The sequence below is a fragment of the Sorex araneus genome, chromosome 6 (assembly GCF_027595985.1).
Source record: "Sorex araneus isolate mSorAra2 chromosome 6, mSorAra2.pri, whole genome shotgun sequence".
Classification (NCBI taxonomy): domain Eukaryota; kingdom Metazoa; phylum Chordata; class Mammalia; order Eulipotyphla; family Soricidae; genus Sorex; species Sorex araneus.
In genome coordinates, this window is record NC_073307.1 from 160,100,382 (window position 1) to 160,172,286 (window position 71,905).

The 71,905-nt window shown below is 42.9% G+C and overlaps 4 protein-coding genes across 4 annotated transcripts; all 4 read left to right on the forward strand.

The window, feature by feature from the left end:
* The first annotated feature begins 15,296 nt into the window (after positions 1 to 15,296).
* Positions 15,297 to 17,466, forward strand: LOC129406127 (secretoglobin family 1D member 2-like). The gene is made up of 3 exons (XM_055144136.1): positions 15,297 to 15,396; positions 16,169 to 16,362; positions 17,330 to 17,466. The coding sequence occupies exons 1-3, from the start codon at positions 15,342 to 15,344 to the stop codon at positions 17,351 to 17,353; spliced, it is 273 nt and encodes a 90-aa protein (XP_055000111.1). The 5' UTR covers positions 15,297 to 15,341; the 3' UTR covers positions 17,354 to 17,466.
* Positions 17,467 to 31,090: 13,624 nt separating this feature from the next.
* On the forward strand, positions 31,091 to 33,363 carry LOC129405845 (mammaglobin-A-like). Its single transcript, XM_055143491.1, has 3 exons — positions 31,091 to 31,236; positions 32,074 to 32,267; positions 33,168 to 33,363. The coding sequence occupies exons 1-3, from the start codon at positions 31,182 to 31,184 to the stop codon at positions 33,207 to 33,209; spliced, it is 291 nt and encodes a 96-aa protein (XP_054999466.1). The 5' UTR covers positions 31,091 to 31,181; the 3' UTR covers positions 33,210 to 33,363.
* An 18,878-nt stretch (positions 33,364 to 52,241) lies between these two features.
* On the forward strand, positions 52,242 to 54,442 carry LOC129406126 (secretoglobin family 1D member 2-like). The gene is made up of 3 exons (XM_055144134.1): positions 52,242 to 52,372; positions 53,145 to 53,338; positions 54,306 to 54,442. Exons 1-3 carry the CDS (start codon positions 52,318 to 52,320, stop codon positions 54,327 to 54,329), a joined length of 273 nt encoding a protein of 90 aa, XP_055000109.1. The 5' UTR covers positions 52,242 to 52,317; the 3' UTR covers positions 54,330 to 54,442.
* A 13,637-nt stretch (positions 54,443 to 68,079) lies between these two features.
* On the forward strand, positions 68,080 to 70,342 carry LOC129406075 (mammaglobin-A-like). The gene is made up of 3 exons (XM_055143855.1): positions 68,080 to 68,215; positions 69,053 to 69,246; positions 70,147 to 70,342. Exons 1-3 carry the CDS (start codon positions 68,161 to 68,163, stop codon positions 70,186 to 70,188), a joined length of 291 nt encoding a protein of 96 aa, XP_054999830.1. The 5' UTR covers positions 68,080 to 68,160; the 3' UTR covers positions 70,189 to 70,342.
* The last annotated feature ends 1,563 nt before the right edge of the window (positions 70,343 to 71,905 follow it).

Genomic DNA, 71,905 nt, shown 5'->3' on the forward strand with positions numbered 1-71,905 from the left:
GGACTGCCCTCCAATGTCCTGATGGATCTATCACATCGTCCAGAATGGTAATGGAGACGATTATTCATGCCTTTTACATGGATCTCTTCGATAGCCACATCCACCTGCCTACATACCAAATTTCACAGGATAGATAGGTCGTTCCCAAGGTCCTCTCTTCTGAAATCCGTCATCCCATTTCAGAACAGTAGTTGAGGGACAACCAGGCGAGAAAGCCAGGTTTCTTTGCTGATGACATCGTTCTCATAATGGCAAACATTGGCAAAGTGGCCCAAATGGTGGCTGATTTCGACTGCAAGTGTGGCAAGGTCGGACTGCAGCTGAATCTCAGCAAAACGATATTCATGAAAAACAAACTAGTGCCTGAGATTCCATTTGTTCTCAATGGAATGCAGCACCTTTGTGTACCTGCGTCAAGAACACAACACGAGAAACGACTTGGCACCAGCATTGCACAGGAGGAAGAAAGCAGCATGAAATGCCTTCGAGAGCGTCGAAGATGAGGGTAAGAGGATGAAGAACCTGGGGCTCCAGGCACTTCTTTTCGACTCCACGGTTGTTCCTGCACTAAAACCTCACAGAGAGCGTGCTCCGTGGCCCTGAGCACCCCGCGCTTCCCTCCCCTGCGCACTGCTGGCCGAGTGGCCGGCACGTCGACCCCAACCGCCGCCGCCATTCTGTCTTCTGGCAAAGGTCTGTGATGCTCCCTCGACCCGCCATTCCGGACCCAGCCTGCTCCAAGGCCCTGAGCACCCCGCGCTTCCCTCCCCTGTGGACTGCAGGCCGAGTTGACCGCTGCTGGATTGTGGGAAAGGGGCGTGGCCTAATCGTCAGGGGCGTGGCCTAAGAAACGTGGGCGTGGCCTCATTACCCGAGGCGGCGGCAGATAGTTCCCTCAACGTCCTATCTAAGACAAACATCCTAGCTATTTGCAAGCAGTAGGACAATAAAACACAAGACTTCACATAAGGATTGAAGGAAACATCTCAGTAGGAGACCACATTTAACAACCGGCAAATAAAAAGCCAACCACTATTAACTGAGTCTATCCACAATCCTTTTTCGCAACAAAAGGAAACAGGGACAGTCATCTTCAAGGGCCCTCTTTCATACCACCACAACAACATGAAGAAACAGCGAAAATCCCCAGTGCAAGCAGAGGACGATCAAAGGAATCCGGAAACCTCAATGGGCGTTTCCTACAAAATTGACCTCTCTGAGAAAGAATTCAGAGTTGAAATCCTCAACATGTTCAATGAACTCAATGCAAAGATGGACAACTTCAATGAAGAACTGGCAGAAACAATACAACAGACAGCCGAGAAAATACGGGAAGATATGAGAGCAGAAATAAAAAACCTTCAAAAAGAAATGAAGGATTCGGTACATGAAATCAAAAACTCTCTGGCTGCCCTCAACAATAGGATGACTGCAGCCGAAGACAGAATCAGTATGCTTGAAGATGAGCTGCAAGAGGCCTACAGGCAACAACAAACCATGGCAAGAGACCTCAAAATAGCTCTAGCCAGAATCAGAGTCCTAGGGGATGATTTCAAGAGGAACAATATTAGAATCATTGGACTACCAGAACCACAGGGAACCAACCCCAACGAAAAAGACACAGTCAAACAAATCATTGTGGAAAACTTCCCACAGCTGGACAATGCGGGCATCCAGATTTAAGGCGCCCGAAGAGTGCCAGCTAAAAGTGATCCTAACAGAAAAACCCCAAGACATATCATAGTTACAATGATGGACATCGTTCAGAGAGACACAATACTGCAAGCAGCAAGGTCCAAGAAGGAAATAGCATACAAAGAAGCACCCCTTAGACACACAGCAGTCCTATCAGAGGAAACCCTCCAAGCTCGAGGGCAATGGTGGGATATAGTGAAAAAACTCAATGAAATCAACGCTTCACCAAGAATACTTTATCCGGCTAAACTCTCATTCAAACTAGAAGGAATCATACACTACTTTGGGGATAAGCAACAGCTCAGGAACTTCATAGACTCAAAACCAAACCTAAAAGAAGCACTAAAGGGGCTATTGTAAGACAAGAACAACCCCTACAAGCACAACACACCCTTGCACAAAGACGGCACAAAATCCCATAACAATAATCTCCCTTAATGTCAATGGTCTGAATTCACCAATTAAGAGACACAGACTGGCAAAATGGATTCAGAGACTGAACCCAACATTCTGATGCCTGCAAGAAACACATCTGAATAGCCAGAACAAACACAGACTCAAAGTCAAAGGATGGAAAACAATCCTGCAAGCAAACAACTTTCTCAAGAAAGCTGGGGTGGCGTTAATAGTATCAGACAACATAGACTTCAGGTTGCAAAAGATTAGAAGGGATAGTGAAGGCCACTTTTTATTAATCACGGGATGTGTACATCAGGAAGAAATCACACTCGTAAATGTCTACGCACCCAATGAGGGACCAGCTAAATACCTACAACAGCTGCTAAGAGACCTTAAGAAGGACATCTCGAGCAACACAATAGTAGTTGGAGACTTCAACACTGCACTGTCTCCTCTGGACAGATCAAGCAGATTAAAACTAACCAAGGAAATACTGGCTTTGAAGTAAGAAATAGAAGAGAGAGGGCTAATAGATCTATACAGGGCTTTATATCCCCCCAAAAAGGAATACACGTTCTTTTCCAGTGCACATGGAACATTTTCTAGAATAGACCATGCCCTAGGCCACACATCATACCACAACAGAATCAAAAAGATAGACATTGTACCAGCTATCTTTTCAGACCATGATGCACTGAAGATAAAACTTAATCGTGGACAGATGCAGAAAACCAAATCAAACACCTGGAAATTAAATAGCTCGATATTGAACAATGAGTGGGTCAGGAAGGAAATCAAGGAAGAAATCAAGAGGTACCTGGAAACAAATGAGAATGAAGACACGAGCTACCAGAATCTGTGGGACGCAGCTAAAGCCGTTTTAAGGGGACAATTTATAGCTCTGCAAGCATATCTCAGGAAGGAAGAAAGGGCCCACATAAATATCTTGACTTCACAGCTCAAGATCTTAGAAAAGGACCAACAAAACGTGCCCAAACCAAGTAGAAGGAAAGAGATAATAAAACTTAGAGCATAAATTAACGACATGGAAACCCAAAAGACAATCCGAAAGATCAATGAAACCAAGAGCTGGTTCTTCGAGAAAACAAACAAGATTGATAAACCACTAGCAAGACTCACAAAGAAAGAGAGAGAGAACCCTTATAAGCCGAATCAGAAATGAAAAGGGAGACATCACAACAGAAACCAATGAAATTCAAAAGATCATCAGAGACTACTTTGAAAATCTCTATGCCACGAAACAAGAGAACCTAAATGGGTATAGAAGGGACCTCCTAAATATAGTCAAAGCCATTTATCACAAGCCAATGGCAAGCATTGTTCTCAATGGGGAAAAACTAAGAGCCTTCCCTCTGAGAACAGGGATGAGACAAGGATGCCCACTCTCTCTACTTCTGTTCAATATAGTACTGGAAGTACTTGCAACAGCGATTAGGCAAGAAAAAGATATTAAGGGCATTCAGGTAGGAAAGGAAGAAATCAAGCTCTCACTATTCGCAGATGATATGATACTATACCTAGAGAACCCTAAAACCTCTACCAAGAAACTCCTAGAAACAATACACTCGTATAGTAAAGTTGCAGGCTATAGAATCAATACTCAAAAGTCCATGGCTTTCCTATATGCAAATAATGAGAGAGAAGAAAGTGACCTGAGGAAAGCAATCCCATTCACAATTGTGCCTCAAAAAATCAAGTACCTTGGAGTCAGCTTAACAAAGGAGGTAAAGGACTTGTATAATGAAAACTATAAAACACTACTTCAGGAAATAAAAGAGGAACAAGGAAATGGAAAGACATCCCCTGCTCATGGATTGGGAGAGTTAATATTGTCAAAATGGCAATTCTCCCCAAAGCATTGTACAAATTCACTGCGATTCCTATAGGAATACCCTTGACATTCTTCAAAGAAATGGAGCAAGCGCTCCTGAAATTCATATGGAACAATAAGCCCCCACGAATAGCTAAAGCAATCCTTGGGAAAAAGAAAATGGGAGGAATCAACCTCCCCAACTTCCAACTCTACTACAAAGCGGTAGTCATTAAAATAGCATGGTATTGGGACAAAGGCAGAGCTGCAGACCAATGGAATAGGGTTGAATACTCTGACATACACCCCCAAATATATGATCATCTAATCTTTGATAAGGGAGCAAGAAATGTGAAGTGGAGCAAGGAAAGCTTGTTTAACAAATTGTGCTGGCAAAACTGGACGGCTAGATGCAAAAAAATGGGCTTAGACCTCCATCTATTACCATGTACAAAAATCAGATCAAAATGGATTAAAGACCTCAACATCAGACCAGAATCCCTAAGGTACATTGAAGATAAGGTCGGCAAAATTGTATAACTGAGATTTACACCTGAAAACTTTGTAACTTTCCACATGGTGACTCAATAAAAAATTAAAAAAAAATAAAATAAAAAAAAGATAAGGTCGGCAAAACCTTCCACGACATTGAAGCCAAAGATATCTTCAATGCTGACACTCCACTGGCCAAGCAAGTGAAAACAAAGATAAATAAATGGGACTATCTCAAACTAAGAAGCTTCTGCAACTCAAAAGAAACAGTGACCAAAATACAAAGACAATCTACAGAATGGGAAAGGATATTTATGCAGTACCCATCCGATAAACGGTTGATAACAAGGATATACAATGCACTGGTTGAACTCCACAAGAAGAAAACTGCCAACCCAATCAAAAAATGGGGTGATGAAATGAACAGAAACTTTTCCAAAGAAGAAATCCGAATGGCTGAGAGGCACATGAGAAAATGTTCAACATCACTAATTATCAGGGAGATGCAGATCAAAACAACGAGATATCATCTCACACCACAGAGACTGGCCCACATCCCAAAGAACAAAAGCAACCGGTGTTGGCATGGATGTGGGGAGAAAGGGACTCTCGTTCACTGCTGGTGGGAATGCCGACTGGTTCAGCCCTTTTGGAAAACAATATGGACGATTCTCAAAAAGTTAGAAATTGAGCTCCCATTTGACCCAGCAATACCACTCCTGGGAATATATCCCGGAGAGGCAAAAAGGTATAGTAGAGATGACATCTGCATTTCCATGTTCATTGCCGCTCTGTTTACTATAGACACAATATGGAAAAAAGCAGAGTGCCCGAACACAGATGATTGGCTAAAGAAACTCTGGTATATTTACACAACGGAATACTACGTAGCTGTCAGAAAACATGAAGTCATGAAATTTTCATATAAGTGGATGAACATGGAAAGTATCATGTTGAGTGAAATGAGTCAGAAAGAAAGAGACAGACATAGAAAGATCGCACTCATATGTGGAATATAAAGTAGCTGAGAGGTGCAAGCCTACAATGTTGCGATTCCTGGCAGACATTTCTCTGGGCTTAGTTACAAAAATACTAAAATACAGAAATCCAAAACTATGCTGCTGCTAATGCGGCCTCCTGACCTCATATCTCTTCATTCTCAGCAATGGAAAACAAATCGCCAAATGCTTTCTTTTCAGCAGATCGACTTTAGGGGGGAGAAACTCCAAATCAATAATAGTGAATTTTTTGTTTAAATATGGAATGTTATCAAAGTAAAGTGAAAGTAAAGTGAAATTTACCAGTTACACATGCGGGGTGGGGGACTGGGGAGGTGGGGGGGAAGGGGGAGGTATATTGTGATTCTTGGTGGTGGAATATGTGCACTGGTCAAGGGATGGGTGTTTGAGCATTGTATAACTGAGACTTTAACCTGAAAGCTTTGTAACTTTCCACATGGTGAATCAATAAAAGAATTAAAAAAATAAATAAAACCTCACAGACCTGGGCACTACAAAGACAGGATGAGAACACTATTCGAGTATCACAAAGGGAATTGAAAGATCTATGCTTGGAGTATCTCGTTTCACTCAAGTGAGAGAAGGAATCTGGTGTTCCGACATCTGTCGAAGGTCAAGAGTCAGGGACACTGTCTCGTTTGCCAAGACGTCAAAAATCAGATGGGCCAGAAACGTAATGCGATTCAGAGATGACCACTGGACTTGAGCTCTTACCCACTGGATTCCACGGGACATCAAAAGACTGCGTGACCGCCCACCAACAAGATGGTCAGACTTCGTTGTCAAAATCCTGAATGAACGATTTAATAAGGCTCTTCGTCTTCCTGGAGTGAACAGATATCATTGATGTCTACATTAGCACGTAGCATGGAAAAATGGAGACTACTGGCGCCCTCTCGAGCAAATTGAAGGGCAATGGGATGACAAGTGATACAAGTGATATATTCCACAAATTGAGTGCACTCAATCTATGTCAGTCCCTCCCTTTCTGACTCCTTTTCACTTAGCATGTCCATCCATTTACAAGCAACTCTCATGACTTCATCATTCCTAACAGCTGCGTAGGATCTCAATGTGTAGATGTACCAAGGTTTCTTGAACCAGGGAACTGTTCAGGGTACTTGGGTTGTTTCGACATTCTGGTTATTGTGAACATTGTGAAGAGTGCTGCAATAAATAAATGTGCAAATGCAGATGTCATTTCCACTGTTCTACTTTGCATCCACGGGACGTTTTACCAGAGGTGGTGTTGCCGGGTCATACGGAATATCAATATCTAGTTTTTGGAGCAATGTCCATATTGTTTTCCAAAATGGCTGGACCTTCGGCATTCCCACCAACAATGAAAGAGAGTCCTATTTTCCCTGCATCTACGCCAACACGGGTTATTCTTGTTCTTTCTGATGTGTGCCAGTTTCTGTGGTGTAAGATGATATTACATTGTTGTTTTGATTTGCATGTCCCTGATGAATAGCGGTGCAGAGCAATTTTTCATACAATATTGTCCATATGCTTTTCTTGTTTAGAAAGTTTCTGTTCATTTCCACTTCCCATTTTTCAATAAGATTGGAGGGTTTTTTCCTTGTAAAGATCAACCAGTGTCTTGAATATGCTGCATGCTAAGTCCCCATCTGATGACTATTGGGTAAGTAATTTTTCTCATTCGGTGGGCTCTCTGTATTTTGGTCACTGGTCTTTTGTTTGTTTCTTTCTTTGTTTGTTTGTTAATGTGCAGGAGCTTTTTAGTGTAATGTAGTCCCACTCGTTTATCTTTGTTTCCAAGTGGTTTTTTATCCTTGAAGATGCTTTGAGTTTCAATAGCATGGAGCGTTCTTCCTACATTGTCCTCCCTGTAACTTGTGGATTCAGTTCTGATACTGAGGTCTTCAATCCACCTTGATCTGACTTTTGTGCTTGTCATTAGACAGAAATCTGAATTCATTGTTTTGAATGTAGCTGTCCAGTTTTCCCAGCACCACTTTTTAAATAGGTTTCCTTGGTCCCTTTCAGATTCCTTGCTCCTTTATCAAAGATTACGATTTTCTTGCTCATTCTCAACACTTTGATACAATCTCGTACTAGAAGTACTTGGCATGGCGGTTACGCAAGAAGAAGGTATCAAGGAATCCAAACAGGAACGGAAGAAGTCAAGCTATCACTATTTGCAGATGACATGACGATATACTTAGAAAATTCTACAGCTTTGTAGAAAAGCTCCTAGAAATAATAGGCATGAACGCTAAAGTGGCAGGTTACAAAATCAATACACAGAAATCCATGGCTTTATGCCGAACAAATATTGAAAGAGAAGAAAGATATATTTCTAAAAAAAATCCAATTCACAATAGTGTCTCAGAAAATCAAATACCTTGGAATCAGCTTAATTACAGAGGTGCACAGGGCTGGAGTGTTAGCACAGCCGTTAGGGAGTTTACCTTTCACGCGGCCAAACCTGGTAAGGTTCCCAGCATTCCATGTAGCCCCCGAGAACCGCCAGGGTTTAATCCTGAGTGCAGAACTGGGACTAAATCCTGTGCATCCCCAGGTGTCTCACACACACACACACACACAAACACACACTTACACACACACCAACCCTCAAGAGGTGAAGGACTTATCCAAAGGAAACTACAAAACTACAAATCACTACTTCAAGAAATGAAAGAGGACACTAGGAAATGATGGAGACACACCTCCTGCGCCTGGATAGGGAGGATTCACATTATCAAAATGACAATACTCTCCGAAGCATTATACAGATCAATGCATTCCCTACAAGGATACCCTTGATATTTTCCAAACAGAAAAAACACGCCAGAAATTTATATGGAGCAATAAAGCCCCTTGAATAGCAAATGAGATTTTGAGAAAAAGAAGATGGGTTGCATCACCTTCCCAAACTTCAAGCTGTAATACAAAGTAGTAGTCATTCAAACAGCATGTTTCTGGAATAAAAACAGATCCGCAGACCAAGCAGGAGAGTTGAATATTCTGACACAGACTCACAAGAATATGATCACTTCATCTTGATAAAGTGCTGGCACTCTAGATTTGTGAAACTTCAGTAGATGCTCACCCTCATTTTCCACATGAAGTGTGGATAATACCGGATGTTTAGTTTTGATGTCAGCGCCTCCCCTGGAAGGAAATTTGCTAGGATCACTGAATGAAAACTGGGAAATTGAGGGTTGGAGATATGCCAGAGGGTCTCAAGTGCATACCTTTCCAGGAGCCTGGCAGTCACGCCCAGGAATGGCCTCTACTGCCACATAAACTCAGGAATGGCCATGGGCGCGAGAGAACCAAATAAACCTCAGTATAGAGCAACAAGCTGTAAGGATGCCTCCACACCTGACACGGCCGAGTTTATCCTGGGCAACTCTGAACAGGGCTGGTGAACCCACCACACCTTCTAAAAGAGCCCCGGCAGCCAAAACCCTCCAGAACCCAATCACTGCCTTGCTCATAGCTGATCTCCACAGGCTCTGAATACGCCCCTCACACATGAGAATGGATATGTGGAAAAAGCCAAGGATGCAGGTTTTGTAATTGAAATCTTCAGGCTCTAGTGGTGTCGGGAACGGGTGGTCACCTTCCACTCCATGTTCTTCTGAGAGCCTCACAGTCATTCCCAAGAGCTGCCTCTATTACAACAGAAGCTCCTTAAAAGCCACGATCCAGAGACTCACAAATAAATCTTGGAAGAGAGCAATATTCTGTATGGATGCCTCGTGTGACCAAAGTCAACATCCAGTTAAAAATTTAACTCCAGGGTGCCTGAGCCGTTTTATAGCGGGCGGGGTGTTTTGCCTTGACTGGGATCGACCTGGGTTCCATCCTCAGCATCCCATATGGTTCCCCAGCACTACCAGAGGTGATTGCTGAGTGTAAAGCCAGGAGTGACCCTGAGCATCGCTGGGTGTGACTCAAAAGCACCGCTGGGTGTGACTCAAAAGCAAACAAAAATTAATTAACTGCAGCTCTAGCACCCTATCTAAAAGTTCAGAAATTCTGGAACAGGACATCTCATTCTCTAATCCATTGTTCTATCAGGGGTGGCACACCACATTTGCTGGGGTATAAAGTAAAGGCAATAGATCTCAATGTAAAATATATATGTAAATGTATATTTATATGAAAATATATGCGCACAAGACTCAACCTATAACAACATTAGTTTACCTCGAACAACATTAGTCATCTCTGTTTCACGGGGTTAATGAGACCAAAGTCAGATACAACAATCTTCACACACTTTCCTTTAGGAAAACTTTTGGGATCATTTTCAGCGGATTCTTCATAACAAGCAATACAAAATAAATTCTTTAGGATGTATATTTTGATCACGTGTGGGTGGTGGATTGGAAATTTGAAATAATGGTGATGGGAAGGGTTAATGATGGTGATTGGTGGTGGAATATTTAATGTAATCAAGTATTGTGAACAATATCAGAAAATAACATTTTTAAAGGAAGTGAATAGTCGCATGCTACCGATTTAGTGTGATCCCTGTACCATGTCATCTCCAGAACATTGCCAAATCATGATGTGAATTACTTCCCCCACCTGAGCACAGCCCTGTGTAGCCCTGGGGGCCCCACACCTCTGCTGGGTTGACTCCGGAAATACATCTCTGATCCTGTAACTTTCCTGCAGCGCTTCATCCTGGGGACCTCACATTAGATTAGTAGACTATTGGGCAGAGAATTATAGGGTGTTTTTAGGAGGCCGTCCTCAAAACAATGAATAAAACGCCAAACCAAATTACTGTCCCCCGCAATGGAAAAATATGCTCTTCACAGAGTCTTGTAATAAATTAGTGCCAGGGATGATATTTCCTTAACAAATAAAAACTTCAAAGTCAATCAACACAATCTCTCTAATTTCTAAGTCAAACATCAGGCTTATGTCACCAAGAGTCCCAGTGAAGCATTTTTGTTTTCCTATTTGTGAACACAATGTGCTTCTGATTTGGGTCTGCTTTGAGATGACTCTGCAAGGTAGAGATCATTCACTTCCTATGACTTATTTGGATCACACATCATTACTGTGGCTCTGTTTTCCTAGGGGAAACTGAATGTGGGTAAAATGGGTTTATGAGGCTGTGGATGCTGCTGTATTTTCCCCAGAGGTGCAAAGCGGCTCTGGACTCTTCCACAGGACACCTAAAGGCAGTTGTCCATTGAATTTTTCTTCTATTCTGCTGAGCATCAATCTCATCACAGGTGCCCTTTTGACATGTGGACTTTCACACTTTCAAGGATGTGTCCTGGGTTCTCTCCGCTCTGGAGCACAGAATTTCCCTCTGCGCACAAACGTTAAGCTATCTCTCCCTTTCTCTCCCTTTTATCCCCCCAATTGTCTCACAAGAGCAGAATGTTGTTATCTTCTAGAGGTTCAATATTACTGCATAGTATTCATGACCAAAGTGACAAGTCCCTCCACCTGAGCCCACTGGATCCTTTCTGTCAGCTCTCTCCGTCTAGTGGTCTCCTCGCTTCTATGGTCAGAATCTCAAAGTTGGTTTTTAATGGACATTGTTCTCTTGCTTTCATACTTGACATTTCTCATATGAGTGACAGATCTGCTATTTGCCCTTCTTCTTCTGGCATATTCTGCTTAGCATAATCCTATACATATCTTCAACAAAACAGTACTGCTTTTCTAAGTTGGACAGTATTCCATGGTGATCATGCACGTCTGTTCTAGGTGCATGATTGCAGCTGGGTTCTTTGTAGTTTGGGGCTCCTGAAAATAGAAGAGTAATGAATAGAAGCACTAATTTAGCTGCCTGAAATATTTTTCTTTGTCATGCTTATTAGATACCTAAGAGAGGATTGTTAGATAGAAGGGTAGGTTTTTTGTTGCGGTGGATCTCTACATAGTTTTCCACATAGGGTAAAGAGGATGATATAGTCCTACCAATATGAATAAAATTCCCCTGCGTTTCCATGTTGTGATTTTATACTCTTATTTTTGTTATTTCTTTCCTTCTGACTGCTTTGGGCTCCTTGGTTGGTCCTTTTTGTAAGATCTTGAGCTGTGCAGTCTAGTTATTTATGTGGACCCTTTGCTCCTTTCTGAGGAATGATTGGAGAGCTATACATTTTCCCATTCACACAGATTTAGCTGCGTCCCATAGTTTCTGGTAACTCGTGTCTACGTTTTCACTCGTTTCCAGGTATCTTCTGAGTTTTTCCTTGATTTCCATTGTGACCCTCTCATTGTTCAACATTGTGTTGTTCAATTTCTGTTGTTTGGTTTGGTTCTCCGTGTCTGTGCTTGGTAAAGTTCTATCTTCAGTGCATTATGGTCTGTAAAGATTGTTGGTACAATTTCTGATTCTACTGAAATGTGTTTTGTTGTTCTTTTTCTGTTCTTTGTCATCATTATTTCAGTCCTAAGAGTAGAATTGGTGGATAGAGGGGTAGCATTATTTGCTGAGATTGGGCGGACGGGTAGAATCTCTACATAGTTTACCACGAAGGGTGAAGCCAATTAGAGAGTCTCTCAATATGAATAAAAATTCCTTTACTCCACATCACCGGGGTGCTTGGTATTTTTGTACTTTTTGAAATAGGCATTTCTGCTTAAGCGACATGGTAGTGTTGTTCTGACTTTAAGTTATCAGAGTATCAGTGCTGACGAGCTTTTCCATGTCCTTGTTGGTCACCTTATATGTTTTCATTGAATAAGTGTCTGTTCAGCTCTACTCACTTTTCCATTTTTCAATAATTTTTTACTTTGCTCTTCAGTTTTCTAAGTTCCTTATGTATTAAGATATTCGCTCTTACATTTTCAGAATTACTCTCTGTGACTATTTTCTCTGATTCAGTAGGATGCTCTTTTGTTTTGTTGGTAGTGTATTTCACAGTGCAGACGATTTTTTGCTTGATGACATCGGCATGATTTACTTTGGTGTTTGTACCTGCCAGTCGAGATGGGTCATGTAAAACAATGTGAAGCCTGTATCATTAAGGTCTTACCCTCAGCAATATATCGTGTGTTCTGGTCAAACATCAAAATCCTTCATATATTTTGAATGAATGTCTACGCATGATGTGAGAGACTTAACCAAGTACTCCTGTGTGTGATAATGCAGTTGTCTGAGAACTAGTTGAAGAGAATTTCCTTGATGCCATATATATCCCTAGTCCTTTCATTTTACTTTTCTGCCTATATATCTGAGGGCTTATTTTCATCCTCTTCTTCAGACTCTGGAGGCGTGAGTATATGCTTACTTGGTCTACTATCACATTGTTTGCATTACTATACTTGTAGAGTGCAGTTGAAGTAAGCGATGCCATGCCTCTCCTCATACACTCAACCTTTCCCTCCATCAGAACAACTGAGTAGATTTGAAAATCTTTGAAATTGCATACAAATTTTAGCAATGCCACTTCCAGATTCAGCACTTTCTTACCTTTTTGGAGGTCTTTGTAATATCAATTGGGGAAAGCTTAATGAACAGTGAAATAATTTGGAGCCTATGGCTGGGCTCTCCAAGCCTTTTTGTTTCTCAGAGAGAATCATTATCATACTGAACCAACCAAGATCTTTGAGACAGGTATGTGGATTTTGAAGCAGACCTTGGGTGAGAAGCTGCTTGAGTTCTGGCTGGCTTGAGTTCTAAATTCTGGTTTTATATAACTTGGCATTGCCAGATGAGATGTTTCCAACTTAATCCCCATTCAGATATGGTATTTCTTAGGGGTCAGTTATTATCTGCAACACAAGCTTCCTTGTTCAAATGAAGCTTTTGTCCTGCCCTTTGATGCCCCTTTTGCTTGCTGACCGTTACCTTCACACAGCTGTGGACCTTTCCTTCCTTGGGCAATAGGAGATGCATGTGGAAAGCTATTGCAGAAAAGTCCGCTGCAGGACGAGTGAGGCCCTAATTACCTTAATGTTTTGCCTCTATCCACCCACCACTCTGGACATTTCTCCTGTCCAAGGTGATCTGGTTGTTTCTATTGTGTGGACGCAACGCTGCTTGATGTGAAGGGAGAGAAAACCAGTCTGCCGCTATTATCCTGTCATGGTCTTTCCATGTTCCCATAAAATGATTTTTTTCTTGCAATTTGATGGAATCTCTGTTGGGGATGTGTGTGCCAGAGAAACACCGACCAGCATTACTTTGTGACAGAGGTGTCTCTGACTCAGCCAAAGGTGTCTCTGTATCAGGGACACTTGTGGAGCCCAGGTCACACATATCCTGCAGGAGAATGGCCCTCTGCATGATCTCTGTGCTGAGTTCATTGCCATCCATGACTTTGCTCAATTGCCTCCTCAGCTTCACAGCCTACCTTCCACCTTCCTGTCATCTTCGACCTCTGCGCACACAAAGCACCTGAACCATCACGTCTCTACAAATACTCCTTGCTTGGGGACACACATCTCAGAAGGGCTCTGTTCTTTACTGAATTTCGACAGCCCTAGTTCTTGCTTGAATGGAAGTCTTTCTTACTGATAGAGCTCCCTTCTCTGTCCATTCTCAGTCACTTGTCTTGGTACTGCTATCAGGCCACCTTTCTTTTACCCAAAAGATACTTTGATTTTTACAGGAGAGCATATTTAGTGCGTGTGAATTTGAGTCGAGTAGATCTTTGCATCATTTGTTGTTGCTCTGCTGTTATTTGACTCTGTGACTGCCCTGGCCTCCTTTTACTGACCTGCTCTTCCATTTCATTTTTGTTGTCTTATAGGCCTTTAATATTTGTATTATCTGCATCAGTGTGTCCTCATGAGGAAAAATAGTAATAAGGACCTTCATGACCAATGTACCACGTTGGCACCACTTCTAATACTAGGTCTATTCTCATCCCATTGATTGCTTCTGCCACTCTGTTCTCAATTGGAATGTCACATTGTTCAGCTTATGGTATTCAGATGCCAATGAATTTGTTGCTTATCTTTATTCAGCTACTCTCTTTTGGGTGAAGTCTGTTCATTTCCTCTGAAAAAACCGAAGAACAAATTTCATTTTTTCATTGACCATACTGTCCCTTGAAGAGAGAGGTTTTCCCAGGGGCCCAATCCAGGCTGAACTCAGCCTGGTCCTGTCAGGGGCTCAGACAACCCAAACTGATACCTGGGTTGCTCTGGACCAACCAGGCTTACACCTACAAGTGATGTAGGGACCCTGAACATTGGGAACCATAGTCAAGGTCTCTGGAATCTTGCAACACCGCAGATGTCTCCGAGGCTCCTGAAGACACAGAGCCTCATCACATCGGTTTGCACATCATTTGCTGTAATGAATATTAATCCTAGGATACGTTCGAATTGACAGGAAATTCAAGCCGCGCGTACAGCATAATCCAGTCAGCATACTGGAGTCTGCTCTCTCCCGGGACTCATTCCTTCAAAACGGTCTCCAGGCCAATGACCATTCCCTGTCCACCCAGCAGGAAGTTTCCAAGAGGAAATCAATTGCTCACAAGCATGGTGATCAGTAGGTCTGTGTACTTTCATTCACACATGCATGGCTGAAAGTAATTCCCTTCAATCAAGACTGTTCTACACAGTCACAGGACTATGTAACCTCTGAACAACCAGACACGCACTCGTAATTGTGGCACTAGAGAGGAGATAGGCTAATGGCAATTCATAGGCTCTGTCTTTCCAAACAACTATGATCCTTGCTCAAAGCAGAGGCTAATAACTCAGCAGAGCCTTTTCTAGAATCTTTGGCCAAGACTTTGCAGCCTGGCACGCTGAGACATAACTTCAGTCGAGGGAGGGAGAGAGGGATGGAAGCCAAACCTTGTGACCTACACGTGTCGCTGTGGGCAGGACCAGGAAGGCTCTCTGGGTACAAATGACCCTGCGCTGCCCAGGCTCCTGAGTCCAGCTGCTGACTGCTCATCCCTTGCGCAAGCTCAGAGCTCCCAGCCACAAACACCATGAAGCTGTCCCTGTGTGCCCTGCTGGTCGCTCTGGCCCTTTGCTGCTACCAGGGTGAGTACATTTCCCCCAGCAGACTAGCATCAGACCTGAACTCAGAAAACGACTTAGAGGGGCCTGAACACATCCTAGTTCAAAATGTTTCCTCTGTGAACTGTTCCCATAAAGCATATGGCTGTTCCACTGGAGTCCTATCACTTCTCATCATCACCAACTTCCACTTTACATGACGGGTTCAGTGTGATCCCTTTCCAAATGTTAGGAGGGAGAAAGAAGTAGGAGATTCGGGTGTGAGGGCTAGAAGGTATTGCATGGCTTAAGTTCTTGCTTCGCATGTGGCCATTTAATCCCCAGCACCATAAATGTTCCCATCAAGGACTGTCAGGTGTGGTCCCTGAATATTTTGTGGGTGATGGTCCAAAAACTTCAAAGAAAAGTAAAGAAAGGAAATGATGTAGATGTGAAACCTTGTATAAATACTCAGCAGATCCTTGAACTGGAGCCCAAAGTTCCATGCCTCCACATTGCCTGTTCCTAGTCAGGTTCACAGCAGTCAGCAGTACGAGTATAGCAATGTGGGGAGAAAGATAATACAAATGAGTTCCAGGTAGCAGGCAGAGATCAAGAGATCACCGTATCATGTCTTCTAATAACACGTCAGATTATGATTCAAAATTTTCCTTTCCCGTCTAGATCCTCTAAGGGGTCTGGGTCACCTCATCTCGTGTTGTCCTCCTCAAACAGCGGACAAGGGATGAGATATGCACAAGTGTTCGATGAGAGACAAATTTGCTCTTATATTGTATTTTCTTTCCCTCCATTTTAGCTGACGCAGCCATGACTTGCCCAGCCCTTGCGGGAGATATGAGTTCATTTGTCATCAGCTCGGAAAGTGTCTTTAAACTATACCTTGCTCAATTTCATGCCCCTGATGCTGCTGTGGAGGCCAAGATGCTTTGGAAGACCTGCTACAATAATGCCGTGGACCCTGCAGGGAGAGCTCTAATTGCAAAAACTTTGGTAATTTCTTTTTATTTCTACTTAGGTCTTTGAGCTGGGTTGCAGAGATTTGAAAGAGATTTGGGAATGATCTTGGCATGGGGGTGGAGAATCACCCCTTGTTCTCTTCTAATAAGTGGAGCCATGCCCACATGGCAGGTTAGAATTTTCCACCTGCCTACAAGAGTAGCTGTACTGAGGTACAGAGCATCCTGGCAGGTCCCCTCTGTACCCGCAGCCGACGACCCTCCGAGGGGAAATACAGGCCCCATGGATCATGTGGAAGGGCCAACGACCTCCTTCCCCGTCCCTGCGTGCGGTGTTGCTAACATCTGCATAGGGAATGTCGTGCAGATGTGAGAGAGCTGAGGGGAACCTGGAAGCTGTGATGTAGACAGGACAGGCTTGTCCTTGGGGGTCTGCTGCCATATGCAAGCCTGTACCCTCTGGGCACCTCATGCCCTCACCCACCAATCTCTTACCCCTGTGCAGTGGGCATAGACCCCACCTGCACTGCTCCTGCTGCCCGCCGCCCTCACGGCTTCATGCAGAAAGGAGATGAGGGAAGATGTAAGATGTTCCACCAGAACTGCTGACTCGCAGGCAGGCCAAGGCTCATCTGCAAATATCCACGGGATCTGAACAGTCCTGCTGACAGGCACCTCACGATCCATTTCAGAACTATCAGCCAGGAGTCTGAAAGGACCACTCCATCTTCCCATCCCTGTCGCTACTTTAGAGTCCCCAGCACCCTAAGGAAGTCAAAGAGAAGGATTTGACGCGAGAATCCAGGGAATATTTGTGGGCTGCTCTGTCCGCGGCAGGAACCAGCTGTGTGTCAAAGACCCCACGTGTGGGCAGCTGTGCGGGATCCTCTTTTCTGTGTTGCCTGAAATAGCATTGACATCCTCAGGGATAAGCTGTGTGAACCTGTCAGCTCTCTTGCAGCATAACTGACCACAATGTTTTTCTGTTCTTCCCATTACAGACGAACATTCTTGCGGCCTGCTAGAAACAATAATAACAAGTCTTCTATCTGTCATCTATGCCTTACAATGATCTAATGAATTTCAAGAAAATGTCAAGGTTTCACTCTCTCTTCTAATAAATTACTTGCTCAACACACGTCTGCTCTCTCTTTTTTATGCAGTGGTGTATAGCTTTGTGTTTGTAGAGAGGTCTATGAGGGGCTCTTACTGGTCATCAATAGTCGGATGCAAAAAAGGAATGGGTTATTACCCTTGACAACATGACTGCAGTGATCCCAAGAGAAATACTGCTCCAGGGTTATTCTGTATCTCAATACATACTCCATCTTTGGCCAATGAGTGACAATGATACCTTAGATTTGAAACGCAGAAATTCAAGCATTCCTGTCAGTCTTCTTTGAAACGAAAGTTTATGGCCTACTTACCTGTCTAATCTTATTTCTCCACATGGAACTATATCAGTACGTCCTCATCAGAGCCATCACCATCTGTGTGTTTTTTCTCCACACCATGTTTCCACTGCTGTGTATTTATAGGTCGTGGTTCCTAGGCTACCCACGCATTTGTGCATAAGGGCAAGGCTCAGTCATTCACCTCTCTCGTTAGAACTCTGCACGCTCCCATTGACCATGTGACTGCGAACCCTTACTCACACCTGGGCTAATGGTCCATTACAGCCACTCAAGAGCTCAGAGGACCAGAGTGGTGATTCTCTCTGTGACCTCCATTCTTTTGGCCTACTGTGATACAAAGAAATTTTCTTAAATTCTCAGTGTAGCGTCAAAACAACAACAGGAGACCTCAGTCTTCTTCCCGACTCACTCCAATCTCTAGTCCCCACCCCTAGCTTGTGGACCCACTCAAATGAACGGACTAAGAGAACTGGACCCTGAGAAACTCTTTTTTTGTTTCTTTAATGTAGGAGTACTAGTATTTGTCCCGCCATTGATGAAGCTGATTGAATGGAGCAGGAGCTCTACATGACTTTTAAAAAAAATTTTTCATCGAGTATCTGTGAGATAGATCATTAAAAAACTGCTCATAATTGGGTTTCAGTTATTTAATCATACTGCATCCATCCCTACACCAGTGTACATTTCCCAAAACCAATGTCTCCTGTGTTCCTACCACTAGCCCAAACACCTGACCCCCACTCTCAGCCTCCATCTATGGGAGGAGTTTTATTTTTGTTCTCACCCCGCTTTTCTTTTTGTCTATTATGTTTTGCAATACAGGTACTAAGTGGTCATGGTGTTTGTTTACGGCATTCAATATTTTTTACTGGGTTGCTCCTGATCTAAATGCGGTTCCATCAGGCAATAATAACCCTGTATTGCTTTTCTCTTTCCTTGGTGTCATTTGTCCGTTTAATGAACTTTTTGTATAGACACAGGAAGATAGTTGAGGCTATGCCATGTAACAAAACTAGACTCTTAGAGGAGATGCTGAAGACTGGACGCTGAGGACCAGTTGCTGAAGACGAGGAAGTCGATGACGAGACATTGAGGATGAGCAGGAGAACTGGGATTTTGGGATTTCGCACTATGAAGAAAGCTACGACTATGATTGCACCAGACCAGAAGACGATGGGCAGGAGAGAGAAAGTAACCGACTGCAGACCAGCCCTCGGGTCTGGTTCCTGGGTCTCCAGTTCTACCGATTGTTCGCTTGCCATCTAGCCTGGGGAGCCGGCTCTTGACCACCGAAAGCTATAGTCAGCCTGCGCAGGCCTATCACACACCTCTTTTCTCTTTATTTGAATACTGGAAGGGCACCAGGACAACTCTCCCCTCCACCCCTTTACACTTTACAAACCCTTTGCATTCTAGTAACTGAACTACCTTATTTAGGGGTAGATCTAAATCTCGGGGAGAGGGAGTTTGTGAAAGGGCCTATGTAACACATTTTTGATATAGTCCCATGTGTTGTCTTTTGCTTAAGTTTACTTTACCAGTGAGATCAAATCATGAGTTTTCTCAATATACTGTGTGGCTTTGGTCAAATGCTGAAGTCTTTCCTTCACTGGACTTGATCTTTGTGCCTAGTGTGAGGCAGGATTATAGTTACATTATGTGAACATCATTCTGCAGTTTTCCCCAAATCAGTTGCTGGAACTTTTTGATTTGTGAGGATGGTGTTGTTGGGCCCACGGTTGGCTCAGATGAAGTGGAAAGGAGAAAGACATTCACTTTCTCCCAACTTCCTCTGCCACCGGAGACCCAGGGTTACTGGGTTCTCGTCTCACCTCGCAGAAAGGAATTTCAGGATTGAACCGGCAGTGAAATTCCAGTTGCATTTTGTGGTTTTGAAGGGAAACAGGGCAAGAAGGTGGGAGAGAGCGGAGAGTAACGTGCCCAAGTAAAATGATCAAGTAACATGCTTCGCCGGCTTCTCCAACGACGAATGGAGCCCCTACACATGTCTCAGCATTAGACGTGAAAGCTATACATCTCAAGTGGGGATTGAGGGTGACACGTGCTCAGGCACCACTTGTACTCGGCCACATGTGCACATGCGGCACAGGGGCTCGAGCAGCATATGAGTGCCTTTCCTTTGTTCAAGGTGGCCTGTAGAGGGTTTCTCTAACCTGTCACCACGACGGTCTCCTACCTAGATAAAGGTCCGTTGCTAAGGAGGTTACGAGGGAGGTTGGTAATAGAGATGGTCTTCTTTGAAATTCCTTCCCTTATCTTTTGTTTCTGCAGGAGCTTCTCTGCACTTGTTGCTATAGATAGTGAGGGTCTTTCCAGGCCCTAATTCCTCCTTTTCTGCAAGGTTAACTTTTGCAACTACAGGAAATTTAATGGCCTCAACTGGGAAGAAGATCTTCCCTATATCCTGCTTGCCTACATTAGGTTCCTGACTCTTGATCCAGGCCTATGACTTTGTCCTCACATTGGTGAAGTTCTTGGTTTTCATATCTGACGTGGATACTCTTTCCTGTGCTCTCGCTCGTCTTCCAGAATTCCTAGAGTTGCAATGTCATTGTACGTAAAGCTAATCCATAAATTCTTTGTATCTTCATTTCGCTTGATTGTTCATTCCTTCTTCTGCTCTGGGTTGGATATTTTCGCGCATCTTCTCAAGCCCGCGGAATTGGCACTTCCTGGTTTTCCTGATTGCTTTCCTGGTGGCATCACTACTGTTGGAGCACGATTAGATTCTAGTTTCAAAATTCCCAATAACGTGTACCTCAGGCAGGTCTGATGTTCTTCGTTTAATCTCCTTTCCTATGATTATTTTAGTTACTTAGTACTTTTAAGATTCCATACACATTTTAGAAGGGTGTGCTTCAATTCTTTGAAAAGCATCATTGAATTTTTTAAATATATTTTTCAACCGAATCACTATGAGATAGAGCATGACAATATTGCTCATGGTTTCATTTCAGTCATACAATGTTCTAACACCCATCCCTCCACTAGTGTAATTTCTCAGCTCCAGTGTCCCCAGTGTCCTTCCCAGCATTATAGAATTTCAATAGTTATTATACCTCTACTACCCAGCCACCGCTAGGCTCTAGGCCGCTTTCCGGAGCACAGGACACTTAATATCCATCTTTCATAATTTTCGCACCATACTAGATGGGCTCCAAATCTTGTATGAACCAGAGGAACACCTGTAATGGCGAATGCATGCCGCCCTCTAAGCCTCCATCCCTCTCAGAGAGCCCGGCAACTAGAGAAATTATCCCGCTCGCTTGTTAGAGCATGGCAAGCTACCCGTGGTGTATTCGATATGCCGAAAACAGTACTAATTATGGGCCTCATTTGTCTGACAACAAAAGAGCCTTCAACATGGCAGCTTTAGGAAGGATGAGCAAGGAGAGGCTGATAAAGTCTTGGGAATGAACAGGACTGCCAAAATGAAGAAAGACTAAAATGACTGTTTGTACTTTCAACGCTCATATGCTGGCATCAGAAGCATCCATCGAGGACCATATGGTGCAAGCGCAGATGATCAAGTTCAACATGGTTGATCTTAGAGGTCCTCTAACCCATTTTGGCACACAGAGCAGCTTCTTACTGAAATGCATCTAGAGTGTGAGCTGTACTACAACCGCGTGCTGCCCAGGGAAGGATTTTCCCTCTCTATCCTGTTTTTCTGCGTGGGAAATGGTGGCGGAGGCAACTCCCATGTGGCGAGAGCCACCACCTAAGACTCCCAACCCAGAGGTATGAGTTTGCAGTGACGTGGCTCGTAGCCAATCATGGGATAAAAAGGCATTACCTGTGTGCTCTCCACCCAGATAAGATCCGGAGCTGCCGCATGCGAAATGGACCGTGTGTTCAAAAGAATATGATCCGAGAGGTCTTCTAACTCATTTTGGAACCCAGAGCAGCTTCAGACAAAAACGCATCTAGACTGTGAACTGAGGTAAAATATCAGAAATGCAAAACTGTGCGGCCGCTGTTGCTGCCGCGCGAGCTCAAAGAGTCTTCATTCTCAGCAATGAAAAGAAATCATAAAATGATGCCTTTTCAGCAGGCCTGAGTGTTGGGGGAAAATTCCAAACAATAATAGTGAGTTCTCTATTGAAATGTTGAATGTAATCAAAGAATAGAGAGAATAAAGTGAAGATCATTAGCTACTTAGGTGGGGGGTTGGTGGGAGGGGGGATATTGGTGTTCTTGGTGGTGGAACATGTGCACTGGCGATGGGATGCGGGTTTAATCATTATATGACTCAGACTTAAACCTGAAAGCTTTGTATTTTTCTCACGGTGATTCCAAAAAAGTAAAAATATATATATACTAATAAGAGTGGCGTCAGAGGACATCCTTGCCCTGTGCCTAAACTCTGGGAAAAGGCTTTGACTTTTTACCATCGATTATGATATTGGCTATGAGTTTGCTGTACAAGAGTCATTTTCTACCTGGAGGTATGTTCCATCGATCCTTAATTGGGGGAGGGGCAGTTATCATATAATGGGTGACTGTTTGATTTTGTCAAAAGCCTTTTCCGTAACAATGGATAAACCATGTGACTTTTATCATTTGTTTATGTGGAGCATTACACATATTGATTTGTGTATATTGAACTACCCTTGCATTCCTGGCGTGAATCTCACGTTAATTGGTATAGAATCCTTCTGTTATATTGAGTTCACTAAGTTCACTTAGCGTTATATTTGACCTTTTTATTTAACCTTCTGGATCACACCTGGAGATTCTCAGGGGCTACTCCTGGTTCTACACTCAGGAATTACTCCTGGTGATACTCGGAGGATCAAAGGGATGCCAAGAATTGAACTTGGGTAGGTCCTGTGAGAGGTAAACACCCTACCTGTTGGACTATCTTTGTACTATCTTTAAGACTCCTGCGTTGCGTTTGACCTTTAAAAAAGATTTCTGTAAGCGAAAGAACCACTACCTCAACAGTATAAATGACAAACAGGAAAAATAATCACGAAAATTCATAAAAAATTCAAATAAAGGGACCAAGGATGGGAGGTGACAGTAAAGTACGCGCCTGATATGTGTAATCCCTCTGTTCAATACTGGGAACAGCCCAAACAAAATCTACTTTCAATTCACACTGAACACAGTAAAAGAACAATAAGCAAAGACCCTAGACTGTCGCCTTAGAAGGGGCAATTTTGCATGTGTTCTACTCTCATGGGCCAAGAGAAGAGAGGCATCAGATGAGGGTCTTGGAGTTGTTGAACAACTACACAGAAGTACTATTGCCATGGGAGACAAATCTTAAGAGATGAGAGACTAATACAAAACACATGCCATGGGCTGTGTATGAGATGGTATCAACACGAATGAGAAGTTTTATAGTCTTAAGGTTGAGGTAGGGAGAAGAGTGCCCTAAATATGGAAACAACCCAAATGTCCAAGAACAAATGACTGGATAAGGAAAGTACAGTACAAAGAGCACACAGAATGAAAAACTACTCAGCCACTAGGAAAAATGAAGAATTGAAGTTTGCCGGTACACTGGGGTGATCTGAATAGTATCATGATACGAGAAATCAGTCAGAGGTAGAGGGGTAGACTCAGAATGAATTCTCCTATGTTGGATATATAAAGAAACGGTAGGAAATATCACATTCCCAAGGGCATTTGAAACAAAGAGCAAGGAAACGGATCTTCAGTCGAAAGCTTTCCACTTGAGTGGTAGGGTGAGGGTGGGGTGATAAGTCAGGGAAGAGAACATTAGGGTAAACGTATAGGAAAAGCTTACCTGCCACCGGGAGCAGAAGGGAAGCCAGAGACATTGGTGGAGAGAAGTGGGCACTGTGATGGGATCGTTGTCAGAATGTTGTGTATCTGAAAGTCACTCATAAGTATCTTTGTAACTTTGTAATTCACAGTGATTAAAATTTTTTTTAAATTTTGTAAGTCTGTAACTGTACCTCACGGTCATTCACTAATAAAATTTTTTTTTAATTGAGGATTGCTTGTAGAGACCAATGACCTTAAGCAAATTTCTGGGGCCTGCACACATGTAGCTAGAACTTCGCAAAGAATGTCATAGATCTCAAGGTCACCAGAATCTACCTCGGTGTGTGTCACAATCTGTTAGTGCCAAAAGGAGCTCAATCTTGTTACACACTCTTTACAGTCACGACTTCCATTTCCCTCTCTGGTTCTGTACTAACCAACAATGGGCCTCCAGTTCTCTTTGGCCCACCCCTACACCAGCAAAGAAAGATTATGTTGCAATGATGAGAACATACATCTCACTGATTCAGACAGACCTAGTTATGCTTCCAGCCCTGCATCCTATCTCCACAGTGAACTATCTTCATTCCCCAAACACTCCAGTGAACTAGCCAAACTTATCATCATCAAGTCATGAGGTTTCTGAATGAATATATCATAAGTGTGTCACCAGGGCCTTACATTTTATAAGGGCTTGATACCATACGTATTTGTGTTTTCTTGTGTGAGAGAATTAAATCAGGAACTCACTCACACATGTGAGGCATATGTTCTTCATGAGTCAGATCTCATGAGGCACATCCACTTCCAAACCTGTGACTTTTCTATTAGGAGGACCATGATTTAGGTTCGAATTGCTTTAGTGTTGCAGTCATACCAAGTCGTTTCTCAGAACTCACTCCTGCTATCTCTGGGGTGCCATATGGAGGTGCCTCATAACTAACCCAGGCCATATTAATTGAAAACTAGCGCCCTACCTATTGTACTATCACTATTCACCTCCATTGAATCTTGACCAAGAGATATTCTCCCACTTAATGACAAGCCTTCCCCCTTGCCTTGGGAATGAAGACTACCAAGTGTAGCAAGTATCATGTAACCATCACTATGAAAACAATATTCTAATTTCTAGCTTCCTTCTAACCCCCATACATTCGTGACTTCATCTCATAGGCAAAATGATGGAAAGAATCCTGTCATATACAATCCAAACAATAAATAATATTCTCGGATCCTGAACTGTTGGTCATCATTCCAGATCTCTCTTGAATTAGTATTATTTATCTTATGCTGGTCAATATTAGTTTTTTTGCTCCTCCCGCCCTGTACTGTCTTTCCTTAAGCTGTGTGGCTTTTTCTTCAATTAGGTGCTCCTGTCACTCACTGGATTCCAAGAGTCATTATCCCTTATTTATCTTCTTACCTTCCAGTATCACCTGTGCTCAGGTCACACATTGGACTGGTCCTCTGTGCACTCTCTTCCATATCTCCTCCTATTCACAGTCATCAGCTGCCAAAATTAAAGGTCACTCCTACAGATGGCCCTCACTTCTTTCTTTTTTAATTCTCTCACAAACAGAAGAGAAAGAAAAAACTAAATGAACAAACCCAGCAAGGGAAACAAAACGTCTATGGCTCTAAAAAAAAAATTGGATACCTGAAGTTCGGGTAGGGGAAGGAGAGCATCAGATCTTGGTGCTATTGTTGTCAGGAACGTTCAGAAGCAGTCTTTAGTGTAAATGTATTGGACGAGAGGCAAGTCTTACTCTTTGGTTCCATCTGCCTGAGACCTGTATGATCTCATGTTAGACATCAAGTTCTCTTCAAAGGTAGAAGATGAATAGGCTAATCGACTCAATATAAGTTTTCCCAACAACCTCTTTTCTCATTTAACACCTCTGCTCTGAGACCCCCATTCTCTACCACTAGTAAACCCAGTATCTCTCCCACCCTCCCCAGTCCCATCTCCCCCCTCCCCAAACTGCCACTATGGCAGGGTATTCCCTTTTGATCTTTCTCTCTCTGATTAGGTATTGTGGTTTGCAATAAAGGTGTTGAGTGGCCATTGTGTTCAGTTTCTAGTCTATATTCGGCACACATTATCCTTCCCCCGCTTGACCTCCGACCACATTTTTCTTGGTGTTCCCTTGTCTGAGTTGCCCAGAATGAGAGACCAGCCTTAAAGCCATGGAGACAACCTCCTGGTACTTATTTCTACTAATCTTGGGTGTTAGTCTTACAGTCTATTATTCTATATTCCACAGATGAGTGCAATCTTTCTATGTCTGTCTCTCTCTTTCTGACTCATTACACTTAGCATGATACTTTCCATGCCGATCCACTTATATGCAAAATTCATCATCTCCTTTTTTCTAACAGCTGCATATTATTCCATTGTGTAGATGTACCAAAGTTTCTTCAACCAGTCATCTGTTCTAGGGCACTCGGTTTTTTTCCAGATTCTTGCTATTGTAACCAGTGCTGCGATGAACATATAAGTGCAGATGTCATTTCGACTATACTTTTTGGCTTTTCTGGGATATATTCCCAGCAGTGGTATTGCTGGGTCAAATGGGAGCTCAACCTCTAATTTTTGAGAATCATCCATATTGTTTTCCAAAAGGGCTGAACTAGTTGGCATTTCCACCAGCAGTGAAGAACTGTCCCTTTCTCACGACATCCTCTCCAACAGCGGTTCCTTTTGTTCTTTTGGATGTGTGCTAGGCTCTGTGATGTGAGGTGGTATCATGTGGTTGTTTTGATCCGCATCTCTCTGATGATTAGTGATGTAGAGCACTTTTTTATGTGCCTAACAAAAGGAGTTTTAATCACTCCAGATCCTTACTCTCTCTCATTCTTTCTCTGTTGATCTCAAAAACCACGTGATTTACATGTATATTAATACATTATATATCATGTTGATAATCTCCTCATCGGCCACCGTCCAGAACTCATGGCTGTTTCTCGGGAAAGGAGCATAGAATAAGGCTCCCATAACCATGCCATCGGACTCCAAGCCAGGCAGTTTCCACTTGCGGTGTCCCAAAGGGGGGCGGATGATTGCCCTTCATGCCCCCAGGGACCCAGCCCCAGCAGCTGACTTCCACAACCCAACTGACACCATGCCCTGGTGGTTTTCCACACTCTCGGGCCGAGCCTCACACATGAGTGAACCTATTCCTGAACTGCTTGGTTGCGACACATCAGAAGACACTCCCTACTCATTTCCCATAATTACCACACCATACTTAAGGTTGTGATAAGCAACAAGAAAACATCTTGAAGATGGCGTCAACGCCAAACAAAACCCTTGCACTCTCCCGAACACAGCTCACCATCTCACCTTAGACAGTGCGTGGCTCAATACACCAGGTAGGGAACTCTGTTGTGAGTCCTTCTGGACATCACTAGTTGTTTTGTAGGATACAGATGTTGCGGCATCGTTGGGGCACGGAGGGCCTGCGGCAGGGCTGACTCTCAGCGCCATCAGGCATTGAACCAGCGGCGGAGCACGACTATTAATGGCCGCCCAAAAAGCTACTGTCCCTCTCGGAGAACCTGGTAAGTGACCAAGCATATCCCGCTTGCACAGCAGGCCACATAATCTACCCGTGACGTATTCGATATGCCAAAAGCAGTAACAGTAATAACAATGTGCTCTACTTGTTCCAGGAGTGAGCAGATGCCATTGGGCTACACTAATGTGCAACAGGGACGAATGAAGACATTACTGTGCCCTCTGGAACAATCCATGAACAATGGGATAACAGTGATACAGTGATACAGTGGTCATATATGTATATACATGGATATATTATATGTTTGTACATATAATAAATAATAGGTGTATATCATTTATATGTTATCCTTGCATGTTATAGATATTTTTATTTATATAGAACATAATTGTTTATAGTTTATAGAGAGATATTTATATATATATAAAACAACTACTTGATCCACTCATTTGCCATTGGATATTTTGGATGTTTCTATATCATGTTATACTAAGTGCTGAAATGTACATAGCTCGGTTATGTACATGTCTTTTCAAATTAGTGTCTTTGTGTTTAAGAAGGAAATGCCAACAAGTGGAATATCTGGGTTTGATAGGAGTTCCATTCCTACATTTTTCAAAGAACTCTCAACACTGTCTCAACAGAGCATGCATCAGACAACAATCCAACCAGGAGCGGATTTGGGTTCCTTTCTCACCACAACACTGCCAATATTGGCTATTTCCAAACGTTTTATATGTGTTTTACTCACTGACAAAAGAAAGCTCATTACCATTTTGATTGAACAGAAACTGATAAAAAGAAAGTCACATGGAACACTTGATCATGTCCTTATTTGTCATCCTTATGTCCTCTTCATGGAGATGACTACTCATTTTCTCTACCAATATTTAATTTAAAAAGAATTTTTGTTTATTTCTGTTTCCTCTCGCCTGATCAGTGGCGAGTCCTCTTTAAAGATACCTGTAGCTTCAATGTCATGGAGGGTTTTGCCCACGTTGTCTTCAATGTACCTTATGGATTCTGGTCTGTTGTTGAGGTCTTTAATCCATTTCGATCTGACTTTTGTGAATGGTGTTCGGTATAAGTCTGAGCCCATTTTTTTTTCATGTAGCTGTTCAGTGTTGCCAGCACGTTTTGTTGCAGAGGCTTTCTTTGCTCCCCTTCACATTTCTTGCTCCCTTATCAAAGATGAGATGATCACATATTTGAGGGTTTTTTTGTGTAAGCGTATTCTAACTTGTTCCTTTGGTCTACTGCTCTGCCTTTGTTCCAGTACCATGCAGTTTTAATTATTACGGCTTTGTAGTAGAGTTTGAGGTTGGGAAAGGTGATGTCCCCCATCTTCCTTTCCCCCAAAATTGCTTTAGCTGTTCGTGGGGGTTTGTTGTTTCATGTGAATTTTCGGAGTGTTTGGTCCACTTCCTTGAAGAATGTCATGGGTATTTTTATAGGGATAACATTGAATCTGTATAATGCTTTGGTAAGTACTGCCTTTTAGAAAATGTTAATTCTCCCAATCCATAAACAGGGGATGTGCTTCCATTTCCCCGTGTCCTCTAGCTTCTGTACCTCAAAAGATACAATGACCAGAATACAAAGGCAGTCTACAGAATGGCAAAGGATATTCACCCAATACCCGTTGGGTAAGGCTGATGATATCAAGAATTACAAGGCACAAGCTAGGTGAAGAAGCAGCTCTGATAGAGAAGGGAATCACCAAACAAAGGGTGCTAGGCGGGCCTACTAGGGATGGGAGATACAGGCTGAAAATAGACTATAGACTGAACAAGAAGCCTACTTAATACTTCAGAAGCAAACCACAACACCCAAAAAGAGAGAGCGAGCAAATGGGAATGCCCTGCCACAGTGCCAGGGTGGGGTGAAGGGGAAAGGGTGGGGGTGGTGGGAGGGATGTTGGGATCATTGTTGGTGGAAAATGAGCACTGGTGGAGGGATGGGCATTCGATCATTGTATGACTGAAACGTAAGCAAGAAAACCTGTAAGTCTGTAACTTTGTCTCATGGTGATTTCAAATAAAATTAAATTAAATTAAAAAAATAGATAATAATAAATAGAATTTTTAAGGAACTCAGTTATTGATTTTGCTCTTTGAGTCACATTCAGCGATGTAAAAGGATTATTCCTGGCTCAGCTCTCAGATATTACTCTTTGCAGTGCTCAGGGAACCGTATGGGATGCCGGATATCAAATCCGGGTCAGCCACATCCAAGGCAAATACCCTACCCGCTGTACTATCGCTCCGGCCCCCTGGCCCTCTACCAATGTTTTGATGGGATTATTGATATTAGTTGTTGAGCTTTGTGAGGGCTTTACATAGCCTGAATAAGAGTCTTCATCAGATGAACTTACCATGAATCTTTGTTTCTTTCATTCTTTCTCCCCTCCCCTCCTTTTTCTTTTTGGGTCACACATAGCGACACTCAGTGGTTGCTCCTGGTTCTGCACTCAGAAATTTCTCCTAGTGGTGTTCAGGAGACCATGTGGGATGCAAGGGATCAAATCCGGGTCTACCGCATGCAAAGCTCGTGCCCGACCCGTTGTACTCTCACTCCAGCCCAACTCTTTTTTAATCCTGCCCCCAGTCCTGGTTTCGTTATTCTCTAGCGTAACTTTCAGACATCATTCTTTCCATTTTAGCTCGTTGGTTACCATTAAACTTCGAGATCAACTCTGCAGGACAAACATCCTCCTCTAATTAATTTCTGCAATTAAAATGGTAAACAAGGTACAGAGACCAGTTACAGGAGAACATTTTGCTTCTTTTGGAGAATAAAATCAATCAGTACTGGAAGGTAGGTCAATAGATAAACGTGAAGGATGGGAGGATGAATGGATGAATCAATCATCTAATGAATTGGTGGATCAATAAATCTATAGACAGGTGAGCGGATGAAAACATGGATGGAGAATAGAAGGAGAAATATTCAGATATACTTCCCACTCACTCAATAGTACAGTGTTTCTGTAGCAAATTTCACGTCTATAATGCTCACAAAACAAAGCAGGTTCATATATATGTAAACATCTCCTCGAAGACATGTCACGACCATATGTTACAGGCAGTATTGAATCCACCAGCTCACGAAACCCAATCCAAACACCATCTGACTATTGCGAAGGACTGCACTAGCAATTTCAGAATCTGCCTCCTATAAATCACCCGAATACATAGGGGAGAAAAAGACAAAATTCTGAAAACTTAATTCATACAAATTTTAACACAGGATTCTGAAAATCAAGTGAACTAAGAGAGATATTTTGGTGACTGCATTAAGTGAAGCACCAGATTGTGAAAAAGCAAGTGAACTAAAGGATATATTTTTCTAATAACATTCACCGAGGATGGGTAATTGCAATATGTTCCACATCAATGCTCCTACTAAAAATAAAATAATAAAATGAAAACACCACATTAGTGGACCTACCAAGGGAAAAATGTGCAATTTCACTGGGTTTAGCATTAAATGAATGTGGAGAGTCCTAACAAGGATATGCACTGGCTGATTCTTCAGAAGGAGAGAAGGGAAGCCTAAATTAGGAAGAAATAAGAACATTAGTGAAAAGTAAGCAGAAGAGGTCAGGAATGTGAGTTAGAGGGTACAGTTTAGCCTTGCAAATAGATGCCCTGGGTTCGATCACCCGCATCCCAAGTGGTCCCCCAAGCACTGCCAGGAGGAATTTCTGTGTGTAGAGCCAGACATTACCTCTGAGCATTGCCTGGTGTAACCCAAAGAGCCAAGAGACACAGACAGAGACAGAGACTGACACACAGAGAGAGAAATAATGAAAGTGAAGAGAATGAAAACCAAATTCATTGCACTGATCATTGAGAATCAGATAGCATTTAGCATGTTTAACTCAAGGATGCATCAGTTCAGTCCTTCCCAAATGATTTTAGGGAAAAAGGCTCTGTCTCAGGTTTCTCCAAACAAAACAGAGGCTGGCCACATACTTATTCAATTGCCACATCCTGCCTGGTCTTAAGCCAAGTAGATTCTATGAATCACCCTTCCTTAAGGGCAGGGTTAAGGAGCTGACTTGGAGAATAAAAGGGGGAGATCTGGGAGCTCTCCTCCAAAGTGAGTCTATCTGCTCTACACATTGGACCCCAGAGCCAACCACGACCACCTCCACCATGAAGCTGCTGACAGTCCTCATGCTCGCGGCCCTCCCCCTTTTCTGCTACGCAGGTGAGTCCTGACAGTGAAGGTACATTCTTTGGGTCAGGTTACCTTTGGATCCAGGGAAGAGCTTTCCAAGCTCTCAAAATGAGGATAGGGCAGCCCTAACACTGGAGACCAAGTGGGAGAGACAAAGAATTCACTACTGAGAGAAAATATGAAAAGATGTTACCTCCTGGCCTTGATCCATAACTGGATCCACCACAAGACGCTCTCTTGTTGGAGGGAAAAATCACATATCACAGATGCCTAAAAAGTGGGTTGCGAGCTGGTCTCAATATTTGAATGCTCTATCTTGTCATTCTCATTCAAGACAAATGGACAGATAGGTCTCTGGTGGGAAGCTTTACGGAAGGTTATGTCAGGATTGCTTCAAAACTAACTCAGGTCACCTCACAAACACGCATTTCTTGCATTCATTTTTGAATACAGAGAAACTGATTAGCAATGTTGAAGAGGCACGATATCCTAAAACTTGAACAGCAACAATCCTGGGAATGCTGCCTGATATTTAGAAAGAATAGAGGGAATATCGTGTGACCCTATAGAATGATCTGCTTATGCTCAATTAGTTGCCCAAAGTTCAGAGTACCTCTACTCAAAAAAGACATTCGAACAGGCAAATGAATTCAAAGGAGGGAGACGGGCTGAAGGATGTTTACAACCTTCAGGGAAATCCAGATGCTTGAGTGTCCTTTCCAAGGATTCAGAATTCACACCACCCAGTAAGAGCTTTCTGAAAGGGTCCCACCACTAAGGTGTCAGTAGAGGAAAACCTTCACCAGAGGCCTATTTGCAGGATGAGTTCTCTGGATTGGAGCCCTGTTTCCCATGCATTGTCCTCAGGTACTGGATGCAAACTCGTCAAGGAGGTGATTGACTGGACAATCGACGGTACCTTGAGCCCAGAAGCCTACGTAGAGCACCTTGCACCATACGTGGCAGACGATAATGGCGCCACTGCCGAGGCTCTAATGACCATGAAGGAATGTTTTAATAATCAGACAGCAGAAACCCAGGCCAACATAGCTGTCATGATGGTAAACTCACTTACTTCTCCTGCCTTTAGAACCACTGAGAAGGTCAGGCGGGTTGGACGTTGTCACTCTCTCAGAAACAGCCGGTGCAGATAAGGTCCGAGGGCATAGTTCAACACACAAAATGCATACCCGCATACACACCACTCGACGACAACAACAGCTAAGTTCAGTAGTGAGTGATTCTCTCTCTTTTAAACCGACAGCCTGAGTTAGAATGAACATTTACATAGGCCATTTAAAACAGTCCAGGGTAGATGGGAAATGTTGTGAAAAGCCTACAGATGAATCTAAGCAGACCCTCCTACACGTACAAAATGGATCATCCTCGATCAAAGTGATACTAAATGGAATCACACATCCACAAAAAGATAAACAGCTCAAAACTCCTCTTTGACTTGCATTCAAAGCAACTAAGCATCTGAGCCAAAGGAGATAGAAAGGTTATTTTCCCCTGTCAGGTGAGGAGACAAACGGGAGCTACTTAACGCTGACGGAGTTTCATTTTTGCCCTTTTTTGAACCGGGTCTATACACTACATCCTATAGTCTTAATACCAAAAGTTCATCTATGACCAAAAGTTCACTTTACGCTTATGACCTAAACCCCATAACCAAAGCGTTCTATGTCATGGTATCCTAGTTATCATTTTAAGGCATCAAGCTAAAACCTATGACCAGTTGGTGATTATGGGTGTTACACTGAAACCTAGCTTGGGTCATAAATGGCTTCCATAGTGTGCAGTACCAATCTTTCGGTACATCCAAGGCTGTGGGAAAGCTTCAGACACTTTTTCCTGTTCTGATAGACAAGTGAATAAACCAAAGGAAGAAGTGTTCTGTGGTCTGAGGGAATTTGTCAAAGTGAGTTGAAAGTTTGAGTGATGCTTGTTTTTCTTTTCAGGAAACAATATATACCAGTCCTCAGTGTAAATTGTTCAAATGAAAAGGACGGCAGAGAATGCTTAGGCAACAACAGTCCAATGAGGCACACCCCAAATCTTACTTCTTTCCTAGCTTTTGATCTGCAAACTGCAAGACACCTGTTGAAACCTCAGATACATTTTCTTTTCAATAAAATATCAGCAAACTAAACAAAAGTCTAAATCATTTTATTGCTACTTAGAAAAAGATGCTCTAGGGAGCTTATCTCTACCCTTGATGTACTCAAACACACACACACAAACGTGCAAAAAAATTGCCTGAGAGAACGCAGGAGTGAGAGACTGAAAATCCTAAAGAGCATTTGTTCCTCATCATCTGTTCCCAGGAAGGTGCCCTCTTGGGAAAAGGGCCCCCCGCTGCCTGGCCTCCTTGTTTTCACAGCACTGACCCTTCTGGCCCTGTCTCTAATTCTGGTGGGTGGGTCTGCTCACCTCCCTACTCCTGTGCAGCTCCCACCTGCACCCTGAACCCTACCTGCCTGCTCAGCTCCCTCTGTCCATTAGCCTGTTGTCAGGGATGGGATGTAGAAGAGAAAGTAGTTGGAAATAACTTCCCAGAGCTGTTCCCTACCGAGGATTCTATTATAATAGAATCCATATTAATCAGACACAAGGTATACGAAGGTTCACAAGAAGTACTAAAGGGGAACTTTCAAAGACAAGACCGTGGTCTCAAAGACTCATATTTTCCACAAGCTGATGACACTCAATTCCCTCCTCTCCATCTCACTCAATATTAAGGACTTGAAAATGCCATGAGGAAACACAGAGTGGCAAGCTAGATTTAAGAACATGTAACTAATTTCTGCTACCTACACGTGACATGTGTCAATAGTCCGGCTAAAGACAGGATTGAGGTCTACGTCTGGGAGACAATTGCCTTACTAAGCAATTGTGGCCATTCTTACACCAGGTGATGTCGACCTCAAATTGTCAAAGGAAAAGGGATCATTGTTAGTTAGTGGTTAGGGATTTATAGCTCATGAGGAATTGACAATCCTAAGCAATGATGCGCCGAATGTTGGACCATCAAAATCTTAAGGAAACTATTGATAGACCCGAACAACGATAATGAACTTAGAAAGAAAGGTCACTAAACTGAAGACCCTTCAGAAGGAAACCAATGCCTTCGGAATTCTAGAACAAATGAGTGTAAGGAAGAACACTCTCTGGACTCTTACATATTTCATTCAACTTTCAGTGCGCATGAACTCTTTCTATGAGAACAAGCAGTTTTTATGAATTTGTAGTTGGAAACAGAGGAGCTCTTCTGAAATGTTATGTGCAATGGGTCGACCACACATTTGCAATCATTCGGTTCATTCAAACCTTCCATAATAGTTCATGTGTTATCTCTATACCCAGGGGAAAAGTGCTATTTGCAGTCCAGAGAGATCCCAAAACATCTGTATGTAAACATTGGGAATCAATGTGTCCATAAATGCTGACTTGAATGTTCTGTATGCACAACAAGAAATTTTCAAGAAATAAGGAGAGTTAAAGCAAAGGATATGACCACAGTTTAGAGGATCTCCTCAAGGGCTGGGGGTGAGACTCAGGTGGACCATGAGTGTTTGGTTCAACCAGGCCTTGAATGTGGTTTTTAATGCCTCAAGGACGCCTACGTCCTGCCGGTATAGCCCTGGTGGTGCCGAAAGTCCATTTTAGTTGTTGGAACTTCTGAGATCTGCCTGGAATTATCCAAGCCAATTATTACCTCTTCAATGTATAGACTATTCAGGCAAAAATGAAACTACCTGAATTTGTCACTTGGGATAATTGGAATGCAAATCGCTCACTGAAGTCTGCATGAAAGGATTACAAGTTGACTAGAAATGTCTGAATTTTCAGATTCCTCTCTATAATCTCCAAGTCTATAAACTCCACATCGTAGCACTGATAGATGGCACATAGATAATCAGGTAGTATCGCCAACAGGATTAGGTGGTGTCAAATACACATTGAAATAGTCTTGCTGATAGATTTCACTTTACTTTCTCTTTACTTTGATTACATTCAAACAAAAAAACTCACTATTATTGTTTGGAGTCCCCCGCCCCCAGAGTAGGACCTGCTGGAAAGGAAGCATTTGATAATTTGTTTTCCATTGCTGAGAATAAAGAGATATGAGCTCATGTGGCCACACATGCGGGGTTTGGGGATGGTGGGTGGTGGAATGGGATGGGAGGTGGTTTCCCGTTGTTCTTGGTGGTGAATATATGCACTGGTGAAAGGATGGGTGTCGAGCATTATGTACTTGAGACTTAAGCCTGAAAGCTTTGTAACTTCACACATGGTGAGTCAATAAAAAAAATAGAAAACAAAGAAATAGACGTGCAGTCGTTTTGTCTCCCATGGCAGATAAATTTGTGACAAGTGACTCAGCTTGAAAAGGGAATTTATAGGAATAAATGTATAGCTATATGTTCTCCTATAAAGAAGACAGCCATCTCCAATTATTCTACCTCTTCTGTGCCGCTACGTTCAGAATTCTGGTGGAATATTCCAGGTTTGTTCTCGATTCTGAAGTTAGCCGTTGGGTATTCCCAGATTAGTCATGAATTGAACTAAAACTCCCTGAATTCACATTCAGGGCTGTTACTCTTCATCTTTTCATTGTTTTATTGAATCCTCGTGAACTACCGTTACAAAGCTTTCATGATTGAATATCAGTCCAACAATGATCGAGCACCCAACCCTCCACAAGGTGCATTTTCCACCCCAAATATTCCCAGCATCCCTACCGCTACCCCCACCCCTTCCAACCCCCTGCCTCTTTGGCACGCGCTCTCCTCCTTACACTCTCTCGACTTTGGAGCATTATGTTTTGCTATACAGATACTGAGAGACCATCAAGTTTGTTCCTTCGTGTACGTTCAGCACACATGTCCTATCCCCAGCGATCCCTCCAACCCATATAGAGCTAGTGGTCCCTTCGCCATTCCAAATGCTTTCTCTCCCAGCCCGTGAGGCAGGCTTCCAAAGCACTGGGATATCCTCCTGGCCATTGTCCGTACGGTCCTTAGGTCTTAGTCTCATATTATGTTATTTTATATTCCACCGAGAAGGTCGCCAAAGAACTCCACATTGGGCCCCTTGGCCTAGAATGAAATGAACAGGGTTAGAGACTGTTTGAGTTTATCATGTCGACCAAGACCATCCATGGTAACTCACAGTTACAGAAGGCCGAATCAAAACGTTGGACATTGGAATCTCCCGGTGGACAGTTCAACAATTAGATTGACCATCACATCATATTCAATCGAAGGTTTTGCCAGACTGATGTCTCTGTGTCCCAAAATTCCAAAAGGGATTGGACCAACGTCCCTTTTGTGCAATATTGTACATGACAGATCGGGGAGAAAGGACTGCAAAGATTAAATTTAAGAGGAGAACTCCTAGAATAACCCCCAACTGGGTGCTCTTTGGCACTATTGCTGCCATGTGGGAAGATGCCGTCGAAGACAGCATTAATGAGGAATATGATTGACTGGTTCAGCATCCTAAATGATTTCGCGAGAAATGCCGATAGTGGCAAATCCACAAACAGACGCCTGTCTTCGGAAACGCTCGAGCTCACTCACCAACAGGGTTTGCACGATCTTCAGGAAACCACAATCTAACGTCCGAGCTCAAAAGCTGTGCAGAGAAGCGACAAATCTTCAAAGACCTCAATGAGTGAAGAGCAGCAGTGTTGGCCAATGTGGCAGAAGCCGGGAAAAGTATTCGCAACGCTCGCCCATCTAAAACACCAAGAGGACTGCCCTCCAATGTCCTGATGGATCTATCACATCTTCCAGAATGGTAATGGAGAGGATTATTCATGCCTTTTACAAGGATCTCTTCGATAGCCACATCCACCTGCCTACATACCAAATTTCACAGGATAGATAGGTCGTTCCCAAGGTCCTCTCTTCTGAAATCCGTCATCCCATTTCAGAACAGTAGTTGAAGGACAACCAGGCGAGAAAGTCAGGTTACTTTGCTGATGACATCGTTCTCATAATGGCAAACATTGGCAAAGTGGCCCAAATTCTGGCTGATTTCGACTGCAAGTGTGGCAAGGTCGGACTGCAGCTGAATCTCAGCAAAACGATATTCATGAAAAACAAACTAGTGCCTGAGATTCCATTTGTTCTCAATGGAATGCAGCACCTTTGTGTACCTGCGTCAAGAACACAACACGAGAAACGACTTGGCACCAGCATTGCACAGGAGGAAGAAAGCAGCATGAAACGCCTTCGAGAGCGTCGAAGATGAGGGTAAGAGGATGAAGAACCTGGGGCTCCAGGCACTTCTTTTCGACTCCACGGTTGTTCCTGCACTAAAACCTCACAGAGAGCGTGCTCCGTGGCCCTGAGCACCCCGCGCTTCCCTCCCTGCGGACTGCTGGCCGAGTGGCCGGCAAGTCGACCCCAACCGCCGCCGCCATTCTGTCTTCTGGCAAAGGTCTGTGATGCTCCCTCGACCCGCCATTCCGGACCCAGCCTGCTCCAAGGCCCTGAGCACCCCGCGCTTCCCTCCCCTGTGGACTGCAGGCCGAGTTGACCGCTGCTGGATTGTGGGAAAGGGGCGTGGCCTAATCGTCAGGGGCGTGGCCTAAGAAACGTGGGCGTGGCCTCATTACCCGAGGCGGCGGCCGATAGTTCCCTCAACGTCCTATCGAAGACAAACATCCTAGCTATTTGCAAGCAGTAGGACAATAAAACACAAGACTTCACATAAGGATTGAAGGAAACATCTCAGTAGGAGACCACATTTAACAACCGGCAAATAAAAAGCCAACCACTATTAACTGAGCCTATCCACAATCCTTTTTCGCAACAAAAGGAAACAGGGACAGTCATCTTCAAGGGCCCTCTTTCATACCACCACAACAACATGAAGAAACAGCGAAAATCCCCAGTGCAAGCAGAGGACGATCAAAGGAATCCGGAAACCTCAATGGGCGTTTCCTACAAAATTGACCTCTCTGAGAAAGAATTCAGAGTTGAAATCCTCAACATGTTCAATGAACTCAATGCAAAGATGGACAACTTCAATGAAGAACTGGCAGAAACAATACAACAGACAGCCGACAAAATACGGGAAGATATGAGAGCAGAAATAAAAAACCTTCAAAAAGAAATGAAGGATTCGGTACATGAAATCAAAAACTCTCTGGCTGCCCTCAACAATAGGATGACTGCAGCCGAAGACAGAATCAGTATGCTTGAAGATGAGCTGCAAGAGGCCTACAGGCAACAACAAACCATGGCAAGAGACCTCAAAATAGCTCTAGCCAGAATCAGAGTCCTAGGGGATGATTTCAAGAGGAACAACATTAGAATCACTGGACTACCAGAACCACAGGGAACCAACCCCAACGAAAAAGACACAGTCAAACAAATCATTGTGGAAAACTTCCCACAGCTGGACAATGCGGGCATCCAGATTTAAGGCGCCCGAAGAGTGCCAGCTAAAAGAGATCCTAACAGAAAAACCCCAAGACATATTTACATAGTTACAATGATGGACATCGTTCAGAGAGACACAATACTGCAAGCAGCAAGGTCCAAGAAGGAAATTGCATACAAAGGAGCACCCCTTAGACTCACAGCAGACCTATCAGAGGAAACCCTCCAAGCTCGAGGGCAATGGTGGGATATAGTGAAAAAACTCAATGAAATCAACGCTTCACCAAGAATACTTTATCCGGCTAAACTCTCATTCAAACTAGAAGGAATCATACACTACTTTGGGGATAAACAACAGCTCAGGAACTTCATAGACTCAAAACCAAACCTAAAAGAAGCACTAAAGGGGCTATTGTAAGACAAGAACAACCCCTACAAGCACAACACACCCTTGCACAAAGATGGCACAAAATCCCATAACAATAATCTCCCTTAATGTCAATGGTCTGAATTCACTAATTAAGAGACACAGACTGGCAAAATGGATTCAGAGACTGAACCCAACATTCTGCTGACTGCAAGAAACACATCTGAATAGCCAGAACAAACACAGACTCAAAGTCAAAGGATGGAAAACAATCCTGCAAGCAAACAAGTCCCTCAAGAAAGCTGGGGTGGCGTTAATAGTATCAGACAACATAGACTTCAGGTTGCAAAAGTTTAGAAGGGATAGTGAAGGCCACTTTTTATTAATCACGGGATGTGTACATCAGGAAGAAATCACACTCGTAAATGTCTACGCACCCAATGAGGGACCAGCTAAATACCTACAACAGCTGCTAAGAGACCTTAAGAAGGACATCTCGAGCAACACAATAGTAGTTGGAGACTTCAACACTGCACTGTCTCCTCTGGACAGATCAAGCAGATTAAAACTAACCAAGGAAATACTGGCTTTGAAGTAAGAAATAGAAGAGAGAGGGCTAATAGGTCTATACAGGGCTTTATATCCCCCAAAAAAGGAATACACATTCTTTTCCAGTGCACATGGAACATTTTCTAGAATAGACCATGCCCTAGGCCACACAGCATACCACAACAGAATCAAAAAGATAGACATTGTACCAGCTATCTTTTCAGACCATGATGCACTGAAGATAAAACTTAATCGTGGACAGATGCAGAAAACCAAATCAAACACCTGGAAATTAAATAGCTCGATATTGAACAATGAGTGGGTCAGGAAGGAAATCAAGGAAGAAATCAAGAGGTACCTGGAAACAAATGAGAATGAAGACACGAGCTACCAGAATCTGTGGGACGCAGCTAAAGCCGTTTTAAGGGGACAATTTATAGCTCTGCAAGCATATCTCAGGAAGGAAGAAAGGGCCCACATAAATATCTTGACTTCACAGCTCAAGATCTTAGAAAAGGACCAACAAAACGTGCCCAAACCAAGTAGAAGGAAAGAGATAATAAAACTTAGAGCATAAATTAACGACATGGAAACCCAAAAGACAATCCGAAAGATCAATGAAACCAAGAGCTGGTTCTTCGAGAAAACAAACAAGATTGATAAACCACTAGCAAGACTCACAAAGAAAGAGAGAGAGAACCCTTATAAGCCGAATCAGAAATGAAAAGGGGGACATCACAACAGAAACCAATGAAATTCAAAAGATCATCAGAGACTACTTTGAAAATCTCTATGCCACGAAACAAGAGAACCTAAATGGGTATAGAAGGGACCTCCTAAATATAGTCAAAGCCATTTATCACAAGCCAATGGCAAGCATTGTTCTCAATGGGGAAAAACTAAGAGCCTTCCCTCTGAGAACAGGGACGAGACAAGGATGCCCACTCTCTCTACTTCTGTTCAATATAGTACTGGAAGTACTTGCAAGAGCGATTAGGCAAGAAAAAGATATTAAGGGCATTCAGGTAGGAAAGGAAGAAATCAAGCTCTCACTATTCGCAGATGATATGATACTATACCTAGAGAACCCTAAAACCTCTACCAAGAAACTCCTAGAAACAATAGACTCGTATAGTAAAGTTGCAGGCTATAGAATCAATACTCAAAAGTCCATGGCTTTCCTATATGCAAATAATGAGAGAGAAGAAAGTGACCTGAGAAAAGCAATCCCATTCACAATTGTGCCTCAAAAAATCAAGTACCTTGGAGTCAGCTTAACAAAGGAGGTAAAGGACTTGTATAATAAAAACTATAAAACACTACTTCAGGAAATAAAAGAGGACACAAGGAAATGGAAAGACATCCCCTGCTCATGGATTGGGAGAGTTAATATTGTCAAAATGGCAATTCTCCCCAAAGCATTGTACAAATTCACTGCGATTCCTATAGGAATACCCTTGACATTCTTCAAAGAAATGGAGCAAGCGCTCCTGAAATTCATATGGAACAATAAGCCTCCACGAATAGCTAAAGGAATCCTTGGGAAAAAGAAAATGGGAGGAATCAACCTCCCCAACTTCCAACTCTACTACAAAGCGGTAGTAATTAAAACATCATGGTATTGGAACAAAGGCAGAGCTGCAGACTAATGGAATAGGGTTGAATACTCTGACATACACCCCCAAATATATGATCATCTAATCTTTGATAAGGGAGCAAGAAATGTGAAGTGGAGCAAGGAAAGCTTGTTTAACAAATTGTGCTGTCAAAACTGGACGGCTGCATGCAAAAAAATGGGCTTAGACCTCCAACTATCACCATGTACAAAAATCAGATCAAAATGGATTAAAGACCTCAACATCAGACCAGAATCCCTAAGGTACATTGAAGATAAGGTCGGCAAAATTGTATAACTGAGATTTACACCTGAAAACTTTGTAACTTTCCACATGGTGACTCAATAAAAATTTTTAAAAAAATAAAATAAAAAAAAAGATAAGGTCGGCAAAACCCTCCACGACATTGACGCCAAAGATATCTTCAATGCTGACACTCCACTGGCCAAGCAAGTGAAAACAAAGATAAATAAATGGGACTATCTCAAACTAAGAAGCTTCTGCAACTCAAAAGAAACAGTGACCAAAATACAAAGACAATCTACAGAATGGTAAAGGATATTTATGCAGTACCCATCCGATAAAGGGTTGATAACAAGGATATACAATGCACTGGTTGAACTCCACAAGAAGAAAACTGCCAACCCAATCAAAAAATGGGGTGATGAAATGAACAGAAACTTTTCCAAAGAAGAAATCCGAATGGCTGAGAGGCACATGAGAAAATGTTCAACATCACTAATTATCAGGGAGATGCAGATCAAAACAACAATGAGATATCATCTCACACCACAGAGACTGGCCCACATCCCAAAGAACAAAAGCAACCGGTGTTGGCGGGGATGTGGGGAGAAAGGGACTCTCCTTCACTGCTGGTGGGAATGCCGACTGGTTCAGCCCTTTTGGAAAACAATATGGACGATTCTCAAAAAGTTAGAAATTGAGCTCCCATTTGACCCAGCAATACCACTCCTGGGAATATATCCCGGAGAGGCAAAAAGGTATAGTAGAGATGACATCTGCATTTCCATGTTCATTGCCGCTCTGTTTACTATAGCCACAATATGGAAAAAAGCAGAGTGCCCGAACACAGATGATTGGCTAAAGAAACTCTGGTATATTTACACAACGGAATACTACGTAGCTGTCAGAAAACATGAAGTCATGAAATTTGCATATAAGTGGATCAACATGGAAAGTATCATGTTGAGTGAAATGAGTCAGAAAGAAAGAGACAGACATAGAAAGATCGCACTCATATGTGGAATATAAAGTAGCTGAGAGGTGCAAGCCTATAATGTTGCGATTCCTGGCAGACATTTCTCTGGGCTTAGTTACAAAAATACTAAAATACAGAAATCCAAAACTATGCTGCTGCTAATGTGGCCTCCTGACCTCATATCTCTTCATTCTCAGCAATGGAAAACATATTGCCAAATGCTTTCTTTTCAGCAGATCGACTTTACGGGGGAGAAACTCCAAATCAATAATAGTGAATTTTTTGTTTAAATATGGAATGTTATCAAAGTAAAGTGAAAGTAAAGTGAAATTTACCAGTTACACATGCGGGGTGGGGGACTGGGGAGGTGGGGGGAAGGGGGAGGTATATTGTGATTCTTGGTGGTGGAATATGTGCACTGGTCAAGGGATGGGTGTTTGAGCATTGTATAACTGAGACTTTAACCTGAAAGCTTTGTAACTTTCCACATGGTGAATCAATAAAAGAATTAAAAAAATAAATAAAACTTCACAAAAAAAAAAACAAAACTTCACAGACCTGGGCCCTACAAAGACAGGATGAGAACGCTATTCGAGTATCACAAAGGGAATTGAAAGATCTATGCTTGGAGTATCTCGTTTCACTCAAGTGAGAGAAGGAATCTGGAGTTCCGACATCTGTCGAAGGTCAAGAGTCAGGGACACTGTCTCGTTTGCCAAGACGTCAAAAATCAGATGGGCCAGAAACGTAATGCGATTCAGAGATGACCACTGGACTTGAGCTCTTACCCACTGGATTCCACGGGACATCAAAAGACTGCGTGACCGCCCACCAACAAGATGGTCAGACTTCGTTGTCAAAATCCTGAATGAACGATTTAATAAGGCTCTTCGTCTTCCTGGAGTGAACAGATATCATTAATGTCTACATTAGCACGTAGCATGGAAAAATGGAGACTACTGGCGCCCTCTCGAGCAAATTGAAGGTCAATGGGATGACAAGTGATACAAGTGATATATTCCACAAATTGAGTGCACTCAATCTATGTCAGTCCCTCTCTTTCTGACTCCATTTCACTTAGCATGTCCATCCATTTACAAGCAACTCCATGACTTCATCATTCCTAACAGCTGCGTAGGATCTTAATGTGTAGATGTACCAAGGTTTCTTGAACCAGGGAACTGTTCAGGGTACTTGGGTTGTTTCGACATTCTGGTTATTGTGAACATTGTGAAGAGTGCTGCAATAAATGTGCAAATGCAGATGTCATTTCCACTGTTCTACTTTGCATCCATGGGACGTTTTACCAGAGGTGGTTTTGCCGGGTCATAAGGAATCTCAATATCCAGTTTTTGAAGCAATGTCCATATTGTTTTCCAAAAAGGCTGGACCTTCAGCATTCCCACCAACAATGAAAGAGAGTCCTATTTTCCCTGCATCTACGCCAACACGGGTTGTTCTTGTTCTTTCTGATGTGTGCCAGTTTCTGTGGTGTAAGATGATATTACATTGTTGTTTTGATTTGCATGTCCCTGATGAATAGCGGTGCAGAGCAATTTTTCATACAATATTGTCCATATGCTTTTCTTGTTTAGAAAGTTTCTGTTCATTTCCACTTCCCATTTTTCAATAAGATTGGAGGGTTTTTTCCTTGTAAAGATCAACCACTGTCTTGTATATGCTGCATGCTAAGTCCCCATCTGATGAATATTGGGTAAGTAATTTTTCTCATTCGGTGGGCTCTCTGTATTTTGGTCACTGGTCTTTTGTTTGTTTCTTTCTTTGTTTGTTTGTTAATGTGCAGGAGCTTCTTAGTGTAATGTAGTCCCACTCGTTTATCTTTGTTTCCAAGTGGTTTTTCATCCTTGAAGATGCTTTGAGTTTCAATAGCATGGAGCGTTCTTCCTACATTGTCCTCCCTGTAACTTGTGGATTCAGTTCTGATACTGAGGTCTTCAATCCACCTTGATCTGACTTTTGTGCTTTTCATTAGACAGAAATCTGAATTCATTGTTTTGAATGTAGCTGTCCAGTTTTCCCAGCACCACTTGTTAAATAGGTTTCCTTGGTCCCTTTCAGATTCCTTGCTCCTTTATCAAAGATTACGATTTTCTTGCTCATTCTCAACACTTTGATACAATCTCGTACTAGAAGTACTTGGCATGGCGCTTACGCCAGAAGAAGGTATCAAGGGAATCCAAACAGGAACGGAAGAAGTCAAGCTATCACTATTTGCAGATGACATGATGATATACTTAGAAAATTCTACAGCTTTGTAGAAAAGCTCCTAGAAATAATAGGCATGAACGCTAAAGTGGCAGGTTACAAAATCAATACACAGAAATCCATGGCTTTATGCCGAACAAATATTGAAAGAGAAGAAAGATATATTTCTAAAAATATCCAATTCACAATAGTGCCTCAGAAAATCAAATACCTTGGAATCAGCTTAATTACAGAGGTGCACAGGGCTGGAGTGTTAGCACAGCCGTTAGGGAGTTTACCTTTCACGCGGCCAAACCTGGTAAGGTTCCCAGCATTCCATGTGGCCCCCGAGAACCGCCAGGGTTTAATCCTGAGTGCAGAACTGGGACTAAATCCTGTGCATCGCCAGGTGTCTCACACACACACACACACAAACACACACTTACACACACCAACCCTCAAGAGGTGAAGGACTTATCCAAAGGAAACTGCAAAACTACAAAACACTGCTTCAAGAAATGAAAGAGGACACTAGGAAATGATGGAGACACACCTCCTGCGCCTGGAGAGGGAGGATTAACATTATCAAAATGACAATACTCTCCGAAGCATTATACAGATTCAATGCATTCCCTACAAGGATACCCTTGATATTTTCCAAACAGACAAAACACGCTAGAAATTCATATGGAGCAATAAAGCCCCTTGAATAGCAAATGAGATTATGAGAAAAAGAAGATGGGTTGCATCACCTTCCGAAACTTCAAGCTGTAGCACAAAGTAGTAGTCATTCAAACAGCATGGTTCTGGAATAAAAACAGACCCGCAGACCAAGCAAGAGAGTTGAATATTCTGACACCGACTCACAAGAATATGATCACTTCATCTTGATAAAGTGCTGGCACTCTAGAGTTGTGAAACTTCAGTAGATGCTCACCCTCATTTTCCACATGAAGTGTGGTTAATACCGGATGTTTAGTTTTGATGACAGCGCCTCCCCTGGAAGGAAATTTGCTAGGATCACTGAATGAAAACTGGGAAATTGAGGGTTTGAGATTTCTAGTATGAGATATGCCAGAGGGTCTCAAATGCATACCTTTCCAGGAGCCTGGCAGTCATGCCCAAGAATGGCCTCTACTGCCATATAAACTCAGGAATGGCCATGGACGCGAGAGAACCAAATAAACCTCAGTATAGAGCACCAAGCTGTAAGGATGCCTCCACACGTGACACCAGCCGAGTTTACCTTGGGCAACTCTGAACAGGGCTGGTGAACCCACCACACCTTCTAAAAGAGCCCCGGCAGCCGAAAACCTCCAGAACCCAATCACTGCCTTGCTCATGGCTGATCTCCACAGGCTCTGAATACGCCCCTCACACATGAGAATGGATATGTGGAAAAAGCCAAGGATGCAGGTTTTGTAACTGAAATCTCCAGGCTCTTGTGGAGTCGGGAACGGGTGGTCCCCTTCCACTCCATGTTCTTCTGAGAGCCTCACAGTCATTCCCAAGAGCTGCCTCTATTACAACAGAAGCTCCTTAAAAGCCACGATCCAGAGACTCACAAATAAATCTTGGAAGAGAGCAATATTCTGTATGGATGCCTCGTGTGACCAAAGTCAACATCCAGTTAAAAATTTAACTCCAGGGTGCCTGAGCCGTTTTATAGCGGGCGGGTTATTTTGCCTTGCCTGGGATCGATCTGGGTTTGATCCTCTGCATCCGATATGGTTCCCCAGCACTACCGGAGGTAATTGCTGAGTGTAAAGCCAGGAGTGACCCTGAGCATCGCTGGGTGTGACTCAAAAGCAAACAAAAATTAATTAACTGCATCTCTAGCACCCTATCTAAAAGTTCAGAAATTCTGGAACATGACATCTCATTCTCTAATCCATTGTTCTATCAGGGGTGGCACACCACATTTGCTGGGGTATAAAGTAAAGGCAATAGATCTCAATGTAAAATATATATGTAAATGTATATTTATATGTAAATATATGCGCACAAGACTCAACCTCTAACAACATTAGTCTACCTCGAACAACATTAGTCATCTCTGATTCACGGGTTTAATGAGACCAAAGTCAGATACAACAATCTTCACACACTTTCCTGTAAGGAAAACTTTTGGGATCATTTTCAGCGGATTCTTCATAACAAGCAATACAAAATAAATTCTTTAGGATGTATATTTTGATCACGTATGGTTGGTGGAGTGGAAATTTGTAAGAATGGTGATGGGAAAGGTTAATGATGGTGATTGGTGGTGGAATATTTAATGTAATCAAGTATTGTGGACAATTTCAGAAAATAACATTTTTAAAGGAAGCGAATAGTTGCATGCTACCGATTTAGTGTGATCCCTGTACCATGTCATCTCCAGAACATTGCCAAATCATGATGTGAAGTACTTCCCCCACCTGAGCACAGCCCGGTGTAGCCCTGGAGGCCCCAGACCCCTGCTGGGTTGACTCCGGAAATACGTCCCAGATCCTGTAACTTTCCTGCAGGTCTTCATCCTGGGGACCTCACATTAGATTAGCAGCCTATTGGGCAGAGAATTGTAGGGTGTTTTTAGGAGGCCGTCCTCAAAAACAATGAATAAAACCCCAAACCAACTTGCCATCCCCCGCAACTGGAAAATATGCTCTTCACAGAGTCTTGTAATAAATTAGTGCCAGGGATGACATATCCTTAACAAAATAAAACTTCAAAGTCAATCAACATAATCTCTCTAATTTCTAAGTCAAACATCACGCTGATGTCACCAAGAGTCCCAGTGAAGCATGTTTGTTTTCCTGATTGTGAACACAATGTGCTTCTGATTTGGGTCTGCTTTGAGATGACTCTGCAAGGTAGAGATCATTCACTTTCTATGACTTATTTGGATCACACATCATTACTGTGGCTCTGTTTTCCTAGGGGAAACTGAATGTGGGTAAAATGGGTTTATGAGGCTGTGGATGCTGCTGTATTTTCCCCAGAGGTGCAAAGCGGCTCTGGACTCTTCCACAGGACACCTAAAGGCAGTTGTCCATTGAATTTTTCTTCTATTCTGCTGAGAATCAAACTCATCACAGGTGCCCTTTTGACATGTGGACTTTCACATTTTCAAGGATGTGTCCTGGGTTCTCTCCGCTCTGGAGCACAGAATTTCCCTCTGCGCACAAACTTTAAGCTATCTCTCCCTTTCTCTCCCTTTTATCCCCCCAATTGGCTCACAAGAGCAGAATGTTGTTATCTTCTAGAGGTTCGATATTACTGCATAGTATTCATGACCAAAGTGACAAGTCCCTCCACCTGAGCCCACTGGACCCTTTCTGTCAGCTCTCTCCGTCTAGTGGTCTCCTCGCTTCTCTGTCAGAATCTCAAGGTTTGTTTTTAATGGACATTGTTCTCTTGTTTTCATACTTGACATTTCTCATATGAGTGACAGATCTGCTATTTGCCCTTCTCCTTCTGGCATATTCTGCTTAGCATAATCCTATACATATCTTCAACAAAACAGTACTGTTTTTCTAAGTTGGACAGTATTCCATGGTGATCATGCACGTCTGTTCTAGGTGCATGATTGCAGCTGGGTTCTTTGTAGTTTGGGGCTCCTGAAAATAGAAGAGTAATGAATAGAAGCACTAATTTAGCTGCCTGAAATATTGTTCTTTTTCATGCTTATTAGATACGTAAGAGAGGATTGTTAGATAGAAGGGCAGGTCTTTTGGTGCGGTGGATCTCTACATAGTTTTCCACATAGGGTAAAGAGGATGATATAGTCCTACCAATATGAATAAAATTCCCCTGCGTTTCCATGTTGTGATTTTATGCTCTTATTTTTGTTATTTCTTTCCTTCTGACTGCTTTGGGCTCCTTGCTTTTCCGTTTGTAAGATCTTGAGCTGTGCAGTCTAGTTATTTATGTGGACCCTTTGTTCCTTTCTGAGGAATGATTGGAGAGCTATAAATTTTCCCCTTTGCACAGATTTAGCTGCGTCCCATAGTTTCTGGTAACTCGTGTCTACGTTTTCACTCGTTTCCAGGTATCTTCTGAGTTTTTCCTTGAATTCCATTGTGACCCTCTCATTGTTCAACATTGTGTTGTTCAATTTCTGTTGTTTGGTTTGGTTCTCCGTGTCTGTGCTTGGTAAACTTCTATCTTCAGTGCATTATGGTCTGTAAAGATTGTTGGTACAATTTCTGATTCTACTGAAATGTGTTTTGTTGTTCTTTTTCTGTTCTTTGTCATCATTATTTCAGTCCTAAGAGTAGAATTGGTGGATAGAGGGGTAGCATTATTTGCTGAGATTGGGCGGACGGGTAGAATCTCTACATAGTTTACCACGAAGGGTGAAGCCAATTAGAGAGTCTCTCAATATCAATAAAAATTCCTTTACTCCACATCACCGGGGTGCTTGGTATTTTTGTACTTTTTGAAATAGGCATTTCTGCTTAAGCGACATGGTAGTGTTGTTCTCACTTTAAGTTATCAGAGTATCAGTGCTGACGAGCTTTTCCATGTCCTTGTTGGTCACCTTATATGTTTTCATTGAATAAGTGTCTGTTCAGCTCTACTCACTTTTCCATTTTTCAATAATTTTTTACTTTGCTCTTCAGTTTTCTAAGTTCCTTATGTATTAAGATATTCGCTCTTACATTGTCAGAATTACTCTCTGTGACTATTTTCTCTCATTCAGTAGGATGCTCTTTTGTTTTGTTGGTAGTGTATTTCACAGTGCAGACGATTTTTTGCTTGATGACATCGGCATGATTTACTTTGGTGTTTGTACCTGCCAGTCGAGATGGGTCATGTAAAACAATGTGAAGCCTGTATCATTAAGGTCTTACCCTCAGCAATATATCGTGTGTTCTGGTCAAACATCAAAATCCTTCATATATTTTGAATGAATGTCTACGCATGATGTGAGAGACTTAACCAAGTACTCCTGTGTGTGATAATGCAGTTGTCTGAGAACTAGTTGAAGAGAATTTCCTTGATGCCATATATATCCCTAGTCCTTTCATTTTACTTTTCTGCCTATATATCTGAGGGCTTATTTTCATCCTCTTCTTCAGACTCTGGAGGCGTGAGTATATGCTTACTTGGTCTACTATCACATTGTTTGCATTACTATACTTTTAGAGTGCAGTTGAAGTAAGCGATGCCATGCCTCTCCTCATACACTCAACCTTTCCCTCCATCAGAACAACTGAGTAGATTTGAAAATCTTTGAAATTGCATACAAATTTTAGCAATGCCACTTCCAGATTCAGCACTTTCTTACTTTTTTGGAGGTCTTTGTAATATCAATTGGGGAAAGCTTAATGAACAGTGAAATAATTTGGAGCCTATGGCTGGGCTATCCAAGCCTTTTTGTTTCTCAGAGAGAATCATTATCATACTGTACCAACCAAGATCTTTGAGACAGGTATGTGGATTTTGAAGCAGACCTTGGGTGAGAAGCTGCTTGAGTTCTGGCTGGCTTGAGTTCTAAATTCTGGTTTTATATAACTTGGCATTGCCAGATGAGATGTTTCCAACTTAATCCCCATGCAGATATGGTATTTCTTATGGGTCAGTTATTATCTGCAACACAAGCTTCCTTGTTCAAATGAAGCTTTTGTCCTGCCCTTTGATGCCCCTTTTGCTTGCTGACCGTTGCCTTCACACACCTGTGGACCTTTCCTTCCTTGGGCAATAGGAGATGCATGTGGAAAGCTGTTGCAGAAAAGTCCGCTGCAGGACGAGTGAGGCCCTACTTACCTTAATGTTTTGCCTCTATCCACCCACCACTCTGGACATTTCTCCTGTCCAAGGTGATCTGGTTGTTTCTATTGTGTGGACGCAACGCTGCTTGATGTGAAGGGAGAGAAAACCAGTCTGCCGCTATTATCCTGTCATAGTCTTTCCATGTTCCCATAAAATGAGTTTTTTCTTGCAATTTGGTGGAATCTCTGTTGAGGATGTGTGTGACAGAGAAACATCGACCAGCATTACTTTGTGACAGAGGTGTCTCTGACTCAGCCAAAGGTGTCTCTGTATCAGGGACACTTGTGGAGCCCAGGTCACACATATCCTGCAGGAGAATGGCCCTCTGCATGATCTCTGTGCTGAGTGCATTGCCATCCATGACTTTGCTCAATTGCCTCCTCAGCTTCACAGCCTACCTTCCACCTTCCTGTCATCTTCGACCTCTGCGCACACAAAGCACCTGAGCCATCACGTCTCTACAAATACTCCTTGCTTGGGGACACACATCTCAGAAGGGCTCTGTTCTTTACTGAATTTCGACAGCCCTAGTTCTTGCTTGAATGGAAGTCTTTCTTACTGATAGAGCTCCTTTCTCTCTCCATTCTCAGTCACTCGTCTTGGTATTGCTATCAGGCCACCTTTCTTTTACCCAAAAGATACTTTGATTTTTACAGGAGAGCATATTTAGTGCGTGTGAATTTGAGTCGAGTAGATCTTTGCATCATTTGTTGTTGCTCTGCTGTTATTTGACTCTGTGACTGCCCTGGCCTCCTTTTACTGACCTGCTCTTCCATTTCATTTTTGTTGTATTAGAGGCCTGTAAAATTTGTATTATCTGCATCAGTGTGTCCTCATGAGGAAAAATAGTAATAAGGACCTTCATGACCAATGTACCACGTTGGCACCACTTCTAATCCTAGGTCTATTCTCATCCCATTGATTGCTTCTGCCACTCTGTTCTCAATTGGAATGTCACATTGTTCATCTTATGGTATTCAGATGCCAATGAATTTGTTGCTTATCTTTATTCAGCTACTCTCTTTTGGGTGAAGTCTGTTCATTTCCTCTGAAAAAACCGAAGAACAAATTTCATTTTTTCATTGACCATACTGTCCCTTGAAGAGAGAGGTTTTGCCAGGGGCCCAATCCAGGCTGAACTCAGCCTGGTCCTGTCAGGGGCTCAGACAACCCAAACTGATACCTGGGTTGCTCTGGACCAACCAGGGTTACACCTACAAGTGATGTAGGGATCCTGAACATTGGGAACCATAGTCAAGGCCTCTGGAATTTTGCAACACCGCAGATGTCTCCGAGGCTCCTGAAGACACAGAGCCTCATCACATCGGTTTGCACATCATTTGCTGTAATGAATATTAATCCTAGGATACGTTCGAATTGACAGGAAATTCAAGCTGCGCGTACAGCATAATCCAGTCAGCATACTGGAGTCTGCTCTCTCCCGGGACTCGTTCCTTCAAAACAGTCTCCAGGCCAATGACCATTCCCTGTCCACCCAGCAGGAAGTTTCCACAGAGGAAATCAATTGCTCACAAGCATGGTGATCAGTAGGTCTGTGTACTTTCATTCACACATGCATGGCTGAAAGTAATTCCCTTCAATCAAGACTGTTCTACACAGTCACAGGACTATGTAACCTCTGAACAACCAGACACGCACTCGTAATTGTGGCACTAGAGAGGAGATAGGCTAATGGCAATTCATAGGCTCTGTCTTTCCAAACAACTATGATCCTTGCTCAAAGCAGAGGCTAATAACTCAGCAGAGCCTTTTCTAGAATCTTTGGCCAAGACTTTGCAGCCTGGCACGCTGAGACATAACTTCAGTCGAGGGAGGGAGAGAGGGATGGAAGCCAAACCTTGTGACCTACACGTGTCGCTGTGGGCAGGACCAGGAAGGCTCTCTGGGTACAAATGACCCTGCGCTGCCCAGGCTCCCGAGTCCAGCTGCTGACTGCTCATCCCTTGCGCAAGCTAACTGCTCCCAGCCACAAACACCATGAAGCTGTCCCTGTGTGCCCTGCTGGTCGCTCTGGCCCTTTGCTGCTACCAGGGTGAGTACATTTCCCCCAGCAGACTAGCATCAGACCTGAACTCAGAAAACGACTTAGAGGGGCCTGAACACATCCTAGTTCAAAATGTTTCCTCTGTGAACTGTTCCCATAAAGCATATGGCTGTTCCACTGGAGTCCTATCACTTCTCATCATCACCAACTTCCACTTTACATGACGGGTTCAGTGTGATCCCTTTCCAAATGTTAGGAGGGAGAAAGAAGTAGGAGATTCGGGTGTGAGGGCTAGAAGGTATTGCATGGCTTAAGTTCTTGCTTCGCATGTGGCCATTTAATCCCCAGCACCATAAATGTTCCCATCAAGGACTGTCAGGTGTGGTCCCTGAATATTTTGTGGGTGATGGTCCAAAAACTTCAAAGAAAAGTAAAGAAAGGAAATGATGCAGATGTGAAACCTTGTATAAATACTCAGCAGATCCTTGAACTGGAGCCCAAAGTTCCATGCCTCCACATTGCCTGTTCCTAGTCAGGTTCACAGCAGTCAGCAGTACGAGTATAGCAATGTGGGGAGAAAGATAATACAAATGAGTTCCAGGTAGCAGGCAGAGATCAAGAGATCACCGTATCATGTCTTCTAATAACACGTCAGATTATGATTCAAAATTTTCCTTTCCCGTCTAGATCCTCTAAGGGGTCTGGGTCACCTCATCTCGTGTTGTCCTCCTCAAACAGCGGACAAGGGATGAGATATGCACAAGTGTTCGATGAGAGACAAATTTGCTCTTATATTGTATTTTCTTTCCCTCCATTTTAGCTGACGCAGCCATGACTTGCCCAGCCCTTGCGGGAGATATGAGTTCATTTGTCATCAGCTCGGAAAGTGTCTTTAAACTATACCTTGCTCAATTTCATGCCCCTGATGCTGCTGTGGAGGCCAAGATGCTTTGGAAGACCTGCTACAATAATGCCGTGGACCCTGCAGGGAGAGCTCTAATTGCAAAAACTTTGGTAATTTCTTTTTATTTCTACTTAGGTCTTTGAGCTGGGTTGCAGAGATTTGAAAGAGATTTGGGAATGATCTTGGCATGGGGGTGGAGAATCACCCCTTGTTCTCTTCTAATAAGTGGAGCCATGCCCACATGGCAGGTTAGAATTTTCCACCTGCCTACAAGAGTAGCTGTACTGAGGTACAGAGCATCCTGGGAGGTCCCCTCTGTACCCGCAGCCGACGACCCTCCGAGGGGAAATACAGGCCCCATGGATCATGTGGAAGGGCCAACGACCTCCTTCCCCGTCCCTGCGTGCGGTGTTGCTAACATCTGCATAGGGAATGTCGTGCAGATGTGAGAGAGCTGAGGGGAACCTGGAAGCTGTGATGTAGACAGGACAGGCTTGTCCTTGGGGGTCTGCTGCCATATGCAAGCCTGTACCCTCTGGGCACCTCATGCCCTCACCCACCAATCTCTTACCCCTGTGCAGTGGGCATAGACCCCACCTGCACTGCTCCTGCTGCCCGCCGCCCTCACGGCTTCATGCAGAAAGGAGATGAGGGAAGATGTAAGATGTTCCACCAGAACTGCTGACTCGCAGGCAGGCCAAGGCTCATCTGCAAATATCCACGGGATCTGAACAGTCCTGCTGACAGGCACCTCACGATCCATTTCAGAACTATCAGCCAGGAGTCTGAAAGGACCACTCCATCTTCCCATCCCTGTCGCTACTTTAGAGTCCCCAGCACCCTAAGGAAGTCAAAGAGAAGGATTTGACGCGAGAATCCAGGGAATATTTGTGGGCTGCTCTGTCCGCGGCAGGAACCAGCTGTGTGTCAAAGACCCCACGTGTGGGCAGCTGTGCGGGATCCTCTTTTCTGTGTTGCCTGAAATAGCATTGACATCCTCAGGGATAAGCTGTGTGAACCTGTCAGCTCTCTTGCAGAATAACTGACCACCATGTTTTTCTGTTCTTCCCATTACAGACGAACATTCTTGCGGCCTGCTAGAAACAATAATAACAAGTCTTCTATCTGTCATCTATGCCTTACAATGATCTAATGAATTTCAAGAAAATGTCAAGGTTTCACTCTCTCTTCTAATAAATTACTTGCTCAACACACGTCTGCTCTCTCTTTTTTATGCAGTGGTGTATAGCTTTGTGTTTGTAGAGAGGTCTATGAGGGGCTCTTACTGGTCATCAATAGTCGGATGCAAAAAAGGAATGGGTTATTACCCTTGACAACATGACTGCAGTGATCCCAAGAGAAATACTGCTCCAGGGTTATTCTGTATCTCAATACATACTCCATCTTTGGCCAATGAGTGACAATGATACCTTAGATTTGAAACGCAGAAATTCAAGCATTCCTGTCAGTCTTCTTTGAAACGAAAGTTTATGGCCTACTTACCTGTCTAATCTTATTTCTCCACATGGAACTATATCAGTACGTCCTCATCAGAGCCATCACCATCTGTGTGTTTTTTCTCCACACCATGTTTCCACTGCTGTGTATTTATAGGTCGTGGTTCCTAGTCTACCCACGCATTTGTGCATAAGGGCAAGGCTCAGTCATTCACCTCTCTCGTTAGAACTCTGCACGCTCCCATTGACCATGTGACTGCGAACCCTTACTCACACCTGGGCTAATGGTCCATTACAGCCACTCAAGAGCTCAGAGGACCAGAGTGGTGATTCTCTCTGTGACCTCCATTCTTTTGGCCTACTGTGATACAAAGAAATTTTCTTAAATTCTCAGTGTAGCGTCAAAACAACAACAGGAGACCTCAGTCTTCTTCCCGACTCACTCCAATCTCTAGTCCCCACCCCTAGCTTGTGGACCCACTCAAATGAACGGACTAAGAGAACTGGACCCTGAGAAACTCTTTTTTTGTTTCTTTAATGTAGGAGTACTAGTATTTGTCCCGCCATTGATGAAGCTGATTGAATGGAGCAGGAGCTCTACATGACTTTTAAAAAAAATTTTTCATCGAGTATCTGTGAGATAGATCATTAAAAAACTGCTCATAATTGGGTTTCAGTTATTTAATCATACTGCATCCATCCCTACACCAGTGTACATTTCCCAAAACCAATGTCTCCTGTGTTCCTACCACTAGCCCAAACACCTGACCCCCACTCTCAGCCTCCATCTATGGGAGGAGTTTTATTTTTGTTCTCACCCCGCTTTTCTTTTTGTCTATTATGTTTTGCAATACAGGTACTAAGTGGTCATGGTGTTTGTTTACGGCATTCAATATTTTTTACTGGGTTGCTCCTGATCTAAATGCGGTTCCATCAGGCAATAATAACCCTGTATTGCTTTTCTCTTTCCTTGGTGTCATTTGTCCGTTTAATGAACTTTTTGTATAGACACAGGAAGATAGTTGAGGCTATGCCATGTAACAAAACTAGACTCTTAGAGGAGATGCTGAAGACTGGACGCTGAGGACCAGTTGCTGAAGACGAGGAAGTCGATGACGAGACATTGAGGATGAGCAGGAGAACTGGGATTTTGGGATTTCGCACTATGAAGAAAGCTACGACTATGATTGCACCAGACCAGAAGACGATGGGCAGGAGAGAGAAAGTAACCGACTGCAGACCAGCCCTCGGGTCTGGTTCCTGGGTCTCCAGTTCTACCGATTGTTCGCTTGCCATCTAGCCTGGGGAGCCGGCTCTTGACCACCGAAAGCTATAGTCAGCCTGCGCAGGCCTATCACACACCTCTTTTCTCTTTATTTGAATACTGGAAGGGCACCAGGACAACTCTCCCCTCCACCCCTTTACACTTTACAAACCCTTTGCATTCTAGTAACTGAACTACCTTATTTAGGGGTAGATCTAAATCTCGGGGAGAGGGAGTTTGTGAAAGGGCCTATGTAACACATTTTTGATATAGTCCCATGTGTTGTCTTTTGCTTAAGTTTACTTTACCAGTGAGATCAAATCATGAGTTTTCTCAATATACTGTGTGGCTTTGGTCAAATGCTGAAGTCTTTCCTTCACTGGACTTGATCTTTGTGCCTAGTGTGAGGCAGGATTATAGTTACATTATGTGAACATCATTCTGCAGTTTTCCCCAAATCAGTTGCTGGAACTTTTTGATTTGTGAGGATGGTGTTGTTGGGCCCACGGTTGGCTCAGGTGAAGTGGAAAGGAGAAAGACATTCACTTTCTCCCAACTACCTCTGCCACCGGAGACCCAGGGTTACTGGGTTCTCGTCTCACCTCGCAGAAAGGAATTTCAGGATTGAACCGGCAGTGAAATTCCAGTTGCATTTTGTGGTTTTGAAGGGAAACAGGGCAAGAAGGTGGGAGAGAGCGGAGAGTAACGTGCCCAAGTAAAATGATCAAGTAACATGCTTCGCCGGCTTCTCCAACGACGAATGGAGCCCCTACACATGTCTCAGCATTAGACGTGAAAGCTATACATCTCAAGTGGGGATTGAGGGTGACACGTGCTCAGGCACCACTTGTACTCGGCCACATGTGCACATGCGGCACAGGGGCTCGAGCAGCATATGAGTGCCTTTCCTTTGTTCAAGGTGGCCTGTAGAGGGTTTCTCTAACCTGTCACCACGAGGGTCTCCTACCTAGATAAAGGTCCGTTGCTAAGGAGGTTACGAGGGAGGTTGGTAATAGAGATGGTCTTCTTTGAAATTCCTTCCCTTATCTTTTGTTTCTGCAGGAGCTTCTCTGCACTTGTTGCTATAGATAGTGAGGGTCTTTCCAGGCCCTAATTCCTCCTTTTCTGCAAGGTTTACTTTTGCAACTACAGGAAATTTAATGGCCTCATCTGGGAAGAAGATCTTCCCTATATCCTGCTTGCCTACATTAGGTTCCTGACTCTTGATCCAGGCCTATGACTTTGTCCTCACATTGGTGAAGTTCTTGGTTTTCATATCTGACGTGGATACTCTTTCCTGTGCTCTCGCTCGTCTTCCAGAATTCCTAGAATTGCAATGTCATTGTACGTAAAGCTAATCCATAAATTCTTTGTATCTTCATTTCGCTTGATTGTTCATTCCTTCTTCTGCTCTGGGTTGGATATTTTCGCGCATCTTCTCAAGCCCGCGGAATTGGCACTTCCTGGTTTTCCTGATTGCTTTCCTGGTGGCATCACTACTGTTGGAGCACGATTAGATTCTAGTTTCAAAATTCCCAATAACGTGTACCTCAGGCAGGTCTGATGTTCTTCGTTTAATCTCCTTTCCTATGATTATTTTAGTTACTTAGTACTTTTAAGATTCCATACACATTTTAGAAGGGTGTGCTTCAATTCTTTGAAAAGCATCATTGAATTTTTTAAATATATTTTTCAACCGAATCACTATGAGATAGAGCATGACAATATTGCTCATGGTTTCATTTCAGTCATACAATGTTCTAACACCCATCCCTCCACTAGTGTAATTTCTCAGCTCCAGTGTCCCCAGTGTCCTTCCCAGCATTATAGAATTTCAATAGTTATTATACCTCTACTACCCAGCCACCGCTAGGCTCTAGGCCGCTTTCCGGAGCACAGGACACTTAATATCCATCTTTCATAATTTTCGCACCATACTAGATGGGCTCCAAATCTTGTATGAACCAGAGGAACACCTGTAATGGCGAATGCATGCCGCCCTCTAAGCCTCCATCCCTCTCAGAGAGCCCGGCAACTAGAGAAATTATCCCGCTCGCTTGTTAGAGCATGGCAAGCTACCCGTGGTGTATTCGATATGCTGAAAACAGTACTAATTATGGGCCTCATTTGTCTGACAACAAAAGAGCCTTCAACATGGCAGCTTTAGGAAGGATGAGCAAGGAGAGGCTGATAAAGTCTTGGGAATGAACAGGACTGCCAAAATGAAGAAAGACTAAAATGACTGTTTGTACTTTCAACGCTCATATGCTGGCATCAGAAGCATCCATCGAGGACCATATGGTGCAAGCGCAGATGATCAAGTTCAACATGGTTGATCTTAGAGGTCCTCTAACCCATTTTGGCACACAGAGCAGCTTCTTACTGAAATGCATCTAGAGTGTGAGCTGTACTACAACCGCGTGCTGCCCAGGGAAGGATTTTCCCTCTCTATCCTGTTTTTCTGCGTGGGAAATGGTGGCGGAGGCAACTCCCATGTGGCGAGAGCCACCACCTAAGACTCCCAACCCAGAGGTATGAGTTTGCAGTGACGTGGCTCGTAGGCAATCATGGGATAAAAAGGCATTACCTGTGTGCTCTCCACCCAGATAAGATCCGGAGCTGCCCCATGCGAAATGGACCGTGTGTTCAAAAGAATATGATCCGAGAGGTCTTCTAACTCATTTTGGAACCCAGAGCAGCTTCAGACAAAAACACATCTAGACTGTGAACTGAGGTAAAATATCAGAAATGCAAAACTGTGCGGCCGCTGTTGCTGCCGCGCGAGCTCAAAGAGTCTTCATTCTCAGCAATGAAAAGAAATCATAAAATGATGCCTTTTCAGCAGGCCTGAGTGTTGGGGGAAAATTCCAAACAATAATAGTGAGTTCTCTATTGAAATGTTGAATGTAATCAAAGAATAGAGAAAATAAAGTGAAGATCATTAGCTACTTAGGTGGGGGGTTGGTGGGAGGGGGGATATTGGTGTTCTTGGTGGTGGAACATGTGCACTGGCGATGGGATGCGGGTTTAATCATTATATGACTCAGACTTAAACCTGAAAGCTTTGTATTTTTCTCACGGTGATTCCAAAAAAGTAAAAATATATATATACTAATAAGAGTGGCGTCAGAGGACATCCTTGCCCTGTGCCTAAACTCTGGGAAAAGGCTTTGATTTTTTACCATCGATTATGATATTGGCTATGAGTTTGCTGTACAAGAGTCATTTTCTACCTGGAGGTATGTTCCATCGATCCTTAATTGGGGGAGGGGCAGTTATCATTAATGGGTGACTGTTTGATTTTGTCAAAAGCCTTTTCCGTAACAATGGATAAACCATGTGACTTTTATCATTTGTTTATGTGGAGCATTACACATATTGATTTGTGTATATTGAACTACCCTTGCATTCCTGGCGTGAATCTCACGTTAATTGGTATAGAATCCTTCTGTTATATTGAGTTCACTAAGTTCACTTAGCGTTATATTTGACCTTTTTATTTAACCTTCTGGATCACACCTGGAGATTCTCAGGGGCTACTCCTGGTTCTACACTCAGGAATTACTCCTGGTGATACTCGGAGGATCAAAGGGATGCCAAGAATTGAACTTGGGTAGGTCCTGTGAGAGGTAAACACCCTACCTGTTGGACTATCTTTGTACTATCTTTAAGACTCCTGCGTTGCGTTTGACCTTTAAAAAAGATTTCTGTAAGCGAAAGAACCACTACCTCAACAGTATAAATGACAAACAGGAAAAATAATCACGAAAATTCATAAAAAATTCAAATAAAGGGACCAAGGATGGGAGGTGACAGTAAAGTACGCGCCTGATATGTGTAATCCCTCTGTTCAATACTGGGAACAGCCCAAACAAATTCTACTTTCAATTCACACTGAACACAGTAAAAGAACAATAAGCAAAGACCCTAGACTGTCGCCTTAGAAGGGGCAATTTTGCATGTGTTCTACTCTCATGGGCCAAGAGAAGAGAGGCATCAGATGAGGGTCTTGGAGTTGTTGAACAACTACACAGAAGTACTATTGCCATGGGAGACAAATCTTAAGAGATGAGAGACTAATACAAAACACATGCCATGGGCTGTGTATGAGATGGTATCAACACGAATGAGAAGTTTTATAGTCTTAAGGTTGAGGTAGGGAGAAGAGTGCCCTAAATATGGAAACAACCCAAATGTCCAAGAACAAATGACTGGATAAGGAAAGTACAGTACAAAGAGCACACAGAATGAAAAACTACTCAGCCACTAGGAAAAATGAAGAATTGAAGTTTGCCGGTACACTGGGGTGATCTGAATAGTATCATGATACGAGAAATCAGTCAGAGGTAGAGGGGTAGACTCAGAATGAATTCTCCTATGTTGGATATATAAAGAAACGGTAGGAAATATCACATTCCCAAGGGCATTTGAAACAAAGAGCAAGGAAACGGATCTTCAGTCGAAAGCTTTCCACTTGAGTGGTAGGGTGAGGGTGGGGTGATAAGTCAGGGAAGAGAACATTAGGGTAAACGTATAGGAAAAGCTTACCTGCCACCGGGAGCAGAAGGGAAGCCAGAGACATTGGTGGAGAGAAGTGGGCACTGTGATGGGATCGTTGTCAGAATGTTGTGTATCTGAAAGTCACTCATAAGTATCTTTGTAACTTTGTAATTCACAGTGATTAAAATTTTTTTTAAATTTTGTAAGTCTGTAACTGTACCTCACGGTCATTCACTAATAAAATTTTTTTTTTAATTGAGGATTGCTTGTAGAGACCAATGACCTTAAGCAAATTTCTGGGGCCTGCACACATGTAGCTAGAACTTCGCAAAGAATGTCATAGATCTCAAGGTCACCAGAATCTACCTCGGTGTGTGTCACAATCTGTTAGTGCCAAAAGGAGCTCAATCTTGTTACACACTCTTTACAGTCACGACTTCCATTTCCCTCTCTGGTTCTGTACTAACCAACAATGGGCCTCCAGTTCTCTTTGGCCCACCCCTACACCAGCAAAGAAAGATTATGTTGCAATGATGAGAACATACATCTCACTGATTCAGACAGACCTAGTTATGCTTCCAGCCCCGCATCCTATCTCTACAGTGAACTATCTTCATTCCCCAAACACTCCAGTGAACTAGCCAAACTTATCATCATCAAGTCATGAGGTTTCTGAATGAATATATCATAAGTGTGTCACCAGGGCCTTACATTTTATAAGGGCTTGATACCATACGTATTTGTGTTTTCTTGTGTGAGAGAATTAAATCAGGAACTCACTCACACATGTGAGGCATATGTTCTTCATGAGTCAGATCTCATGAGGCACATCCACTTCCAAACCTGTGACTTTTCTATTAGGAGGACCATGATTTAGGTTCGAATTGCTTTAGTGTTGCAGTCATACCAAGTCGTTTCTCAGAACTCACTCCTGCTATCTCTGGGGTGCCATATGGAGGTGCCTCATAACTAACCCAGGCCATATTAATTGAAAACTAGCGCCCTACCTATTGTACTATCACTATTCACCTCCATTGAATCTTGACCAAGAGATATTCTCCCACTTAATGACAAGCCTTCCCCCTTGCCTTGGGAATGAAGACTACCAAGTGTAGCAAGTATCATGCAACCATCACTATGAAAACAATATTCTAATTTCTAGCTTCCTTCTAACCCCCATACATTCGTGACTTCATCTCATAGGCAAAATGATGGAAAGAATCCTGTCATATACAATCCAAACAATAAATAATATTCTCGGATCCTGAACTGTTGGTCATCATTCCAGATCTCTCTTGAATTAGTATTATTTATCTTATGCTGGTCAATATTAGTTTTTTTGCTCCTCCCGCCCTGTACTGTCTTTCCTTAAGCTGTGTGGCTTTTTCTTCAATTAGGTACTCCTGTCACTCACTGGATTCCAAGAGTCATTATCCCTTATTTATCTTCTTACCTTCCAGTATCACCTGTGCTCAGGTCACACATTGGACTGGTCCTCCGTGCACTCTCTTCCATATCTCCTCCTATTCACTGTCATCAGCTGCCAAAATTAAAGGTCACTCCTACAGATGGCCCTCACTTCTTTCTTTTTTAATTCTCTCACAAACAGAAGAGAAAGAAAAAACTAAATGAACAAACCCAGCAAGGGAAACAAAACGTCTCTGGCTCTAAAAACAAAATTGGATACCTGAAGTTCGGGTAGGGGAAGGAGAGCATCAGATCTTGGTGCTATTGTTGTCAGGAAGGTTCAGAAGCAGTCTTTAGTGTAAATGTATTGGACGAGAGGCAAGTCTTACTCTTCGGTTCCATCTGCCTGAGACCTGTATGATCTCATGTTAGACATCAAGTTCTCTTCAAAGGTAGAAGATGAATAGGCTAATCGACTCAATATAAGTTTTCCCAACAACCTCTTTTCTCATTTAACACCTCTGCTCTGAGACCCCCATTCTCTACCACTAGTAAACCCAGTATCTCTCCCACCCTCTCCAGTCCCATCTCCCCCCTCCCCAAACTGCCACTATGGCAGGGTATTCCCTTTTGATCTTTCTCTCTCTGATTAGGTATTGTGGTTTGCAATAAAGGTGTTGAGTGGCCATTGTGTTCAGTTTCTAGTCTATATTCGGCACACATTATCCTTCCCCCGCTTGACCTCCGACCACATTTTTCTTGGTGTTTCCTTGTCTGAGTTGCCCAGAATGAGAGACCAGCCTTAAAGCCATGGAGACAACCTCCTGGTACTTATTTCTACTAATCTTGGGTGTTAGTCTTACAGTCTATTATTCTATATTCCACAGATGAGTGCAATCTTTCTATGTCTGTCTCTCTCTTTCTGACTCATTACACTTAGCATGATACTTTCCATGCCGATCCACTTATATGCAAAATTCATCATCTCCTTTTTTCTAACAGCTGCATATTATTCCATTGTGTAGATGTACCAAAGTTTCTTCAACCAGTCATCTGTTCTAGGGCACTCGGTTTTTTTCCAGATTCTTGCTATTGTAACCAGTGCTGCGATGAACATATAAGTGCAGATGTCATTTCGACTATACTTTTTGGCTTTTCTGGGATATATTCCCAGCAGTGGTATTGCTGGGTGAAATGGGAGCTCAACCTCTAATTTTTGAGAATCATCCATATTGTTTTCCAAAAGGGCTGAACTAGTTGGCATTTCCACCAGCAGTGAAGAACTGTCCCTTTCTCACGACATCCTCTCCAACAGCGGTTCCTTTTGTTCTTTTGGATGTGTGCTAGGCTCTGTGATGTGAGGTGGTATCATGTGGTTGTTTTGATCCGCATCTCTCTGATGATTAGTGATGTAGAGCACTTTTTCATGTGCCTAACAAAAGGAGTTTTAATCACTCCAGATCCTTACTCTCTCTCATTCTTTCTCTGTTGATCTCAAAAACCACGTGATTTACATGTATATTAATACATTATATATCATGTTGATAATCTCCTCATCGGCCACCGTCCAGAACTCATGGCTGTTTCTCGGGAAAGGAGCATAGAATAAGGCTCCCATAACCATGCCATCGGACTCCAAGCCAGGCAGTTTCCACTTGCGGTGTCCCAAAGGGGGGCGGATGATTGCCCTTCATGCCCCCAGGGACCCAGACCCAGCAGCTGACTTCCACAACCCAACTGACACCATGCTCAGGTGGTTTTCCACACTCTCGGGCCGAGCCTCACACATGAGTGAACCTATTCCTGAACTGCTTGGTTGCGACACATCAGAAGACACTCCCTACTCATTTCCCATAATTACCACACCATACTTAAGGTTGTGATAAGCAACAAGAAAACTTCTTGAAGATGGCGTCAACGCCAAACAAAACCCTTGCACTCTCCCGAACACAGCTCACCATCTCACCTTAGACAGTGCGTGGCTCAATACACCAGGTAGGAAACTCTGTTGTGAGCCCTTCTGGACATCACTAGTTGTTTTGTAGGATACAGATGTTGCGGCATCGGTGGGGCACGGAGGGCCTGCGGCAGGGCTGACTCTCAGCGCCATCAGGCATTGAACCAGCGGCGGAGCACGACTATTAATGGCCGCCCAAAAAGATACTGTCCCTCTCGGAGAACCTGGTAAGTGACCAAGCATATCCCGCTTGCACAGCAGGGCCACATAATCTACCCGTGACGTATTCGATATGCCAAAAGCAGTAACAGTAATATCAATGTGCTCTACTTGTTCCAGGAGTGAGCAGATGCCATTGGGCTACACTAATGTGCAACAGGGACGAATGAAGACATTACTGTGCCCTCTGGAACAATCCATGAACAATGGGATAACAGTGATACAGTGATAAAGTGGTCATATATGTATATACATGGATATATTATATGTTTGTACATATAATAAATAATAGGTGTATATCATTTATATGTTATCCTTGCATGTTATAGATATTTTTATTTATATAGAACATAATTGTTTATAGTTTATAGAGAGATATTTACATATATATAAAACAACTACTTGATCCACTCATTTGCCATTGGATATTTTGGATGTTTCTATATCATGTTATACTAAGTGCTGAAATGTACATAGCTCGGTTATGTACATGTCTTTTCAAATTAGTGTCTTTGTGTTTAAGAAGGAAATGCCAACAAGTGGAATATCTGGGTTTGATAGGAGTTCCATTCCTACATTTTTCAAAGAACTCTCAACACTGTCTCAACAGAGCATGCATCAGACAACAATCCAACCAGGAGCGGATTTGGGTTCCTTTCTCACCACAACACTGCCAATATTGGCTATTTCCAAACGTTTTATATGTGTTATACTCACTGACAAAAGAAAGCTCATTACCATTTTGATTGAACAGAAACTGATAAAAAGAAAGTCACATGGAACACTTGATCATGTCCTTATTTGTCATCCTTATGTCCTCTTCATGGAGATGACTACTCATTTTCTCTACCAATATTTAATTTAAAAAGAATTTTTGTTTATTTCTGTTTCCTCTCGCCTGATCAGTGGCGAGTCCTCTTTAAAGATACCTGTAGCTTCAATGTCATGGAGGGTTTTGCCCACGTTGTCTTCAATGTACCTTATGGATTCTGGTCTGTTGTTGAAGTCTTTAATCCATTTCGATCTGACTTTTGTGAATGGTGTTCGGTATAAGTCTGAGCCCATTTTTTTTTTCATGTAGCTGTTCAGTGTTGCCAGCACGTTTTGTTGCAGAGGCTTTCTTTGCTCCCCTTCACATTTCTTGCTCCCTTATCAAAGATGAGATGATCACATATTTGAGGGTTTTTTTGTGTAAGCGTATTCTAACTTGTTCCTTTGGTCTACTGCTCTGCCTTTGTTCCAGTACCATGCAGTTTTAATTATTACGGCTTTGTAGTAGAGTTTGAGGTTGGGAAAGGTGATGTCCCCCATCTTCCTTTCCCCCAAAATTGCTTTAGCTGTTCGTGGGGGTTTGTTGTTTCATGTGAATTTTCGGAGTGTTTTGTCCACTTCCTTGAAGAATGTCATGGGTATTTTTATAGGGATAACATTGAATCTGTATAATGCTTTGGTAAGTACTGCCTTTTAGAAAATGTTAATTCTCCCAATCCATAAACAGGGGATGTGCTTCCATTTCCCCGTGTCCTCTAGCTTCTGTACCTCAAAAGATACAATGACCAGAATACAAAGGCAGTCTACAGAATGGCAAAGGATATTCACCCAATACCCGTTGGGTAAGGCTGATGATATCAAGAATTACAAGGCACAAGCTAGGTGAAGAAGCAGCTCTGATAGAGAAGGGAATCACCAAACAAAGGGTGCTAGGCGGGCCCACTAGGGATGGGAGATACAGGCTGAAAATAGACTATAGACTGAACAAGAAGCCTACTTAATACTTCAGAAGCAAACCACAACACCCAAAAAGAGAGAGCGAGCAAATGGGAATGCCCTGCCACAGTGCCAGGGTGGGGTGAAGGGGAAAGGGTGGGGGTGGTGGGAGGGATGTTGGGATCATTGTTGGTGGAAAATGAGCACTGGTGGAGGGATGGGCATTCGATCATTGTATGACTGAAACGTAAGCAAGAAAACCTGTAAGTCTGTAACTTTGTCTCATGGTGATTCGCAAATAAAATAAAATTAAATTAAAAAAATAGATAATAATAAATAGAATTTTTAAGGAACTCAGTTATTTATTTTGCTGTTTGAGTCACATTCAGCGATGTTAAGGGATTATTCCTGGCTCAGCTCTCAGATATTACTCTTTGCAGTGCTCAGGGAACCGTATGGGATGCCGGATATCAAATCCGGGTCAGCCACATCCAAGGCAAATACCCTACCCGCTGTACTATCGCTCCGGCCCCCTGGCCCTCTACCAATGTTTTGATGGGATTATTGATATTAGTTGTTGAGCTTTGTGAGGGCTTTACATAGCCTGAATAAGAGTCTTCATCAGATGAACTTACCATGAATCTTTGTTTCTTTCATTCTTTCTCCCCTCCCCTCCTTTTTCTTTTTGGGTCACACATAGCGACACTCAGTGGTTGCTCCTGGTTCTGCACTCAGAAATTTCTCCTAGTGGTGTTCAGGAGACCATGTGGGATGCAAGGGATCAAATCCGGGTCTACCGCATGCAAAGCTCCTGCCCGACCCATTGTACTCTCTCTCCAGCCCAACTCTTTTTTAATCCTGCCCCCAGTCCTGGTTTCGTTATTCTCTAGCGTAACTTTCAGACATCACTCTTTCCATTTTAGCTCGTTGGTTACCATTAAACTTCGAGATCAACTCTGCAGGACAAACATCCTCCTCTAATTAATTTCTTCAATTAAAATGGTAAACAAGGTACAGAGACCAGTTACAGGAGAACATTTTGCTTCTTTTGGAGAATAAAATCAATAAGTGCTGGAAGGTAGGTCAATAGATAAACGTGAAGGATGGGAGGATGAATGGATGAATCAATCATCTAATGAATTGGTGGATCAATAAATCTATAGACAGGTGAGTGGATGAAAACATGGATGGAGAATAGAAGGAGAAATATTCAGATATACTTCCCACTCACTCAATAGTACAGTGTTTCTGTAGCAAATTTCACGTCTATAATGCTCACAAAACAAAGCATGTTCATATATATGTAAACATCTCCTCGAAGACATGTCACGACCATATGTTACAGGCAGTATTGAATCCACCAGCTCACGAAACCCAATCCAAACACCATCTGACTATTGCGAAGGACTGCACTAGCAATTTCAGAATCTGCCTCCTATAAATCACCCGAATACATAGGGGAGAAAAAGACAAAATACTGAAAACTTAATTCATACAAATTTTAACACAGGATTCTGAAAATCAAGTGAACTAAGAGAGATATTTTGGTGACTACATTAAGTGAAGCACCAGATTGTGAAAAAGCAAGTGAACTAAAGGATATATTTTTCTAATAACATTCACCGCGCATGAGTCATTGCAATATGTTCCACATCAATGCTCCTACTAAAAATAAAATAATAAAATGAAAACACCACATTAGTGGACCTACCAAGGGAAAAATGTGCAATTTCACTGGGTTTAGCATTAAATGAATGTGGAGAGTCCTAACAAGGATATGCACTGGCTGATTCTTCAGAAGGAGAGAAGGGAAGCCTAAATTAGGAAGAAATAAGAACATTAGTGAAAAGTAAGCAGAAGAGGTCAGGAATGTGAGTTAGAGGGTACAGTTTAGCCTTGCAAATAGATGCCCTGGGTTCGATCACCCGCATCCCAAGTGGTCCCCCAAGCACTGCCAGGAGGAATTTCTGTGTGTAGAGCCAGACATTACCTCTGAGCATTGCCTGGTGTAACCCAAAGAGCCAAGAGACACAGACAGAGACAGAGACTGACACACAGAGAGAGAAATAATGAAAGTGAAGAGAATGAAAACCAAATTCATTGCACTGATCATTGAGAATCAGATAGCATTTAGCATGTTTAACTCAAGGATGCATCAGTTCAGTCCTTCCCAAATGATTTTAGGGAAAAAGGCTCTGTCTCAGGTTTCTCCAAACAAAACAGAGGCTGGCCACATACTTATTCAATTGCCACATCCTGCCTGGTCTTAAGCCAAGTAGATTCTATGAATCACCGTTCCTTAAGGGCAGGGTTAAGGAGCTGACTTGGAGAATAAAAGGGGGAGATCTGGGAGCTCTCCTCCAAAGTGAGTCTATCTGCTCTACACATTGGACCCCAGAGCCAACCACGACCACCTCCACCATGAAGCTGCTGACAGTCCTCATGCTCGCGGCCCTCCCCCTTTTCTGCTACGCAGGTGAGTCCTGACAGTGAAGGTACATTCTTTGGGTCAGGTTACCTTTGGATCCAGGGAAGAGCTTTCCAAGCTCTCAAAATGAGGATAGGGCAGCCCTAACACTGGAGACCAAGTGGGAGAGACAAAGAATTCACTACTGAGAGAAAATATGAAAAGATGTTACCTCCTGGCCTTGATCCATAACTGGATCCACCACAAGACGCTCTCTTGTTGGAGGGAAAAATCACATATCACAGATGCCTAAAAAGTGGGTTGCGAGCTGGTCTCAATATTTGAATGCTCTATCTTGTCATTCTCATTCAAGACAAATGGACAGATAGGTCTCTGGTGGGAAGCTTTACGGAAGGTTATGTCAGGATTACTTCAAAACTAACTCAGGTCACCTCACAAACACGCATGTCTTACATTCATTTTTGAATACAGAGAAACTGATTAGCAATGTTGAAGAGGCACGATATCCTAAAACTTGAACAGCAACAATCCTGGGAATGCTGCCTGATATTTAGAAAGAATAGAGGGAATATCGTGTGACCCTATAGAATGATCTGCTTATGCTCAATTAGTTGCCCAAAGTTCAGAGTACCTCTACTCAAAAAAAACATTCGAACAGCCAAATGAATTCAAAGGAGGGAGACGGGCTGAAGGATGTTTACAACCTTCAGGGAAATCCAGATGCTTGAGTGTCCTTTCCAAGGATTCAGAATTCACACCACCCAGTAAGAGCTTTCTGAAAGGGTCCCACCACTAAGGTGTCAGTAGAGGAAAACCTTCACCAGAGGCCTATTTGCAGGATGAGTTCTCTGGATTGGAGCCCTGTTTCCCATGCATTGTCCTCAGGTACTGGATGCAAACTCGTCAAGGAGGTGATTGACTGGACAATCGACGGTACCTTGAGCCCAGAAGCCTACGTAGAGCACCTTGCACCATACGTGGCAGACGATAATGGCGCCACTGCCGAGGCTCTAATGACCATGAAGGAATGTTTTAATAATCAGACAGCAGAAACCCAGGCCAACGTAGCTGTCATGATGGTAAACTCACTTACTTCTCCTGCCTTTAGAACCACTGAGAAGGTCAGGCGGGTTGGACGTTGTCACTCTCTCAGAAACAGCCGGTGCAGATAAGGACCGAGGGCATAGTTCAACACACAAAATGCATACCCGCATACACACCACTCGACGACAACAACAGCTAAGTTCAGTAGTGAGTGATTCTCTCTCTTTTAAACCAACAGCCTGAGTTAGAATTAACATTTCCATAGGCCATTTAAAACAGTCCAGGGTAGATGGGAAATGTTGTGAAAAGCCTGCAGATGAATCTAAGCAGACCCTCCTACAAGTACAAAATGGATCATCCTCGATCAAAGTGATACTAAATGGAATCACACATCCACAAAAAGATAAACAGCTCAAAACTCCTCTTTGACTTGCATTCAAAGCAACTAAGCATCTGAGCCAAAGGAGATAGAAAGGTTATTTTCCCCTGTCAGGTGAGGAGACAAACGGGAGCTACTTAACGCTGACGGAGTTTCATTTTTGCCCTTTTTTGAACCGGGTCTATACACTACATCCTATAGTCTTAATACCAAAAGTTCATCTATGACCAAAAGTTCACTTTACGCTTATGACCTAAACCCCATATCCAAAGCGTTCTATGTCATGGTATCCTAGTTATCATTTTAAGGCATCAAGCTAAAACCTATGACCAGTTGGTGATTATGGGTTTTACACTGAAACCTAGCTTGGGTCATAAATGGCTTCCATAGTGTGCAGTACCAATCTTTCGGTACATCCAAGGCTGTGGGAAAGCTTCCGACACTTTTTCCTGTTCTGATAGACAAGTGAATAAACCAAAGGAAGAAGTGTTCTGTGGTCTGAGGGAATTTGTCAAAGTGAGTTGAAAGTTTGAGTGATGTTTGTTTTTCTTTTCAGGAAACAATATATACCAGTCCTCAGTGTAAATTGTTCAAATGAAAAGGACGGCAGAGAATGCTTAGGCAACAACAGTCCAATGAGGCACACCCCAAATCTTACTTCTTTCCTAGCTTTTGATCTGCAAACTGCAAGACACCTGTTGAAACCTCAGATACATTTTCTTTTCAATAAAATATCAGCAAACTAAACAAAAGTCTAAATCATTTTATTGCTACTTAGAAAAAGATGCTCTAGGGAGCTTATCTCTACCCTTGATGTACTCAAACACACACACACAAACGTGCAAAAAAATTGCCTGAGAGAACGCAGGAGTGAGAGACTGAAAATCCTAAAGAGCAATTGTTCCTCATCATCTGTTCCCAGGAAGGTGCCCTCTTGGGAAAAGGGCCCCCCGCTGCCTGGCCTCCTTGTTTTCACAGCACTGACCCTTCTGGCCCTGTCTCTAATTCTGGTGGGTGGGTCTGCTCACCTCCCTACTCCTGTGCAGCTCCCACCTGCACCCTGAACCCTCCCTACCTGCTCAGTTCCCTCTGTCCACTAGCCTCTTGTCAGGGATGGGATGTAGAAGAAAAAGTAGTTGGAAATAACTTCCCAGAGCAGTTCCCTGCTGAGCCTTCTATTATAATAGAATCCATATTAATCAGACACAAGGTATACGAAGGTTCACAAGAAGTACTAAAGGAGTGACTTTCAAAGACAAGACCGTGGTCTCAAAGACTCATATTTTCCACAAGCTGATGACACTCAATTCCCTCCTCTCCATCTCACTCAATATTAAGGACTTGAAAATGCCATGAGGAAACACAGAGTGGCAAGCTAGATTTAAGAACATGTAAGTAATTTCTGCTACCTACACGTGACATGTGTCAATAGTCCGGCTAAAGAGAGGATTGAGGTCTATGTCTGGGAGACAATTGCCTTACTAAGCAATTGTGGCCATTCTTACACCAGGTGATGTCGACCTCAAATTGTCAAAGGAAAAGGGATCATTGTTAGTTAGTGGTTAGGGATTTATAGCTCATGAGGAATTGACAATCCTAAGCAATGATGCGCCGAATGTTGGACCATCAAAATCTTAAGGAAACTATTGATAGACCCGAACAACGATAATGAACTTAGAAAGAAAGGTCACTAAACTGAAGACCCTTCAGAAGGAAACCAATGCCTTCGGAATTCTAGAACAAATGAGTGTAAGGAAGAACACTCTCTGGACTCTTACATATTTCATTCAACTTTCAGTGCGCATGAACTCTTTCTATGAGAACAAGCAGTTTTGATGAATTTGTAGTGGGAAACAGAGGAGCTCTTCTGAAATGTTATGTGCAATGGGTCGACCACACATTTGGAATCATTCGGTTCATTCAAACCTTCCATAATAGTTCATGTGTTATCTCTATACCCAGGGGAAAAGTGCTATTTGCAGTCCAGAGAGATCCCAAAACATCTGTATGTAAACATTGGGAATCAATGTGTCCATAAATGCTGACTTGAATGTTCTGTATGCACAACAAGAAATTTTCAAGAAATAAGGAGAGTTAAAGCAAAGGATGTGACCACAGTTTAGAGGATCTCCTCAAGGGCTGGGGGTGAGACTCAGGTGGACCATGAGTGTTTGGTTCAACCAGGCCTTGAATGTGGTTTTTAATGCCTCAAGGACGCCTACGTCCTTCCGGTATAGCCCTGGTGGTGCCGAAAGTCCATTTTTGTTGTTGGAACTTCTGAGATCTGCCTGGAATTATCCAAGCCAATTATTACC

Coding starts and splice junctions, on each gene's coding strand:
- LOC129406127 (XM_055144136.1), top strand. CDS start 15,342: ATGAAGCTGTCCCTGTGTGCCCTGCTGGTCGCTCTGGCCCTTTGCTGC. Junction 15,397..16,168: donor GGCCCTTTGCTGCTACCAGG/GTGAGTACATTT, acceptor CCTCCATTTTAG/CTGACGCAGCCATGACTTGC. Junction 16,363..17,329: donor CTCTAATTGCAAAAACTTTG/GTAATTTCTTTT, acceptor TTCCCATTACAG/ACGAACATTCTTGCGGCCTG.
- LOC129405845 (XM_055143491.1), top strand. CDS start 31,182: ATGAAGCTGCTGACAGTCCTCATGCTCGCGGCCCTCCCCCTTTTCTGC. Junction 31,237..32,073: donor CCCCCTTTTCTGCTACGCAG/GTGAGTCCTGAC, acceptor CATTGTCCTCAG/GTACTGGATGCAAACTCGTC. Junction 32,268..33,167: donor CCAACATAGCTGTCATGATG/GTAAACTCACTT, acceptor TTTTCTTTTCAG/GAAACAATATATACCAGTCC.
- LOC129406126 (XM_055144134.1), top strand. CDS start 52,318: ATGAAGCTGTCCCTGTGTGCCCTGCTGGTCGCTCTGGCCCTTTGCTGC. Junction 52,373..53,144: donor GGCCCTTTGCTGCTACCAGG/GTGAGTACATTT, acceptor CCTCCATTTTAG/CTGACGCAGCCATGACTTGC. Junction 53,339..54,305: donor CTCTAATTGCAAAAACTTTG/GTAATTTCTTTT, acceptor TTCCCATTACAG/ACGAACATTCTTGCGGCCTG.
- LOC129406075 (XM_055143855.1), top strand. CDS start 68,161: ATGAAGCTGCTGACAGTCCTCATGCTCGCGGCCCTCCCCCTTTTCTGC. Junction 68,216..69,052: donor CCCCCTTTTCTGCTACGCAG/GTGAGTCCTGAC, acceptor CATTGTCCTCAG/GTACTGGATGCAAACTCGTC. Junction 69,247..70,146: donor CCAACGTAGCTGTCATGATG/GTAAACTCACTT, acceptor TTTTCTTTTCAG/GAAACAATATATACCAGTCC.